This window comes from Telmatherina bonti (genome assembly GCF_933228915.1).
Source record: "Telmatherina bonti genome assembly, chromosome: 3".
NCBI classification, from domain to species: Eukaryota; Metazoa; Chordata; class Actinopteri; order Atheriniformes; family Telmatherinidae; genus Telmatherina; species Telmatherina bonti.
Window position 1 is genome coordinate 28,773,144 of NC_136621.1, and position 72,089 is coordinate 28,845,232.

General features: G+C 37.9%; 1 protein-coding gene across 5 annotated transcripts; it reads left to right on the plus strand.

Moving 5' to 3' along the window:
* Positions 1–2,399: 2,399 nt before the first annotated feature.
* Positions 2,400–56,614, plus strand: gab1 (GRB2-associated binding protein 1). 5 transcript variants are annotated; one of them, XM_079264869.1, is made up of 14 exons: positions 2,400–2,792; positions 2,930–3,069; positions 38,689–38,817; positions 39,580–39,745; positions 44,461–44,689; positions 44,873–44,959; positions 45,450–46,135; positions 46,960–47,054; positions 47,896–48,193; positions 50,665–50,757; positions 52,416–52,509; positions 53,086–53,209; positions 55,115–55,243; positions 55,332–56,614. In XM_079264869.1, exons 2-14 carry the CDS (start codon positions 2,998–3,000, stop codon positions 55,488–55,490), a joined length of 2,361 nt encoding a protein of 786 aa, XP_079120995.1. In that variant the 5' UTR covers positions 2,400–2,792; positions 2,930–2,997; the 3' UTR covers positions 55,491–56,614. The 5 variants fall into 5 exon arrangements, with proteins under 5 accessions (XP_079120995.1, XP_079120996.1, XP_079120997.1 ...); XM_079264870.1 differs by lacking the exon at positions 53,086–53,209 and adding an exon at positions 54,063–54,138; XM_079264871.1 differs by lacking the exon at positions 44,873–44,959.
* Positions 56,615–72,089: the final 15,475 nt, after the last annotated feature.

Here is a 72,089-nt window from a genome sequence, read left to right on the forward strand (position 1 = left end):
GGCTTTGCCATTGTCATTCATTCATTCATTATCCTAACCGCTTAGTCTGATGAAGGTTCACGGTGAAGCTGAGCTGGAGCCTATCCCAGCAGTCTTTGGGCAAAAGGCCGGGTACACCCTGGACAGCTCGCCAGTCCATCGCAGGGTGCTTTTCCATTGTAATGCCTGAAAAGTATTTGCAGACTGGCAAATAATTCCATCAATGTGATGATACGTTTGAAAAATTAGAAAATGAAGCTAAAATGGAAATTTGTTTATCAGCACTAAACATAATTTTTTCCCCCCAGTTTTCCTGTAAAAATCTTGTCTTGTATGTAAATTTCTGCTTTTCTTGAAATATAGGCAGATATTGTTATGGATTTTTAGCTTTCCAATTCAAATATAAGTGTGGAAAGATGGATTAAAAGAAGTTTTTTCTTTTATTCTTACTTTTCATCTAACCTTAAAAATATGTATTCAGCACGTTGCTGAGACAACAAACCTCAGTAAAATGTTTTAAAAGATTTGTATGTTTATTGTGCAAGTGGCTTTGTTGTATGTAAATGTAAGAAAAAAAAAATATAACTGTGTTTCACTTACAAAAAAAAAAAAACAACGAAACATTTTTCTTGCTATGATTGCAGAAAAAAATCTCCTAAATGGAAGTGAGTAATATACTGGTGACTGAAAAAAGGAACTTAAGACATCACATGCATCATTCCCAGAGGCCATGTGCAAATAAAGAGACAAGTAGAACAGAAAATGGTTTCACACTGAGAAAAAAAGTACATTTGTTTTTTTGGTCTGAAGTTCCTCCTTTTTGTGCTGTTTGTGTTTTCATTAGATATTCTACATGTTAAGTTTTGATCTTTTGTAAATTTTCTTTGTCTATTTCACTATGTGTTTCTTTTTGGCCTTGTTTGACAATGCAATTGTTTTAAGTCAAAAACGGCAGTTGTTTTGAGTATTTTAAATGATCTTCCCTTCTGAATAGTTTGAATCTATGTCTAATTGCCTCTCATCATTTTGTGCCAGTATATGTCTGCTTCTGTCCATATCTATCTATCTATCTATCTATCTATCTATCTATCTATCTATCTATCTATCATTCTTAAACAAAACTTCAAATCCATTTGATGTTCAAACATATTGACTCTGCAAATTTTGACACACCCAGAAGTTTGCAGAAACCATTTCACATTCCACCTGGACAACTGTACCACATGTGGTATATGGTACTGAAAGAATTCACTGAATGGAATTTGTGTTTTGTGTCTTCACCCATTAATTGCTCCCAGTTACATCATTCCTAACAATGTTGAAAGAGATAATATCTTCACAACGGCAAAGTCATCAATCATAGTATAACATAGAGCATCCATTGGGGGAGCATTTGCCATAACAATAGCATTCCAGTAACATTCCTCAAATAGCATTCTTGGTATATGGGAAACATGCCTTTGCAAGTGGATTGCACCAGATGAAGACGAGCTCAGGAAATAGATTAATTTTGGTGAACCAGATCAATATTGGGCTACAATTTCCAACCAGATGGGTGCTGCTGGCCAGTCCATGTAAATACTTCTTGTTAATGTTGACCTAGCAGCTTTTCAGGCAACTGTTTCATACAAACAAGATGGTATAAAAATATATCACGTGATTATTTTTTAAATTTCTGTTTTGAAATGCTTGGAATGGGGAAATGTATACGTGCAGTGACATCTTGTGTATACATGACACCAAAACATATGAACCCCTGTTTGCCTTTTGGTTTGCTCTGTGGAAAGTGTAGTGCAGACGTGCAAGAATTTATTGGGACCTTCGAGACACGCTGAGGTGGATCGTTTCTTTGTGTTTCTTCAGCTGTTTGAAGCCCCTGTTTGTATTCGCACAGAGACGCATAAACCTCCACCACTTCATGTCTAAACCATCAAATTACTCTATCCTCTATTGTTGTTTTTGAGGATACGAGACGGAATCAATCTTTGAACTACATGTCCCATGGTTGAAACCCTACGGTTTTCCCTGCACGCCGCCGCCTGTCCAGTTCGCCTGAAAACTATTCTCCGAGAGCTCGCAATAACAATAATACAATATCCGGAAAAAACTTTCAAAACAAATCTTAAATGTGAAATATCGCTTACAGTTGCAGTTAACTTACTAAAAAAATAGTAAACAAAGTGGTTATGTAAACTGAATAAACTACGTCAGAAGAATTTTAGCATTATTCTTGATTAGATTTACGAATTTTACCAGCTAATGTAATCCAGCAGCACGCTAGTGCTTTATTTTGATGGCACAACGGTCCAGCTTCCGGTATTTCTGCCGTTGTAACGTTTAGCTTAACGTAGCCATGATCCAGAGGAGGTTGAGTTTAGGGAAAGATATAACCACCCTGTCAATCACAATTAAGGAACCATGGGAGTAAACTGCTAGGGAAGCTCGGCGAAACCACTGTGTTTACGCTTAAGATTATTTTAATTTACTCACAGACGACCATTATGCACCGGTATACAGAGGGACATTTTGCAGCCGACCTCGCCAACTGGAAATCGCTTCACTTTGACGGGAATTAGCATGGGACGTTACATTTAACAACAACAACAACAAAAAAAAAAACTTAGCGACTTTCAGCTGCCTATTCTTAACCCCTTCTTCGCTTTAGTTTAAACCAGATACGTAAGTTACAGTGCACATTTAGAGAAAAGACGTTCAGCGGAGGCTTACACTCACTCCAAACGCGGGTTTTACTGCCTGATTGAGTACAACTAGTGGAAATCTGTTCTGCTCATTTCTCAGAGCTGGTTTTGTCGGTGAGTTTCGAAGGAGTGACTGTATGTTGCTCTAAAAAAAAACCACTGAAATACTAAATTTTAACTTCTCATATTTCAAACTGGCTTTCATAAACTCGTGTTGACTGGTATTATTATCATTATAATTAATATTTTAGGCACACCAAGACACTCCTAAACAGGCAAACGCCGCTTGGACTCCAGGGACAGCGAGCAAGGAGCAGAGATGAGTGGGGGAGAGGTGGTGTGCGCGGGGTGGCTGAGAAAGTCTCCTCCTGAAAAAAAGTTGAGACGTTACGTAAGTGCACTTTATGTCCTGTTTGTGACGTTGTGACAAATTAACCTGTTGGACCAAACGCACCAGCTTTATCCCGGAGACTCTGGGGAAAATGACAGACATATTTGTAGGCCCCATGTCGTAGGAATGTGAGCAGTTGACGAGTAGTTGTAAAAATACTTTTTCTTTTTTGTGAACCTGAAACTGCGACTTGTGTTCAGTTTGTCTTGTATAAGAGCAACTTGTGCTTTTGAGACAATGTAGGAGGATCTTGGTTGCTCAAGGACACGTAGGTGAGGCACATTGCTGCTGTTTTTATTGGCACACGGATGAAATTGCAGTATGTTTTTTTTTTTTTTTTAAATGTTTGATTCATTCTATATTTTTTAAGTACAAGAATTACAGGGATGAGAGTATTGACATGAGCATATGATAATAAACAATAGTGGACTTTTGTAAATTGTAGATCGATGATTTGGTTGTGGGAGTAGGCTGCACGGGGATGAAATATTAACCGTTTGCTCTGAAGTACATCGACTACAGTGACTGCAAACCATGTTTACAATCATTAAAATATGGCCAAAACACAAACAGCACCGTAAACGATAATCTGAAGTAAGTTTGGAGGTGGAAATGAAACAATAGTCACTTGTCAGCCAGGTTAGGCTGACTGAGGTATATTCCTTTTAATGTTTTTAAGATGAGCATTTCTACCAGGTATAGGTGATACCAACATTTTTTAACATCCATACAGTGTCACCAGTTTGTAGTACTTGTTATCGATACTGATGTATTTACCCCTTAAATGAGAATCATTCAGTTGTACAGTGTGCATGAAATACAAGTAAAACTCCTGAACATACAACACAAATGCCTGAAAGAAATGCTTATATCAATTGGTATATTAAATAGTAATGAAGTGACTATTTTTTAAAATGATTAAACTACAAGTCAATATAGAGCCAGAGTAGCTAACTCCGGTCCTTGAGCGCCACAGTCCTGCTGCAACACACCTGATTCAAATCAATGACTAATTAGCAGACTTGTGCAGAGTTTAATGTCAAGCTCTGCACAAGTCTGCTAGTTAGGTCTGATGTGTGCCAGGTGTGTTGCAGCAGAGAAACTCCTAACATTTGCACTGTGGCACTCGAGAAGCAGAGTTACCCACCACTGATATAGAGTGTGATCACCTGTTTGTGTGGGTGTGTGCGGGCACATGTGTATGTGTGAAATAAAAAAAAAACAAAAAACCTGAACTAAACATACACATGCCAGGTAAATGATTCTGGTTGACCAAAAAAGTGATTCAGTCTGAATAAATGAAGTCCGCACACCAAAAATGTTCCCAAATCATTTTGATAATGTGATATTTCAAGCACTAGCCCTTTTATAGACATGCAGAGCATGTAGCATTTTTTTTAATGTGCAAACTTCACTTTTTCATACTACATGTTTATGTTCACCGGGGTTAAACACACAGTTATGACACGCTGTAATGTAAGTGAGATAATTACTAGATTGTTGCTAGAATAAAAGCAAGTGTTATAACCTTCATTACAGCTCCAGAGTGCACCCAGTTAAACAATTATTTTACATCAGAATGTATTCATGTTGTACAAGCATAGCATGAATGGCTTCATAAGCCTGTTAACTCATTCTTACCAATGGCTTAATTTAAACCAGCCTTGTAAAGCATGAAGGCTTACAAGAAAACTCATTATTTCTCCACCTATAATGAAACAAGAAACATTCAATCAAAAACATTTGAGACTGACTTGGCCCTAATTTTAAATAATAGTGACAAAAAGTGACTCTTAAATGTTGAAGAAATGTGTGTGCCACCAAATGCACGAAAGGTTAAATTCTATACATGTCACTCAAGGTCATAACGGTTTAAAGTGACAGCATTCAGACTCTGGTCAGTTTTCTGTAAACTTCTTTAAACTTTAGTGAAGTGATGAAAAGAACCATGGTGTGTGTGTGTGTGTGTGTGTGTGTGTGTGTGTGTGTGTGTGTGTGTGTGTGTGTGTGTGTGTGTGTATACCAGGCGTGTGAGAGAAGACAGGAGATAAGTGTAAAAACAGTCTTTGTAGAGTCTCACTTTTATTCAGTGTATGAAAACAACAGATTGAATTAGCAAGAAAGATCAGTTATCTATCTGTTAAACATATTTGAACAGTCGCTGTTTTCCTTTTGAGGCTTTAATTGTGCTACAGTAACGGCATAGTAATTAACTGTTTAAAGACATGATGTTTACATCACTTTTGGACACTTTCTACATACAGTCGCCGCTGTTAGTCAGAAGAGAAGCTGCAGCATCACAAAAAATTCAAGTCCTTCTTGAGTTTTCTATTGTAGACTGTTGGTTTTTATATCTCAAAGATTAACAAACTATTTGCATGGTATAAAATAAAACAGTAGTTCGAGGTTATTTTATGTTCAGACCAAGATCATAACTTTCATCTAAGGTTCATATACTTGCATATATATTTTTTTACTCGTTTATTTGGCTCATGCAGAATGAAAAATCAGTCAGTGCTGCTGCTAATTGTCTCGATTTAAGCCAAAGCAGATTTGTGCATTGCCGTTATCTATTTATTTATTTGATAATTTGAGACCCGCCAGACAGCTAAGCTGCTCATCCTACATCAGATTAACCCACAGCTGCTGTACATCTTTTGGCTGTTAATGCAGCTGCAGCAGTTCTGATTTGTGCTGAAAGTGAGAGTACATGTTAGTGTTCGACCTGGTCAGGTTTCCTCACCACAGTGTTACAGAAAAATACTAGGAGATAATACACACATGACATTGACACGTTCATTTGCCACCTATTAGTGGCAAGCAGTACGTGTCTCAAAGGGGCTTTAGTACTGTTGTCATAACGTTGTTTTAGTTGGAAAAATATAAGACGCTTCCTATGCTTATTGCACAACATAAGGTATGGGGAGGTGTAAAACTTAAAACAGAAGTAAAACTCATGACATCATTGGGATGTGCTACGATGGATACAGAAATAATTTTTTTACTTTCAGAACTGGTTAAGAAATAGTCCACATTTCTTGGCTGTTAATGTGTCATACCAAGATGGGTTGAAGTTACGACAACTGCTTTTGTAAGACTTTTTTTCAGTCAGTTTGTCATAACTTTTGTATTGGGGCTTTCCATTAATTTTCCATCTGGTTTTCTTTTGCTTCTTTCTTTCTTCTTACCTTTCAATCTGTACATTTATGTTGAGGTCTACTGGGAACACCCTCTTCAGAAGAACAAGTTGAAGACTAGTGTCTTCAGGACACCTGGAGTGTATCATTGTAGGAACCTGAGGACATGCGGATATGGGCCTTGTAATGCTCTTTTCAGCATCGCTGTGTTAAGATACCATGCAGACTGTAAAATGCAGGTTGCTGAATTTGATAGAATATTTACCTTTTTGTTAGATCAGATAAAACTTACTCATGCTGTTCATGTTATAAATATATTTTCACAAATCACAGGTTTTAATTCTGTTACTAGAAGTAGTTGCTTTGAGATGTTTATCCACTTGTTATTGAATCATCTGCTTCTAGTTCATAACTTTTTTTTTTAAAAATCTTTTACATAAAAGTGGTCAGTATCCAAATGTAAGATTGTACTATTTGCCTGATAATGTAGTACTTCATTAATTTTCTCACACATTTCTTTCTATTACACATAACTACTTAGACCAGCGTAACCCCTGTTGTTCAATGGCATGTACCCACTGGAACAGATCAAAAAAATGTTGTACAGTTTGTCCAGCCCTTAAAAGGGCCTCAGTGCGAGAAAACACGGCAACAGGGTTGAGCGGATGAAGGAAAACATTGAACCCCAAAGGTCCTCTTCTGATGGCAGTAAAAGGGAGACTCCATTCTCCATGAGGCCTCTCTGCAGGGATAAAAATGCATTTACAGTGTCTTTCTGCCTCTGGCTGATTAAACAGTTGTCATTTACAGACAATTGAAGAGAAATCTGGGTGCAACAAATGTGACAGCGTGGTCAAACGAAAACAAAGGCATAGCTCTTCGATTAAGTAGAGGATTCATTAAATCTGCTTAGCAAGTGGAACAGAGAACAAACACTCACTTTCTGTAGCAACCCCTCACCCCCTCCCTATGTGCTTTAAGAAACAAACAAACAAGCAACCCAAATGGGTCATAACAGAGGGCTACTTATGCAGCATTAGCTTCTCAGGCTAACAAAGTAAAATTACTGAACTATGGCCTCACCATCTCAGCTACACCACACTGTTTGGAAAATACTGCTGTGATCTGCCACAGCTTGAAAATGGATTGCATATGCCATTAATTATTTAATGTCCATTACAAACAAATGACCATTAAATATTGATATCTGTACGACTAAAGTAGTCATCCTTACTAACCCAGTCCTGCTCCTGAAACAGACTACTGTCATTGTGTTATACACAGGTGTGTCATGTTCATTGTTGCCAACAGTGTTTCAAAAGTTAAACTTAAAGAAAACAGAATTAGTAAAATAAAAAAAGTTAGTTTTGTCCCTGATATTTACATCATACAAAGTGATAAGTTCTTATTGTTTTTATGAAATTTGACACTCCACCCCTTAAAAAACACAACATCTAAATGTGGTAAAGTGTTTCGGTTTTTGTAAAAACGCAGTAGACATAAACATGATTGTGGTTGTTTCCATTTTCGTCAGGACATTTATAGTGTTGTGAGTCTGAGATCATGTTTCTTCACAGAGAAAAACAAAACATTCACTTGGAGAACCCATGTGAGAAGTTGCAGTGTGAAGCATTTGCATGGCATCTTCTCAGGTTTTGGGTGCAATGTTGAAGTGAGTATAAAAATGTTGATTGAATATTAGGACCAGTTTTTTGCATAGTTTACGTGTCAAACATGGAGGAAGTTGTTTAGTCTAAATTCTTAGAGTTTGCAGAATGACCATTGCAATTTTAAGTCCCTACTGGTCGACCATATTCAACTTTTCATAAACTCAGAGCAGGACTTTTCAACTTGGCTGCATGAGCGATGCAGTCCTACAGGTTTTCACGGTCGCCCTGCTCCAACACACTTTACTGAAATTAATGAGTCATTGTCTGTTTGGTCAATTGGTGGCCCTCAAGGACTGACATTGGACACCCCTCTGTACAGATTTCTCTGTTACTAATGGTGTTGTTGCATAAAAGCAATACTTGGAAGCTGGTAGTATTTTCTGCTGTCTCAGCATTTCTCTTAGCTTTATTTCAGTTTGTCTTACAGTGCAGTCATGTTGTCATCTGCTACTTTTGCAAGCATGTTTATGCAGATCTTTAAGCAATGAAATGTTTGTTTATTATTATTCCTGATAAGCTAATATAACTGTTTACTAGGCTTGGATGATATTACAAAAATGTTTTTTTTGTGTAGATTTGATCTACTGTGATTAGTTTGCAATTCAATCTTTTAGATTTCAACTTCCATTTAATATTTATGGATAAATATAGCTGCGAGGGAACAATTAAAATGCTTAATTGCTATTAAACACAGAAAATAATGCAATTCTTTACAATTTAAAACATTATTTGCAGAATTCAATAATAAACTGAAAGGCACGGTTGCCTCTTAGAATTACAGTTATATGAAGAAAATTACAGTTACCTTTTGATTTACAAAAACTAAAATAAATGGGTTTTAACCTGTGGGTATCTCTTTACACCAGTAGCAGTTGAAATATTTCTGTCATAAACCTTTTTTTTTATATTAAAACAGTAAGATCAAACCTGTATGTGTACATATGTATATTATTGTTAACAAGAACCATGTTTTTGTTTAAAATTTGGTTTGCTTATAGAAGCATTTAAATGTTGAAGTTAAATTGTATTGTTTTTTAAATGTATTTTAGATAAAAGCTCATTCAAGATATAACGAAGAATAAAATAATTAAAAAAAAAATGGTTGCTGTGGGATAAATAACTAACAGTGGACAAATGGTTGCTGTGGGATAAATAACTAACAGTGGACATTGCTACAGGCAATAGATGCAACTTTAGTCGTATTAGTTATGCTTACTATTACACCAGCAATAAATATGTTTAGCACATATGTCATTACAACACAGGAAAATGAAATATAATCCTATTATTTCTGTCATTGTTATCAAATCTGTTAAATGATCATGTTGCAAATGTTGGCGCTCTGTGCAAAGAATACATAAATGCCATACTATTATGTGCTTCTTTACAGTCAGTTTGATACCTTCTTGGAGCACTAACATTGTTGATTTGACCCAGAAGGTCAAGGCTAACATGGAGCTTTTGTAAATAGATGACTCTCTTTTTTCCTGGTGCAGCTGTTTACTGTCCTGTGTTCCACGTCCACAAAAAAGTTCATGGAATCACTGTAAAGAAGTGCTTCTCATGCAGACTTGGTTTCCTGTTAATACTTGGAAGCTCATTGTAAGTTGTATTTCTGTTAAAGTATAATAGAGTTCAGATGTAAAACCATTATTTTGTGCCATTTGTCACCATGCCAAATAGTTCAAAGTGGGGCTATAACAAACAGCAGATGATATACAACTCAGAAGTGTACTGCAAAGCTTTGTTAGTTTAGTATTGGGGATCAGGACCAATCTCTCATACAATGTAACAGGCACTGATTTGTGTTTGTGTGTGTGTGTTATATATATATATATATATATATATATATATATATATATATATATATATATATATATATATATATATATATATATATGACACACACACACACATGTAATTTTCATATGTGGTTTTACATTATTTCGTATTTCAACTTGCTCACTAATGACACCAGGCAATAAAAATAGTGTGTGTCATAAGGTCATAAGACTGCCTTCTATTTCCAGAGTCTAGTTGTACTCTGGTGAGAACAGAGTTATTATGAAAACACACATGGGCAAAGATTTAACAGATGAAAAGGCTGTGAAGGGTTTGATTTGTATGTCATTTAAAGAAATGATTTTTTCTCCTTGTCCAGAATTTAAGCAAGCAGAATACGGGTCTGGATGCTGTGTTCTGCTGAGCAAATTTACTTTGCCAAGGGGAGCTTTATGGATATAATGATCCCCTTGATATTTTTTATTTTTGTTTTATTTTTCTATTTATTTTGGATAGTTTATATTAGAGTTTGTACTGCTGGACCACACCGGAGAAGATTGAAATAAAGATTTGTAGTAATGTGCATTCCATGAGTTTGTGCATTTCCACGTACTTCCTCTAGACTAGTCATTAGGAACTACAATAGGCACTACCGATGGGAATACACCGCTGTGCCAATCAATAATGTTATCATTGTAAAAGAGAGTGAAGAGAGAGTAATCATGACAAAAAATAACGATGAGTATATTTCAGTGCACCGTTAGGGAGCCTTTAGTGAGAGCAGCTCTGTCCTCTTTCTCCTTTTTGTTCCCAGTGCTTCTTGGCAGGTTTAGACAGCAGGAATGTGAGGCTTCTCTGTCCTCCCCTTCGCTGGGCTGCTGGGGTGTGAGTGCCTGGTCTCTGGCTGCTGCTGCCTATTTAGCTTAGGCTGGGATGGGCTGGACTTTGCTGCTCTGCACTACTCTGTAAATGCACTGGTGATTGTTGTTTCTCCAACACCGAGAGAGAAGAGGAGCCGCTCCCTGGTGCCCTAGTAAGGCATGGCCGCCCCTTCCTGTGTGAGCTGCTGATGGCTACCAGATGGCGGGTGAAGAGAGGAGGGGTCCTATAAGCTCTACTTTCACTTGCTTTATTCTTTTTGCTAGTAATGTCATTTAGCTTTTATGGTGCATTTATCTATTGCCAGAACAAAAAAAAAAAAAAAACAAAACCCTCCCCTCATCCTTTTCTTTTCTTTCAAAGAGGTTGTCAAATCTCTAAATAAACTATATTGTGGAAAGAAAGAAGGTAATGGTGGAATTGCTTTGGTCTGTATACCTTTACAGTGATAATTTCTTCTATTTGAAAGGCTTTTCTTCTTGCATACTTTCTTCAGATGTCCTTTGATAACGCCTTAAAATAAGTTTGACTGTTATTGTAGGTTTGTTTGTCACTGAGGTTGCTATGCAAGTAAGTAGGAGACGCATGTGTACATATGGTCGTCAGCGTTGTGCAGTAACACATTACTAGTTACTTTTGTCAGTAACTAATGCTATAATGCATTACACTTTAAACAAAGTAAATCTATAACAGTTACCATGAGGTGCTTTTGTCTGTTACTAGCAAAAATTGTAACCATCAGCTGTGTGCTTCTTATTATGCACCGCGGTGATGCCGCATGGCATGGACAATGTTGCAAAGTGCACCTGTTTATTTATTGCCAGTGACCGATTTCAGGGCTTGTTTTCTGAAGTGCAGTTGATTACTTATCCTTTGTCTGCTCCCTTTGTGAAGTAAACTAAACGTAACCACCTTTTTTTCCCTCCCTTTCTCCCAGGAACTAATGCCAGCTGCCCTATTTTCATGGTTATCACCGTCGCAAAAAACAGTGTTTCACCAGAATCTGTTAACACAAGGGGTGCTAGTGTACATTTCTCTGCATGTGAGTCTTAAAAGAAAACTGAAGTCCTAAACACATATATTCAAAATAAGAAGACAAGTTTTATTAGTTCCTGAGTGAGGGAATTTAAATTTAAAGTGATCAGAAAAGGTGATTTATATGATCCTGGTTATGGGAGGGTTAAATGTTGGTGACATTAGTCACCATTTCTGATAGCCATTAGAATGTCTGACTCTACTGTTCATTATGATGAACTCAGGTTTCAATTTCCCCACTGATCGACTAATAAATTTTTCTCTTCTTGATTCGAATACAAGTTTTCTAATACAATCATTCAGAGAAAAATACCCTAACGCCCCCTGTAGTCACAGATTATGGTGGGTCATAGATTTGCAAAACAAGCTTTTATCGTTTTGTCATGAAGTTAACTTTAAAATGTTAGACAAAAAAAATGTACCCATATTTTCTAACTAATAGAAAATGCAACCATACTCTCAAGTGGAGAGACTGAGTTTGTTGAATAAATTAATATTTATTATATAAATGATAACGATCTGCTATTTTGAAGTTAAAGCTTCCCAGACAAAAACAAAGGATCATCTTTAGTCTCTTGACTTACATTGTTCCATTTTGCAAGGATGTCTGCATGTGGACAATGAATTTCTGATGTTTAAACATCTGGTTATCACTCTATAGTAACATGACATGTGCATGTTGCTGACTTCCACACATAATTGTGTTGTCTGTGTGGATTTCCAAGGTCGTTTTGAAAATGCTTTTCCCAGGGAGCTTATGTTGTATGCCCACTTAACTTAAGCCTGTGGATGAGCTAAGTTACTGTAAAGGTTGGATGATTTAGGTGACAGACCCGAGGGTCGCTTCTGAAGGTAGAAATATATGTTCACATTTAACGGTTCACCTGTCATTTCCCACACACACACACACACACACACACACACACACCGTTGGCACTCTAGTTATGTGGTGCTGTGTGATCTGACCCTATCCACTCTGTCCATAGCCCCTTAATATAGCCCACTGCTGTCATGGTGCTTTTTGCCCCTCTTCACCTGCTCTCTGCTGGGAGTGCCAATTTGTGTGCATGTTTATTAGCTAAGGGGTTGTTGGGGTGTCAGCCTTACGACGAGATGCGAAATATTGTTACTGACCTGTGTAATTTCCCAATTTGCTGTGACTCAGACAGGCTCTCAATAAAAATGTTACTTATAGCCATTAATTTGCCTTTTCATTTGATTTTTGAACATACTAATTGATGTTTTTTAGTGGATTTAAAAGTTGGAATCTGACAAAAAAAGAGCTGTAGCCAACCATCTATATCAGTCACAGTTATTCACCATTAGTCCTGTTTTGGCCACTGTCCCTGATTGCATTAGAGCTACTATGGTTCTAGCTGATATCTTTGTCCTGGCCTTAAGCCAGAGGACATGTATACACACACACACGCACACACACACACAGAGACCACACCAGGCTCTGTTCACTGAGAGGATTCATTTTTAGACTGATTGAGAGCTGAGAGCCTGGAGGATCTACTCCTCTGGTTCACCTACTTTCTTGGCATTTTTTAAAAACTTTCTCTGGCACTCTGCTCATACTTGACTTATTTTGTTGGTGTGTCCTGTGGAATATCTTTTCCCCCCTTTTTGTCAAGACTGAACATATGGCACTCTGATAACCCCTTATGATTAGAAATCCCAGGTTGGTAAATTTTCTTTACTTGGCAATTAATAATTGGTGTTTTTTCTGGTTCAAGATACAGACAACTAATATGACTGGTAAATGTAAAAGATGAATGAGAGCAAGCAGCCTTGTTAAAATCTAACTTGTAAAATTAAAATGAAGTAGCAGAAAACCTGCACTTCTATTGTATCAATTTAAGATGTATTGACTTTCAGTACATGCCTTTTTTTCATCCGTTACAAATGGGAAATTACTACAACATTAATGTGAAACTTTAAGAAACAGTGTTGCTGTTTAATTCAAGCTTGAGCATTTGCATGTATATGATGACCCACATATTATCTTAGTCCTGAGCACCACTGAAACAAGAAAATCTTCTTCGAAGTAAATTGTTTAAGACACATTTTAAGTCTGAATGTCTTCCTTAGTGTATTTTCAAGGTCAAAATGACAAATAATTTTTAAAATGCATGATAATTAATTGAATTCAAATAGTTGGTCTCTAAAGGGAAATGATTGCAGTACAAAAAAATAAAATGTTCAGTGCCACAGTACATGTTGCACTGTAACTGTGTTTTCTCTCCTGTTATATGCACATTTGGTTTGAATGCACTTCTGGCATTCAGACTGGTGGAGACTGAAAGGAGAATTGTTTAAGCCCCACTTGTCAGCGGTCAAGGAACAGCGTGATTATGTGAACAAAGTCCGCTATGCCAAAGGAATGTGTTGAATTCTACGGATGCAGCTTTGACAAGTGCATGTGACTCGGCACAAGAGTTCAGATTGGCTGGGTTTGGAGAGGTGAAGGCAGATAGGGTGAAAATAGGAGCAGAGAGGTAATAACAAGAAGAAATGGAATGAGTAAAAGTGTCAAGGTTGTGGATTACTGAAGTAAAAATCATTTAAGCTGTTTTTTAGGATAAAAATTAGCATGGGAATGTGACAAACTTGTTTTGGGGATTTGCATATCCTGAAGTCAGATGAGCTTTTCTTTATCTCTGGAACAGCTTTGGCTCCCATGGTTGTCAGTAGGTTGCCATCTGCGTTTACAAACCATCCTCAGAGTATTCAGATTGAATAGAGCACTGTATGAAAAAGGGTAATTAAGAACATTCAGCCTGGGAATCATTTTCAGCACCAGTTCCCATTAGATATACAAAGAGCACATCATAATTGTGTTGCAGATGCATTTGAGATAGACTCTATCAAAAGTATTACTAAATCAGACCCTCATGGCCATCACCATTCAATGTCAGTTAAAGAAAAAGCAGTCATGTAAAATCAGAGCTATATAGTCTCTCACAAATTATTGTGTCACATAAAGGCTTAAACACCAAATTCCAACTTGAAGAATTAGCAGAGAAGAACTGCCTGCTTTTATAACCTCCATATTATAATTTCTTCAGCAATAAATGTTCCCCTTACAGTATGGCTAAGATGAGAGACAGTTATCGGCTAGGATGCACAGTAAGTGCCTGCACAACAGGACATACCTTTGCAATGCAGAAGAAAGCTGTAATGCATTCACTATGGTAAAAATGTACACCTGCAATTCAGTTTTTATGTAATTGTTGTAGTTTTAAATAAGACATCATTTCAATTGTCTAGACTCATGTACCACTCTTCTATTCAAGCCAACATTAATGAATTATTTCCCATACCTTGGCCTTGATTAAGTATGAAAGCCTAAATCAGAAAAAGAACATTGTCACATCAAATTACCTACATTAACTATGTTGAATAGCCACGTTGATTTCTCTCACTTAACGACCTAATGCTGATTCAACAACAAGAGAGATGTGCTGTCACTGACCTCCCTGACAGCTGATTGCTGGCTTGTTGTATAAGGGTTCAAATCCTTACTGTAGTCAAGGAAGGTGCCCTCTCTTAGTCTTTCTTAGGTTTACAAAACTAACAAAGACTTTACATGATGGCAAAACACATAATGGATGCGCAACCTCAATTTCTTAAAGTCCTATATTTAATATTTTCTACTCACTGGCATATAGGAAATTGGTATTATTGATTGGTGACCTGGATTTTACCCTTGCTACCACAAAGCCATTGTGCTTTTTTTTTTTTTTTTTTTTTAACAATGTAAAGGAGCAAATCTATGAAAGACAAGAAAGTGAGAATGATATTGAATAGTGCTTGCAGGCTTGATTTGTGCCTTGCTCTACATATAGATAGATAAATATTACATAATTTCCTTTATACTTTTGTTGGATTATGTGAGTTGACTGTTAGTCACAATTTTGCTTTTGTGTCTCCCAATGGGTCCTTCCTTTCCCTAATCTTCTCCACAGGTAGTTAAGACAATGTTTTGTTTAATAAAAGGGCATGTGTTCTTAGGTTATGGTCTAACAGGTCAGCTGTTGTCGCCTTTGATTGGGTCGGGGGTGGGGAAGCTGTTTGCTTAATCAGTGGATTGACCCAAGATGTGTAAAGCTTGTCAGAAAGATTTAACATAAATTTGATTTGATCCAACTCCTTGAGATTGTTTATCACCACGGCCTATAAAATAAGCATTTTTAACTCATTAAAAAGACCAGCTTAAATTGGCTCACCTCACCAATCTGTTGCTTTCTGAGTAAATTAATTTTTTTAATTTTTTTTTTTTTTTTTTTTTTTTTAGCAAAAAAAAAATTTTTTTTAACCAATTTAAAATATAATGGCAATACTTTTGGTTTTTAGTTTGAAACAATAATTTATTTAGCTGTTTAGAAAATCTTTATTATTGAAGATTGTGCATACTTTATTTGCTTTAATATAGCTTAATTTTTGCTGTGGTTTCAATACCTTTGCTTTACCAGTGAATAACTGTATACATTTTTTAACATAAGACTGTGGATATGTAGCTTATACCTGGGAGCACTAAAATGGACAAGGTTGTTGATATGAGTTGTGGTTTTTCTGTTGGCAACAGCAAATATATTGCATAAAGAAATTAAACATCCTTAATGAAAGCCGTTCTAATTAAGCAAATAAATGCCTATGTTCTTTGTAATTCCGAGACGAAGCAATTACAATACATCCACTAGCAGGCAAGTACACACCCACAGAAGTCAACCCACAGCTAATGAGATTATTTAGAGAAAAAAAAAATAGGCCGACGTTGTGACACTGTTTATGTACCAGTTTAGTTGGAAAAATTTCTGGCATTGTTATCCAAGGTATCATCTGAATGTGACAACAGTGAACAGAGGTGTGCACCAGTTTCAGGGGACTGGCTTAAAAAGGCGGTGTGCCTTTTAACAAAGCTGAGAAACAAGCCTAAACATGCCAGCAGTTCAGCTCTTACAAGGCATCAAACATGGAAAGTGCAAGCATTAAGTGTGAGCATGTTGCATTTCTAATGAAGGAAAGGAACCCTACTGAAGTATAATATAGAATATATGAATCTGTAACATGTTTCACTCCCTTTCTGTTATTTCACAATAACATTATATTGACAAGAAGTGGAAATGTGTTTGAGTTGTCATTAATCTTTTTTTTTTTTTTTTGCACTGCTAAGCAACGACAAGCCACTAGCCAAGCAGAAGTGTTATCTCAGTCCATTTCCTTATCGTATGTTGAACATCTCAAGCCATTTCCTTCTGCACAGACTCTTGCAAGAGAGCTGCTAATTAGATCATGTCTAAGGCAACCTCTCACTGGTAACTTAATGTGATTTACAATCATTTTCATTGGAGTGATTGGATTAGAATGCTGCTGCTCACTTCATGGATCAGGACGAGGTTAGAAGCACACTTAGTGAAGTAACAGAATTAACAAGGTACCTGTTTTCTGGCTTGTTTTTTTCTTTTTCTTTATTTAGTAGTGTTAAATTGCATGGCATGGATGAATGGAAGAAAAAGCCCTTGTTTTATATTATAGCCAAACATAGTCACATTTATACACACACACACACACACACACACACACACACACACACACACACACACACACACACACACATTCACTGGAAGATGGATTGTAGGCCCGACTGTGGAGAAGTCCTCCATCTCACAATGCAACGTTTCCCTCCTGTAGAAAGCAGATCACCATTAGTCCACATCTCAACACACGAGTTGCTGTTTTCTTGCTGTGGATTTCATAACTTTTGAAATGCATATAAATGCCTAATATATCACTGAATGTCTGCACGACTAATCTGTTATCTTCTACAGAGATCACTTCATACTGACCTGCAGAAGCAAATAAAACCCAAGCTGGGAATTCAGAGTGGAATTATGCACTTTCTGGCTTGTGGGCACAGCTTGTTGAGCAGTGGCTGATATTTTTGGGACTACCCGCCTATCTTGAACCAGACTGTTGTAGGTGTTTTGTATTGTAGACACTGCATGCATGGGGGGTTGTGGGGGGCATTTGTTGCCAGGGGAGGTGATGTGTTATTTTCAGTCCATTGTGTCTACTTCCTGTGGGTCATGGGTTATTGGAGCTGGGTGTTGCAGACTTTACGGAGTGAGAGAAGGGGAGGGAAGTCAGCAGGGTAGGCAGGAAAGTGGTCAGACTAACTCAACAACACTGGCTGGTCAGCAGCTTGCTTACCTTGCTAATCTTGCTTCGTTTATCTAAGCTAAGCTTGGACTCATCACAACCAGGTAAACAGACATAAATCACAATTTCTTTGCCTGTAAAATTACTATTCAGTATGTTGAATTGTTATAATTCTGTTTTTAATATAATTTGATAGTTATTCTATGCTTGAAACTCTTAGAAGTCCAAAAAGCTGGAGAGTGCTCGCATATATCAGGGAAATGAACCTCGTGACTGTAACGCTCATGTTAGATTTGACTCTGACTTTTCAATAAACAGCATTTTAGTACCTAATTTTAAGGTCACAACAAACAGATTTTACTGTAATTTTTGATTTGTTCCTCAATAATTTATATGCCTTATTTTTTTATGATTAATAAAACCTTTTTAAAAAAAAAACAAAAAAAAAACAAGAAAACAAAACGTTTTAAAAGTGGGATAAAGGCTGCAGAAAAGAGAGTGTGAGGAAAAGAGTAAAGTTTTCACATGTATTGTAAATGTGTTGGCACTCAATGCATGCTGTAGTTTGCATTGTGTTATTTCTGACTGAATTTAATATAACTGAAGGAACCGTTGTTTCTTTCCCAAACAGGAAAATTATTTCCAATCGAATAAAGAAAAGCCCTTTGCATTATCTATAGTGAGAGAAGAGCAATCCCTTGGCCACAAAGCATTAACAATTCAAGGACTATGATAGGTAAAACTTGCACAAAAAAACAAAAGTTGTCCATCACTGGCAAATCATTTAAGTTTCTCATGGTTCAGCATTGATGTCCAATTCATTCTCCACCTTCCACATAACATGCTCTTTGCTGTTGCAGCGTAAGATAAATGTTAATATAACCGAGGTTCTAAAGTTAGCACCCGACAAACTCCCCAAAACACAACCACAGTGACACAAGGAGGCAAAACAGGAAACCTTTTTGCTCAGAATGTGTGTTGGGAACAGATGACCAGGAAGATAAAAAGCGCTAACAAAGTGGAAACTTCCACTTAGGGATGTTATTTTGCTTTGTGTGTGTTTTTCTGTCCTCTGTTTCATAAAGCCCCAAGTTTCCTGAAAAACTTGGTTTAAGGTAGCTGGTTTGCTTACGATCACTAAGCTAATGGTGCAAGTTTCCTATGTTATAAGTAACTACCGTTGCTTCTGTGCTCCCTCAGACATACATGATGTGATGCTGTGTTAATGTTTAAACCTACTCCACTGGAGTTAATGCTTTACCCTGTGAGTACGGTTTAGGTCTGCACCTATCCAAAAGCTTTGTTTTGAGGCTAGCTTGACCTACTATGCTTAATTTTGATGTAGATGTTATAAGTTTTTTTTTTGTTTGCCTTGAATGCACTGCCTTGAATGCACTCTTCTGTCACATCTTCCCGTGTCTTGTTTCTCCTTTTGTCTGTCCTTCAGTCTGCCTTTGCTGGCTGTTAAATATATGAAATTATGACTTGACAAGGGTGCCTGTTCTCAGTCTGCAAGAAAGGGTTAGTGCATCAACCACAGCAATAAACCGTAACTTTTCAAAGCCAGTGGAGTGGTGACAACACTGTAGTTATTGACCAAACTAATACCGCCACATAACTTGCAAAAAAAGTAAAATATAAACTTTGGTATTGATGTTTGATAAGTATCAGAGTTGTGACAATTGATATTTTGGGGCAAATTTGTGGAATGGTATGTGGATAACAGTTGTAGTTTTATCTTGTTAGTTGTATTAGTAGGTGGCTCTCTGTATTAGAGGAAATACCCCAAATACCCTGCAAGTAGATCTTAGACAGAAGGCTTAGTTTTTGACGTAAAATGGTTCATAGAATCCCAACAGTATCTTGTTATTAGGTCACTCATGAAAGTCCAAAAAATTAAGAACACCTGTTTTTCCTTCAGGCAGCCTTTCATGAGAATGTTGTTTCTTTTTTGTGTGCAGTTTGCAAAGATAGCAGTATGACTCCCAGGGTCTGTGTTCTTTGGACAGTTATACTGTAGATTTTTCAGGCTGAGGTCAGATGGCGCCCGGCTGGGTGAGAATATTACAGCTGCACATGAAAGCAGAAGAACTGTGGGATGGTAGACTGAGGGAGGGAATGACAGAAAAGAACACAAATGGCCTTGTTTTGATATCTTAGGTGCATTTTATGGATAAATATGACAGATGATCATGCATATTAGCTTGCAGTCTGTGCTGTGAATATGACACACTCAGCAGAACGAGCTTTGTAACTAAATGCAGGTGCTGGTTCTTGGAGTGAAGAAACCCCACCGCTGTATTTAGTAACTTCTGCTAAGAGAAGTGGGCACACACTTGTCTGCTTTCTACATTGCATAACAGATGTCTGTTATCTGTTTTATTTTTGGCAAAGGAGGAGTGCACAAATGTTACCTTTGTAGTACATGCCCAGCTGCATAAAATCCCTCTTTTTTTTTTTTTTGTTAAAGTAGGGCAACTTGTTTGGACTTGTAGCTTGTGCTGGCTTGCAGCACAAACCAACATGACACTGTTGACAACATTCACCCAACATTCAACCATCCATGATTCATCAGGTTATCATGACTAGAGAACACTAAGAATAGACTGTATAAACTCCTCAGTTTTTTTATGTGAAACTACATATATATCAGCTCTGCTGAATCATGTATTTGTGATTTCTGTAGATGTTACAGGTAACCTACTAGTTTCACTGTGACTGACACATCTAAAAATGACTGAATACTTTTATCATCTGACAGCTTCACACAACTGAAGTCAACATGCATTTCCAAACTTCAATGCAAATCAGTTGTCCATAAATGAGTTAAATGCTGCGATTTAAATTAAAAAAAAAAAAACAATACAAAAGAAAGGGGGGAAAAAAAGACTAAACAGGAAAAGACAAAAAAAAACTCTTAAAACATTTTTGTTCCGATAAGAACTATTTCAGCCACTCTAAATATTCTTTAAGTTCAGGGCTTTCATTTATAAAAGTGAGTAGCAAAGATCACTACAGATATGTAGGGGAAACGTAATGCTGTTTACAGAAAACTCCAGATATATAGAAGTGTGTGTATTCTTGTTTCAGGTTAATTTCATAACTAACTCTAAATTTGGTGCAGTTGAGGAAGCATAATGTCCTGCCCATATCATGGTCATTAAAGGTCAGCAGAACACCCTTGATTGATAATTAGCTTTATCACCTCTATTATAGCTCAGAAGGGGAAAAGAATGAAAAAACTGAATTTTTCCGAATGTGAAATTGAGATCCCGATGGACAATGTTAAAGCATAAAAGGTTGTATTTGGTGTGCACGGCATGGGCATCAATAGGCGGATAGGCAGATGCTGTCAACGCTATCTCACTGGAGGACCGGGCGGTTCTAGAAATTAACAAGAAGTTGTCGGATATTAAAGCAGAAGAACAAAAGCACATAACCATCCGCAAGAGGCATGTGTGCCACAGGTGGAGGAAGCTGAATACTGCAGCTCACTCCACTGATGAGAAACTGGTGGGGACAGTTGACAAGTCCATGCTGAGTGGAGTTGTAAAAGGCAGAGGGGACAGACATGCTGGAACCAAATGTGCCAGAGGCACGACATGATGCGCATCATTAAATTCTCTCTTTCAAATTGTAAAATAAGCCACAAGTGCAACATTATTTTTTAAATCAATTTATGTAGTGTTAAATATATATTTTTAGTTCCTGGGTGTTTCACCTGGGTTGTCGGGGATCCAGCTGTGGTAAGAGTAGGTGAGGCCATTGATTTCACAGCATCTCGTGTGCCCCTGTAGCTGCCGTGTCCTTGCAGTGGGACACAATAATTTCGCATCAACTAGGTGTCCAAGAAGTTGTAGGAAATAAAAGTGGCCTTGACAAAAATTGGCACAAAACTTAAAAATAAATAAATAAACCTTGTAAATAAAAAAAATTTCTACTTTTGTGTATCATAAGTGTTGCTTCTTTAGCACCATATTATGTAGCACAGCACATGGCCTCACTATCTTTTACACCTTTGCAGGTGTGTAACATAGGCTTACTTCTGTGACATCGAGACACAGCTACCTTCCTTTTGGCAGCTTGATGACCTCCACCATGATGCATCTCGCTGTGGCACAGATTATAGTTCCATTCCTCTTCGTTCTGCAGGTTGGGAAAAGAAAGATACAGTAACTGTGCACTGTTGCCTGCAAGGTTAGCGAACGGGCTGGGTACTGCAATAGGGTAGAATGATAGATTTTATCAATAATCCTTAGAACTTAGCTATCCTTGGTAGCTCCAGCCACAAGTCTGCAGCCTACACTGCTGGTCATGGGTGATTCCAGGCCAACAAGCCACTGCATTGGTGAGCAAAATATTTGCATGACATATAATTTAGATGTTTTAAAGAGTGAAAATAATTTTGGTTAATGAAAACAAATTCCGTTTTACTTAACGCCCTTATTGCAACATGACTACAGTCAATCTCTGATTACTTTGCCAAGTAAACTTTATTTTTAAAGTGCTTTTAAAAACAGTAAGTGGTGAAGAATAAGAATAATTTAGTTAACTAATAAGGGTGGGAAAATCCAATCGAAAAATCAAAAATTGTGATATTTTGCTTCACAATTTCAAAAGCCATTTTTTTCTTAAATCAATTTTTCTATAAATAAATAAAAGAATCTATGATAAAAAATTTTTTGTCATTTTTATTGTTTTTATTGATCTTTTTACTTGTCTTCAAGGGCATTATATCAGCAGAATGACTATCTGGCTGCTGTGTTGTTCTTTCCTAATTGAAATCAAGAAAAATGACAGGCAAAAAAAATGTGAATAATGTTTTATTTCTTTTAATCTACAAAAATCAGCAACATCGAAGAATTGTGAGAATCATAATTTAAATTGAATGGGCATCCAAAAAAATGGGAATCGAATCAAATCGGGACAAAAGCATATTGTCACAGCCCTATTCACTAACGTTGCTGCAAATGGCCTTTTTTTTCCTGTTCACCTTCTTTGTAAAGAGTTAATTTTGTGATTAAAAACCATTGAAACTTTCCAGCCTGTCTGGTGTACAATCACTGAAGGTTGGCTGCAATATCCCTGACCTTTCAGGAAGTTCCTTTTGGAAGGTGCTGGTCATAATCATTATTCACTTATAAATTAATTTTGATTTTAATGAAAGCATACTGTACAGCTTATTGCTGAACTGTGTGAATATGATTTTATAACATGTAGGTCTACTTTGTTTCACAGTAAAAAAAAAACAAAAAAAAAACAAAAAACATTTTACTGGTAGAGGTTCTTATTAGTAACATACATCTATTCTTTTTAAATCCATATTTTTATTTATTTGATCAAAATATCATTTTAATGGATAACATTTAATGTGAAAATTAATAGTTGATATTGCACAAATGTCTTACATTTTACATGATTTCTTTGGTTTAATTCTTCGGCTGTTAGTGTCACAGTTTCCTGTGTCTCCAGATTTCGTGCGCACAGCAGATTCAGGGTTGCTGTGACGAGAGTGATATTCTCCCACCAAGTTTTGGTTTTATAAATCACAAAAATTCACTGATTGGTGTGCGTGTGGTATCGGGGAGGAACTCAAAGTGACACACAGAGCAGCTATGACATGCTGTCTCATAAATCAGATTACATCAGACTGTTTAGCCTGAAACTACTTTTACTGTGACTTTGCGCTTTATATAAAAAAACAAAATAAACTGTGACCTTTGAGTGTTTGTACAATATAAGGCTGTAACATTGTATACTAAAAGTAAGGCACAACTGAAAATAACAACTTTGGTGACAGTAGTTGCAGTAAAACAGCTATTTTTTCTATTGCATTTGGGTACACAACTGTGTGTAATCTCACCTCACCTCATCTCAACTCACCCCACTCCTGTCACCCCCAGTTACAGGAGTGGAGCAGGAGCATAAATTCTGAACATTATAAAAAACTTAACCTCTATTGGATTATGGAATAGCAAAGCCTAAAGATAAAAAGCACTGCCAACCGTAGGTACGCTGTCCTTTAGCCATTTATTCTCCATCCTTTCTGAAATTCTGTGCAAGAAGATAGGACTGTTGGAGTTTCTCCTCACCTCACCATCAAACCATTGTCTAAAGCTGGGGTGGTAATGTTGGGGAACTAGTAAGATCTGAAAGTAGCACCCTGTCTTGGCTCCTCCTCCTTTGGTTTTGCTCCTTGCGTGATCAAAGGCTTTTTTCTTACCTCCGCCAAGGAGGTTATGTTTTTACCAGCGTTTATCTGTTTGTGCTCAAGACAACTCAAAAAGTTATGGACGGATTTCAATAAAATTTTCGTCAGTTGTTGGAAATGTGAAAAGAAAGATCAGGTTTAATTTTGGTGGCAATCCAGATCACCATTTGGATCCAGGAATTTTTTAAATGCCGTGGCAGTGTTTTTCTAGTTTGCAGCTTTTTCACCAACGATTTTCTCTTTCTCAGTTGTTTAACGGGAGGAGGCAAATAAACCGAGCCGTGTTGGTAAATCCTTCCTCGATTTTCTCAGGCGTGAAAAAGCTTACAAAATATGAGAAATGAATAACTTCAATTTGGCTCGAACGTTTTGATTGGTCAGTTTTTTGGTTTTTTTTTTTACAGATTTACAGTAAACTGAGGAGTCTAACTGTATTATTGTTCATGATTTATAAAGGTACAGACTACTATCAGGATGAGGAACCACTTTACCTAGAGTAAAAACAAACAAACAAAAAAAAAAGTCTCAGCAAGATTTTCTACCCCAGCTTTTAAGTTTGAATAGTCCAATAGGCCTCTTACTCTGACTCCCTTGTGCTTCAGTAATTGGGGGAAGGTGAGTTTAGTTGCTGGATGAATGCAAGCAGCAGTGTAGGGAAACCACTCCAACATGCTGAGGTATAGGGACTGGGACAAGAAACTATGGGAATGGACTCAGCCTTACATGCACACCCTGATAAGTTTGTTTCGCATTCCAAGTACACTGGGATGAGTGTTGTCCTGTGGATAGTGAGGGTGATATAATCTCTATAAACTCTACTTACAATAATAGCCATCGTCTCAGCCTGTTAGCCAGCAAAGGTCTGCTGGGGCATATTGGGCATAGTGACAGTGGACCCTTGGACATGACAACTTCAGGGTCCCTCAGTAAACTTTGTCTGATGCGACATCTAAGGTATGTCATATTTGAGTATTTCTCTAACATTCAGGGTTCACATTGATTCACGGGGGATAAAAAGTAAAGTTGGTATTTTATATGAATATCAGTATTACAATTTTCTTATTATTGCAACATCCCTAAAGGTGACTACTGCTGATATGTGCATGATATGTGCGTGATATGATCTAGACACAGACTGAAGTTAGTACACTCTTGTACTTCTTTAGATACAGCTTAGTTTTTATTCCGAAAGCCAGGATTTCTTCTAGTATTGAAGCTTGAGTTTTGGTTGCTTTAAATAAAGTAAATGAATCTAAATTATCATAGAAGATCATACAAAGAATATGAAACTACGGCGTTATTCTCTTTCCAGTGCATAAACGGTTGATGTCTTTTTGGTGAGATATTCTACAGTATGTCTTTAGTTTTGGTTCCCCAAGAAGAACTGAGTCTTGAAACATTTATTGTTCTGTCTTTGACCTGAGTGGGAAGATTGGGTACTTGCATACAAAGGAACAATGTGATGTTTCAGTTTAACAAGATTTTTTTCTTGTTTTTCCTTGGAAAGAGGAGAAATGAAGAGGTTGCTGAGATAGGAGCCAAGCTCTGCTGCGAACCAATTGAAAATGGACAAGTTAAGAACCAATTGGGAGTTCCAGTTTTGGCTGTGGGTTTTTCTCAGGGTTTAGTAGGACACACAGACACACATAAGCTAGTGTTATTGACTGTTTCATTGTGCTTGCCTGGGTGGTCCTATCTTTAGCTCCGCTCTTACTCTTGTCTTTTTTTCCCCTTTATTTCCTCTGCTGTTTTTAGCCTGAGTGGTATCACTGATATTTAGATACAAATTTATCTTTGTTTCTTATTGAAATATTTGAATTGTTTTTGCATTTATTTTTCTTAAATACTGAATGATTATTTGAGAAAGTATACTTGTTGTCAAAAGCAAAATTGATGATTTAATTGTGATTTTTACTGCAATTGTATTGCAAGTTATTTATCTGATGTTTTATTTTCAAACCAGATTGCTAAACCCTCTGCGTTCCCAGTTGTGGTGTTTCATTACTAGTCTTTCTTTGCTGAAAATGATCGGCCTGATAGTTGTTGTGCACCTCTGTTTGCAGTTTACAATTGCACACACAAACGCGATGTGTGACATCATACGAAATGACACCACTAGTTCTTCACATAGCTGATTATTTTTTAACATACCTTAAATCCAACAATGATCAGTTTCTGCTTATTGCCCCTTTTAGGACGTTGAACGCACACCACTTGATTGAGCACTTGCAGGCAGCTAAAGGGTTCACTGTTTAATACCTTTAATCAATACTATTGGACTGCTGCCCTCGGTGGCCAATGTCCTGCAGGGTTTGGATGCTTCCTACTCGATTCCAGCTTGCAGTGTCCAGTTTTCAGGTTAAATTGTTCAACTAAGAAGGAAAAAGAAAATAATGCAGCAGATAATTTCTGAATCATTTCAGCAGAACAGTAAAGGTCCATCAGAATACATAAAAAGTTGAAGGGATTAGCCTACATAAAAGTACTTATTCTGGCCAACTGGCCTCTATCGATCAAATATAATTCTGGAAACCATGTACTATCTAAAAATCTGAAATGTTACATGACAATTTGACTCACATGAAGAGGGCGAAGGGGGATATGGTGATCTTCATGTTTGGTTTGTTTTGCTCATAGCAATTTTGTAATGTTTAGACAATCAATTTTGAAATAAAGTTGATCATGATGGGGATGATTATTATTATAAAACATTTTTCAATTTTTTTGTATCTTTTATTCGAGCCAGCCATCTCCACAGTAAAAGCACTGTTATAGGTTACCATCTAAAATTGTTGTTAAAAGCTGAGTTCAATAAAATAATTACCCAGAATTGTAACAGAAGTAGTTTCTGTTGTTAAAATGTGTTTGAGTTTGAATTTTGCAGAGCTTGAATCAATCTCTTGACTTTTGTATACCTCCCTAACAGTCTTATCATATTTCTAAATTTTGTTATTGAAGCAATACACAATGACAACGCAAGCCATCAACTTAAACATAAAAAAAAAGGCTGAACTCATCACATGAAACTTTTTACTAAATGAGTACAACTTGAATTACTTTGTGATTCATGGTTACAATGCAAGGTGCAGATGAAGCAAAGGCGAAGCAAAGGAAGGTGTTCATGTTGTGGGCCTTCTTTTATTGACAGTGCAGATGGGAAACTGAATCATAATGTCTTTACATAAAGCATAAAATCTCAGATCAAGGGAAGAAGACAAAGTATTCAGATTCTACTCCACAAAGAAAAATACCAAGGATGTGATTTGCTCATAATTATGAGGCAGCCCAGGTTTTCTATAAAAGCAATAAAGATGGATATTTTACTGCTGAAACCTGGGGGTAAAGCTATATTTTAGAATTTATTCCATTAGGAAAAGCAAGATGAGTGGTAAGATGAGGCATTTTTAAAGCCCCCATAAAATGCTTCCTTCGTTATTGTGATAGATATCCCCATCAGACAGGATGTTGGTTGGATGTAACACACTGAGAGATGCTTTTAGATCAATTGTGTCTGTAGAAAAAGAAATGCTGATGAACAACATGGTCAAACCTTTGAGACTTGTGTGAGAAAGCTGTATCAGGCTGTGTTCATAATCTTTGAGTTGAAAGTGAAAATGCAAAATAAAATGGAACTGATTAAATATTAGTAATATTGGCCAAAATTAAAGTAATAAAACTCAGATTGTAGGAAAAATGGAATACATGTTCCTGTTCAATGGGAGACGGCTCTTGTTGGTGCAGTAAAAGGAGGTAATAAGTTTCTTAACCTCATTAGTTATTAGTGTCAGTTTTTGGTGGGCATGGGACAACCTGATTACATTCAAGAGGAAGTCAGAAGAGGGAGAGGCCACATACAGCAGACCCTACAACACATTGCAGCAACTGATAAAGGTGAAGAAGCACAAACGACAAAAACACTGTTTTTGTCTGCTTACTGTCAATAACAAACACTACAGGATACAATATGGCTGCAGCTATGGATATGCAGCTTGCATGGTAAGACAATAATTATTCAGGTGTGCTCTGACAATTTTTTTCATAAATATTGAGATTTATAGGAGCCTTGAATGTTAAGGTTTATCATACATTTGCAGTCTTGATGAAGGATATTAGTCTAGGACTCAAAGATTTACCAAGCCAAGGGATATAAAAATCTTTGAAGAACCAGTAAGTCATATGCCTGTTTTTCTTTCAAGCAATTCTTCAGAAAAGTTTGTCATTCATTTATTATACCTTTAATTTGTATAGCGTAACATCAAATTATAATGTAGTATGGTTTGAATTTTAAAATTGATTCAAAGTAGGATGAGCTTCATAATTTTTTTTTTTTAATGTTTGCTGCAAAATTATAGCCATTTTAATATTTAGTTCTGTGCAAAGTTATTTTAACATATTTAACACAGAAAACATGTTTAAACATTAGAAATTAATTTCTTTAGTCCAACTAAAACATTACTTTAAAGCTCATAAATACATTAGCCAGACAAAAACTGAATGAAAGTGAAGCTTTCAAAGTAAGATTACTACACCCAGATAATGAAGTTGCATTTGACCCTAACTAAACTTAAAGGGGTCCTTCGCACATCCTAAAAATTGGTATCCTTTTATATCTTTTTTTTGTCAAAGCTGTTAAGTTTAACTTCGAATTTATACGGTCAAAAAATTGGAAACCTGGTCAAACTTACAATAGGCCTGTTACGGTAACAAATTTTACTATGCGTTTAATTGTCTCAGAAATTATTGCAATAGCTGATAATATGGGTAAAGCAATTATTTTGAGACCATTTTCAACTAAAATAACAATAATGCCATAAAAAGGAGTAATAATTTTTTCTAACTCCTCCATTTAGAAGTAATTTTATATCTAAATTCGGCATATTTAGGGGTGTGTCCCTATGATTGACAGGCCCCTGATCTCCCACTTTGAGAGATAAATTCAGAACAGCCGCAGTATTTTGGCCAGTTAACATTGTGATTTAGCTTTAGCCCGCTTACCTCTGTTAGCTGGTTAGCTCCTGTTAGTTCTGGGTTTACTTGGTTAGCTCTTAGCTACAGGCAGGTCAGAGATCACTAGATGTCAATCATCTATGACATGCTCAAAGCCCCCGTCTCAGATCTACTTCTGTGCCCATTTTTGTTCTTTCTGGGAGAGACTACATTTGTGGCACTACCAAGATGGCTATGGTAGGAACAGCCCAAAAAGCTTCAATTCAGCTCCTCACAGAGGCTCCATCCTTCTTTTATATACAGTCATTGCCATAAACTCAATGGTGTTCCCTTATGTTAGTTGTCTAGGTCAAGGATGCCCAGTTCCAGTCCTCAAGGGCTGCTGGCTGCAGGCTTTAGATGTTAGATGTGAATTGGGTCAGTCAGTGTCCTTGTATGGCTGACCTGATGTAGATAAACTCTGTAAAATCTCATTTAGTTTGTGCATGGAGCATATTGGTGAAGGTGGTAAAGTCAAGCAGCTTTTTAATCATTATGAGTAGAATAGTGTACTTTCGATCTTCAGTGACTTCGGGTGTATCTAAGAGTTGTCCATCGTGCAAACCTGTGATCTCAACAGAACAATGGAGAATTTACTTCAAGGTCAGAGGCTTCTTGTTGCATCTACTGACTTTTAACCACTTTCCACAGATTGTGGATTCATGCGTGCACATGCGTCATGAAAGTCCCCTCTCCTTCCAGCAGGCGGAGGACTGATGATTTTGGTGGAACGGCCCCAACTAACAGAAAGACCGCTCACTCTTGTACGTTAACTGCCCTCACTAGTGCTCAAGGATGTAAAAATAGCTGTTTAGCAAGAATCCCAGTCATGTCTTGCTAACAAAGACTGATTTATACATGTTGCAGCACTAAGCATAGAGGAGCTTTTGTTCCTCCCCTCCTTCTCCCTCTGCAGACCTCGTCACCAAGGCCATGAGTGCTAAAATCTCTGACGCTCTTGACACTCCTCTTAGAACAGCCTTTGTTCAGGAGTTTTGCAGACCTCATATTCAGGCAAAGGGACACAAAATAAGCTTTAAAAAAAAGCATATTTATTCACCTTGTTTTAGTCAAATCACAGTGCGTCAGAATATTTAGGAGTTTTTTGTTGTTTTTTAACCTCTGCTTCAGCAAATTGAACAATTGGACATTTGGGGCTTCACCCCCAACCACCCTTAACCCCCATTTGTAAAAGACATGACTCATGACTTGAATCTACATTTCCAGCATTGATGATGCTGAGGAAGAAGAGTACTGTTTTGGGGTTGCTGTAGTTTCCGTTAAGATATTAATGCAATGCAGAATGAGATTTATTAAGGGGAAATTTTCATGTGCACGACACTTAGTTGTCCACACTTAGTGGACTGTAGATATTAAAGCAAATTAAATATGAGTCAAATGTCACCTGTCATTGCATTAAATAATGCATTGCTTGCCATTTTTCTACATGGACACTGCAAGATTACAAGGTTATCTATTTATATTGTACATTTTTCTCTTCTGTGCCTATGAATCCTTGTAATGAGCTCTTGAGAGTGCAGAGATTAATACTTACACCCTGCTTACTGCAGCATTTTTTCATTTCCTGTTGGGGAGATGTGTACTGTGTCAGTGTAAAACTAAACAAGAAAGGTGTTTTGTTTTTTTTTCTTTCTTTTATTATTGCCATCTTTTTTTTATTGACTGATCACAAAAGATTGACATTATTTGTCACCATAAAATAATCTTGTGCTGATTTCTGATAGATAAAGCAGAAGCATATATTATTTTTGTTATCACTAAAATCTTGACCTTCTCGACTTTGACTCCAGCCAATGCACACTATGCCCTGTCTCCTCACGGCTCTATCCATCACAGTGTGTTTTTCAGAGGAACAAACAGAGAAGCTGTCCTAGTCAGGATGAGTCAGTGCAGCTGGGGTGCAGGTCATTTACCCACAGCCCACTCAGATGGGACAGATGGCTCAGCCAGTCGCATACTGATACATGTAAACCATGCCTCCATATTTAAGCTAACACTAAGACTTAGTTTTTGAACAGGAGACACATCACGTTGCCACAGCAAGGATCACTAATGCCCAAAAGGTTATAATTTTTAACCAGTCGAATCTGTGAGAATTTCATCCGTAAAGGTATTTAAATATTTTTCCTTTGTCCTTTTGTGAATGATGTACACGAGATTAATAGCAGAATGGTCCATGCAGAAGATCTTAAAAGGTCCTTGCTGTTTACTGATATTGTATGACTGGTAAGGCAGACTTTTGTAAATGGATAATATTTTACTCTTACTTGTTCTTTGCCTTGATAGTAATCAAGTCAAATGTTGCAATAAATATCAAAAAGAAATGTCCCAACACCAAAGCCCCTTTCGTTTTGGTTTTGTATATATGGGAGAGCGCCTTTAGAATTTAGAAACCAAATGAGAATGGTTGATACTGGGAAATAGACTTATATAAGCAAATAAGAAATTGACTCTTTCAATCCATCCTGGTTCACTTTCTACTGTTGCCGTCTCACAGTGCTTGTCCAGTGTCATTATTAAGAAGGAGCAGATAATGTAACAGCAGCTCAAAGCCTTTAGCAAATGATAAGCATCGGTTTTATTGTTCAGTTGGCTAAGGTGATCTAATTGCTTCACTTTGTTGTTGAGAAAACCTATTGTGCAACAAAACTTGAATCTCCTAATACTCATTTAATTACAAGATTACCCTGACCCCTGTGATGTGGGTCATTGGACAAATTATGAGCCGCCTCCACTGTAACTTTTAACTCCTAAAATAAGGATAATGGTAAAGACTTGTCCTGTGTTGAAAGTGTTATGTAACCATTACTATTTTAGACTTAGTAAGATTGCTGTTGTGATTGGTTATGTAAAAGCACCAAAATACTTAATTAAACATAATGGTGACCTGATATGTTGTACTTTTATGGAAAAGCTCTTAAAACTGTTTAGCAAGCCTTTGTTTGGTTTGTCTCTCTTAATTTGATAGTCTTTTCTGTTATTAAATTTAAAAAAAAAAATCAATTGCCAATAAAGACATACAAGTTCTCCTCCTAGACTTATTCAAGAGCTTTATGTTGTAACATATTTATCATACACTTTAGTTGTGTTTATCTGGGTCTAAACATTCATGGGAAAATGATGTAGTTTGTTTGCTTACTATAATATTGGTAAATAATTTATCCCATTGTAAACTTCTTTTCTTTCCTAACACAAAATTAAAGAGTGTACCACCAAGTTTTTTTTGCTCATGTTTTGTGTTCATAGCCAGCATAAACCCCAGAATCCCTGCGACCCTGAATTGGATTAAGCGGTTTAGAAAATGAATGAATGAAACCCCAGAATTGATCAAAGTCTTTTAAATCATGTTACTATATGCATATCATTATTTACAGTGAATTTGTAGCATCAAACCTTTTCTGCTTTATAATAAAAGGGATCTGACCACATAGTGCAATATTGTGACTGTACTAAGGCTGACTGAAACACATGGAGCTTCTGAAATGGAAATGATTTAATGTTATAAGTGTAAGAGAAAGTACACCTATTTATGTCCTGACAAGATTATTATATCTAATCCTAGAAATTCTCCAGAAACAAAAGCCAGGTTACCATCTTTTAGCACTGAGATGTTGAAGATCAGTTGAAGTGTGTAGCTTAACTGCCAATGATTACTATATTGGCATGAATGCACTTATAATGCCTTTTATGATGCATTAAGGCATCTAAATCATTAAATACAATTAGCCTTTTAGAGCAGTTAAAGTGGGAATGGTGAAGCTTGAGTGGAGTTGGATGTTTTACTAGTTTTCAAATTTAACTTTTCACATCATATTAACTAGCAATGCTTCAGTCCTTTTGGTTTGTTTTATGTTCTTTTGCTAGAAAGGACACATCATTACACAAGCAAGGCTAAGAAGCTGCAGTAGGAAATTTTGGTATCTATTTATTCTGAGTAAGTTGGCATTCACAATTGACATTATGTTTTTTTTGGCTTAGAATTGCAAGGGAAGAATGATCCCACAATAACAAATACTATTTACTGAGGTTGTTTTTAAGCTTTTTTCTTGAATGCTTGCTGTCCCATAACTTTTTTTTTAGAGCTTATGTGCTGTGATGACATTTTTTTTTTTTTTTTTTTTAAATGACAAGCAGCAGGATGACCATTTTGCTACTTAGATGAATTACAGTTTGACTGGACATATGTAGGCTTGTCACTTTGATAGTGAGAGGAGCGATTAGCTAACTGAGTCACTACAACATGTTGATTCCTCTCTTACTCATCTCTCATGATCAGTTTCTCTTGCAGTTAACATTTTCCAGACAGTCCTGACAAGCTCATCAGATGTGGAATCGATCGTTTTGGGCTATTTTAACAAACTCTCCTTTGCTTTATCACTGTAGAAAGGACATAGGACGTAAGAGATAGTTGAGCCAAGAATTAATTTTCATATCTTAAAAAAAAAAAATTAAGTTAGGTGCAAACTAAACAACTATAGGTGCAGTTAAATAACACATAATGACCTGAATACTTGACAGTTTCACTATACTCACGTAATTTAAGTTCTGAGCAGTTGTCTTTCCTTCTGATGTTTGTAATAGAAAATCTGTGCTGACTGGAGGGTGGCAACAATGCTCAATGTCAGAATCATAACTAATAAAACATCTAAACTTTTTACTTTCTTCATTTCCCAATTTCATGAGTAAAAGATGCACAGTCCCAATTTTTTTTACTTCTGATACAGTTATCTGTGATTTATAACTGGCCGATACCGATCCCATACCAAGACAGAAAACAGCACTGACTTACCTAACAAACTGTTTCATTGTGTTAAAGAGACATGGATTATTCTTGTGCAAAGCAACATTAGACTTGATTTAAGAATTTTGTTGCTGATTTTTAAAAACAAAAGATATAAATATGCTAAACTACCTTTTTAACAGCTTTCACAATCTTAAATAAGCTCATCGTTTCAGTATTTTTTATGCTCTCTAATATGTGTTTGTAGTTCAGGTAGAGTCATCTCAGGCAAATGTTTACAGCTAACCATATCATACCATGGCTTCAGCTGGAATCCTTGTCCACCCAACTACCAAGAGGCTGACCACCCATAACAATAAAGCGTCGTATCATCTGTGATTTTTGTTGGTAGCACACTATGGGTGTGTTATCTTAGGTACTTAGTGATTTGATTGGATTACAATTAAGGGTGCATTGATTATTTATTTGATTATTTTCAATGTGTCTATTTTCCCTATTCAGTACTTAATACTTAAAAAATTGTAGCTGTGTTCCTGTCCATTAATTATGAAAAAAATATATTTTTAAAACATTTACAAACCAATACTGAATTGACACGTGCCGTATCACGATCAATTGATTAAATAGATAATTGGCCCATCCATATTGTACACTATTAGTTAGAAACACTTTAAACTGCAGAAAGGAAAGCGATAAAGTTAGCTTCTTCATACTGCCTCCTTTTTGTTTATTTCTTTCAACAAACTGTGTACCACTTAGAGATAACTCTCTAGAGATGCTTGATTGGAACATTCACTGCATAGGTACTGCGTGTAGCCATCAGATGTGTTGGCTGCGAAAAAGTTACAGATGACTGATCCTTTCACTTGCGTTGTTGGCACATTCCCTCAAAGTGCACAGCATAGAATTACACTGAATAGATCTCTTCCTATAGATTGGGCCAGATGTAAACAATACCTAATGTAGAGTTTTTTTCAGTATAGGTACCAATGCCAGTATCGAATTCATAATTCGTTTTTCACCTAATTGAAATGTTATGCAGCCAAATACATCCTCACTTGCCATGCTGTTTAAATCTTCATGAAACATATTCAACAGCACACAGAAGTTCCAATATCTTTTCACACATCTTTTGAAGGAAATTGCTTTATTACTAGTGTGTCACATCTGCGTGTGATATCGTACTTAGCATTGTAGAATGCCCTTTATCTTTTTCTTTTTTCTTTTTGGAGTTACACTGCATTGTTCTTGCATCTCTGCTCCACCTTTGACTTTGTCATGCTCCAGTGATCTGGGGTCAGGAGGCCTCTGACAACAGCATGACTCCACTCAGTTGGCATCTTCTCTCTAGGCTCCCACCTCCCCCTCCTCTGTCATCATCTTAGTGAGCCCCCTCAATGCCCCCTCTGTCTGCCCCTTTTAGGCTGTAGGACCTGGGTGGGCAAATAAGAGTTTGTCTTCCTGTGTCTCATCCTATCAGAAGACACAGTTACAGAAAAGAAGGGTGGAGGATAAAAAAAAAAGGGGGGTTGGCAAGCACAACTGCTTTGCCAGGGGTGCCCTCCCCATCTTAGTCCAGTGTCGTCCCATGCTGTCCCATTCCCAGTCCTGGGGTGGATAACACCGGACTCCCACAAGCTGAAATGGCCTCTGTGAGTTGAATAGTTCAGAATTTAATGACTTTTGAAGGAAGACTGGAATAGACACGTGTGCTGCTGTTTTTAAACACTTCTGTCTGGTTGAGATCAACCTTGGTTTGACAGCTGATTCAGCTCTACACTAGCTATGGAATATGCAAAACAAAAAGCAGGACTAGAGACTTCACCATAACCTGCATGAGCAATGACTGGAGGTATGTAACTGTGAAACTGCTCAGCGTTTGTGTGTCTGTGTTATTCTGTCACTCCAGACTACTGAGCCATCCTGGCACAGTCATGTTCCTATTCAGTATTTTTCTTTTGGTAGGACTTTTGTGTAATTTTCTTTAAATGTAATGTTTTCCCAAAGTTGATTAGCAAGTCAGTCATCCTCAGTAGTTTTGGGTCATGTTTGGCCATGTTCACTTGTTTCATTGAATCATAGTAGAGAGATTTATTTTTTCCTCCTAGCAGTAATGCATAGCAGATGTCCTCCAATAAAAATACTCTCTTGTTAGTTAAATTTTAAATTGATTCAAGTCCACCACGAGTAAATTAGAAGTTCAGCCTGAATGGAAATGAATTTAAGTGAATGGGTCCATATGACTTAGTTTTATCAGCCGAGAGTCAGAGATGTTTTATATGCAGACCCTTTTACAGTGTGAAAAAGCTGTCTGGTGCCTGTTCTCCCACTTGGAGAGTCCAAATGCACTTATAATTGTGTTGTTTGTATTTCCAGTGCAGCTTTGTTGGACGTAGGGGAGAAATCTGATTACTGGCTGGTACTAGAGTTTAAATCTATTGGAGTCCATGCAAGTATGTTCTTGTGCCATTTGACTTAATGCAAGTTCTGTTTCTTTTCCTGATGACTTGTGTATTTAATCATGGTTCATGCATCCATATTAGTGACACACATCCTCCATCACGTGGAAGTAATTGTACTTTCATCTACCTTGGTTTACTGCTTTTATTTCTGTCATTACTGAAACAGATATTTGACCATTCCAAATGTTGAATGGATGGGCTGCATAAGTTGTAAAAACAGCAGAAGTGTATGTAATTGTGCATTCAAAAATTTGTGTGAATTTTCACAGATGGAGGAGAAAGGGTTTAGCTACCACACAGCTTGTCATCCTAGAACCATGACAGCATGTAACCATGCTAATATGGCAGTGAGCAGTGGGTGCAGATTTTCTTCAGGTTGGTTCTTGAAATGTAAATTTACTTTTTGTGATAGATCCCCAGCAATAATATATGATATATGATATGATATATGGAACAAAGTAACCACAAATAATTTTTTGTGGTGAAGTAGATTTTGCTTATATCCATTCGTTAATTTATTTTAATTCCTTTTTTATCAAGTGACTTAAAATTACTTTATGAGATCTTTGTGTTATTTTGTTATAGTTGATATATTTTCATTAATCGTAAAGAAATTGCAGATCAGGAATATTTGTACAATTTGTTTTCGATTGAGTAGTCCTATATAAAAAACATTTCACATTATTTTTTAAAGAACAAAGCATAACAATCTCACATTGTTTCAAAATACTTTTGATTTAATGATTAACACACTCTTCTCTTTGGGGTTTTAATTGATTGACTTTTCCTGAATTTCTAAAGGATCTAAATTTCTAATCTATGGCTGCACAGCAGTTTTATAGAGCAGGTCTTACTCACGTTCATCATGAGCATTAAAAAACTTTTGCAGTTGTCAACACGCTCACCCTGGGCGGGCCTGGCCTCACTGTAACCCAAGCTTTTGGTCCTTCTGTTCCCCACAGGGTAACATGACCCAAGATTGCTTTGTCATATGTAGGAGAGAGGGGTTCCCTCTCCACACCCACAGCTTTTGTCGAACCAACACAACTCTGACCACCAGTGTTGTTTTTGCACATCACTTTAGCTTTTACAGTTAGATTTGATATTGAAGTGGACCTGCCTCAAAGGATATAGCTGTAATAAGTTTAACCCTCATTTGAAGTATGTGGGTGTGTTTGTGATTACACAATACAGGCCTGTTATGCTAGAATGTGAAACGTTCTGCATTTCAGTATGCGATTGGAAATCTTATGTTTGTGTGTTCAAACTTGTAAATTCAAGAGCTTTGTAACTCTCTTGGTGTCTTCATCCTGTTTGTGAAGCGGAAAGGTTGAACGCTCTTCGCAGTCTCTCTGTGTTGGGCTTGGCCCGTTAACAAAGGACACCCTGTGGAAGGAAAAGCAGCCGAAACATGACTATAACAATCCCACAGCATTGTTGATACAGTCAAAATCTAACACTCAGATAACAAAGCTTTTGGTTACATTCCTCACACTCTTTTGGTATGTTTCTTCATCAGTCTGATTCCAGTGTGTTGGGGTTCTGTTTAATAAGTCCCCCCTATGATTACTCCAACGTTTCTGGCATTCACTTCAGCTTTTTATTTTTAGTGCCTTTGTGTCACAATTCAGGGTGTGAATCCTGCATAGAGTTTCTAGAAATACTTGCACATTCTTACTATAAAGTGGTAGAAGGAAGGGTAAAATGCAGATAAATCCCATATCTTATAACAGACTTTTCTCTTCCTTCTCAAACAAGTCTTGCAAGTATTTTCTGGCATGTTTATTTTGAACCATGAGCCAAAACTTTCAGCCCAAGCACATTGAGGTTGGGCATGGTAGCAATATTCTTGATGTTTTTTGAGTCTGCATTCAAGATTATTCCTACTAAACACTGTTTCTGTATAAAACAGCAAACAGGAATCTGTTTATTGCCAAAATGAGACTGTATTTTAAAGACTTGACATAGTGTGAATAACCTTATTGTCTTTAAAACAATAACTCATAACAATAACTGCTCATTGTCTGTCATTATCTAGAAATAAGGTTGTTGTGTAAATGCTGACTAAATACTTTGTATAGAGCAGGTTAAGCTGAAGATTTATTCTGCTTATACCTATTTCTTTTGCCTACTGATGTCTGAATATTAACTTTTAGGAGGCGTTGAATGCATTTTTTTTTTACACACAGCAAATTGCATTTGAAAGAGAAGACCTAATTGCCTGTTTCTCTTTATAGGTTTGGTTATTCACTTCAGTCCGGGTGCTAGACCAAACTATGTGGCTTTTGTTCTGGATATCCCAGACACATATTTCTGGTTGCGGGCCTCTTCCCTCTGGCTCTCAGTATTCTTTAGTCAGGGCAGTGCAGCTGGTGGAAGAGAGAGACAGAGAGAGACGAGCTATGCTAGGACACATTGGCTAAACAGACAAAAATACAGCGTTGGTCAAGCTGTGGTAAGCTTGGAATGGAGCTGTCATTGTGACAACATACACATAACTTTTGGCCTAATTTCTGTGCTCACCTTGCAGGCATGGAAGAAGCGGTGGTTTGTTCTTCGCAGTGGCCGTCTGACAGGTGACCCAGACGTGTTGGAGTACTACAAGAATGACCATACCAAGAAGCCCATTCGTGTGATTGACCTCAACTTGTGTGAGCAGGTATGGTTAGCCACCCTGCAAACAGAAGAACCCAAGGTCTAAGTTTCTGAATAAATAAATTAGATGTACACTAAAAGTTTGTGTGAACAGCAATAGATTTAGGATGTTTTCCAATGACCAAAAGTGATTTAAACAACAGATAGAAACTGGTACTTACCGGCCACTGGGAAGCCTAAATGGTTGAGACTAGTCCTGGCCTGGGACCTGGCCTGTGGCGCTTTGCTGCCTGTTGCTCTCCACACTCCTCCAACCTCCTCTTTCCTGTTGAACAACTTTTAGATATGAACCACTTGTGCCCAAAAATTCCTTTTTAGACAGTAAGTCATACCATTTTGAAGATCCAGTGAGACTGAATATTCAAGTTTGAGTATATTCATAAAGTAGACAAACACTTCTGTAAAGTCATCCATGTTGGGTGAACTTTGACTTCTGTAGTTTAAAAACATGTTAGGGGAAAAAGCAAGAACATTTCATGACCTACAAGCAAGCAGTTTGCAGGCATGAATGCAAAATGATAAAATCTTCAGTTTAGCGTCACTCAACATTTTCCATAAACTGTAGTTAAGAGGCTGTTGCTCTGTCAGGTTGGGGACCTTACTTGACATCTCTGTAATGGCAATCAAGAATTACAAAATAGTTATTTTAAAAACAATTTCCACTGTTAATACTTTTACTGACTAAAAGATATTTAGTCCTCTTTTTTTTTTTTTTTTTTCCTTGGCTGATGCCATATTCATGTAGCTGAATGGTTTGTCATCCTAGGTGGACGCTGGGCTGACATTCAACAAGAAAGACTTGGAGCACAGCTTCATATTCGACATCAAGACGATCGATCGCGTCTTCTACCTGGTGGCTGACACTGAAGACGAGATGAATAAGTGGGTTCGCCACATCTGTGACATCTGTGGTTTTAACCCCACTGATGATGGTAATTATTATATATTTGGTAACACATCAGTATTTTAGTGGTGATATTAACATACACAGCTTTTATTAGCTGTTAGCTGATGTCATGTTAACTAAAAAATATATTATAACATCAGAGTTTCTGATAGATTAAGTCATTAATTTGTGCATATTCTCACCCTCATCCTTTAAGTGTGGCCCATTCTGTAAATATTTTCCATGACATTTGTCCACAGCTCATTAATAAGTTTACCTATTTAACATTTAGGGTGAAAAAAAGTGAAATGAACTGTGTTGGTGTCGTGGTTAGCACCAGAATGGTGACCCGTCAGAGACGTAACCTGCTTCTCGTATACTAATGGCTCCAATAGACTCCACCTTCTCTGCAAATAAGCAGCAGAGAACATTATTTCATGAATATCTAGTTTATATAAACAAACGTAACACTTGCAAACCAGCAATGAATTTCCAGTTTTCAGCTTTCAGGGTGTTTTTCATTACCATCCAGTCATCATCCATACAGACATACTGTATTGTAATAACACAACACTGGAAACTTAGCAATTTTAACTGATGTCTTTGCATTTGTTTGATGTCTTATGTTGCTGTGGTGCTTTTTTGAATGTCTGCATTGCTGCTTCTGCAGTAGTTTAAAAAAAATCAGCTGAATGTGCCAGAAGGCCTCTCTTCAGCATAGTTCCCAGCCATGGTCTAATGATCCATGTGTTGATCCATGTGTTGCATTGAGGCTCATGTTACCACTGCTCCCAGTGCTGGATAATCAAAGCATTGTGTGTCTGTAGGTCTCACTGTCCTTCTATTGCTCTTAGTCTCTTATCTGGTTTTCATATGCTCTTGTTTGTATTCTCTTGTTTCTCATTCTTGCTCTTGGAGTTTTTAAGCCTAATCACAGCATATATTTGAGCTCAGTTCTCAGTCTTCTTTAGTTCCTTCTCTTTGTCAAGGTTGAGATCTTTCACTTGTTCACTGTTTTACAAAGCAAACCACTAAGATACCTTTTGGAAGAAGGTCATTTTCATACTTGGCAAGCGAGTCACTTATTGTGCTGTTGCAAGGTTATTCTCCAAACTCTGCCTCCACATTTCTTTATACATAGCTAGTGTTATAGGGCAACCCTTATATCAGCAATTATGGCTTCTCTTAAACAGAGTTACGGGAACTGTATTTTAAAACCTTGCAAGCAAGCAGCAAGACTTCTCAAGGATAAACTGGGTATAAAGACATATTCTAGTAGAGAGGCCTTCTGAGCTTTTCCTATAAAGAATGTCCTTGGCTCTCTTTCTGTTTGCACCTCTCTGCATGCAAGACCCAACTCCCCCTCATCTGTTGTGTGTGGCCACACTACATGTAGAGTGCTTCATAGCCGAGCAGATATTGGAGGAAATAACATTAAGAGTGCTGGAATAATGGAGGCTCTCAAAAATGGTGTAGGAGGTATAGATTAATACACACAGTGGGGATTTTCCCTTTTCTTCTATAAATCACTAAAGCTTCAACAAGAAAATGGCAAAAAAAAAAACCAACGTTAATGCCATGACAGAAACGAGGGCTCCTGTGTAAGAAAGATTTCTTTTTCTGGAAGAAATCTGAGTAAAATATTAGCAAGAAAGTTTCAGTTTTTTCTTTATATTAAGCAGCAAATATGAACAAAAGGGGTTTGCAGTCTTTATAACAGCAACTAAAAAGATACGAAAAAGAGATAGCAAAGCCATTGAGCATGTTGATGGAACCAAACAGACTTATAGCTTTAAACAAATCTATAGATTTGTCTGATTTTTCAGCTGCTTGATGTGTTTGCTGACACTCTTGTTGAGTTTAGTCACCTGTGTGGGTATGCACACGTGCGTCTGTGTATGGCATCAGAATGAAACTCCACTGTTGACACAGAGCAGCTATGACATGTTGATGTCATAGCTGCTCACAGCTATGTCTTTTTTTGAATTCAGATAAATAACATCAGACCAAAATGACGTTAGCGGAAACCCTGTGGTACTTAAAATGATCGTAATTAAAATAATTACGTTCTTATGAGCAACAGATATCTAAATGATGCTAATGCTTTTAGTTTTATTCCACTGTAGTCCACTATAACGTATGTCATAACTCATTGTAAAATTCTCAGCTTCATCAAGTGATAGTTTATATACTGAGAGCAAGACTCAATTAAAAGTAACAAAGTGACAAGATGGCTGTGCTTTTGGAACAATAGTTGCAACAGAACTGCTATTTTCTGTTTTGCATCGGGCTACATTACTGTGTGTAATCTAGTACTTGAAAGTACATAAAAAATGCCAGTGGAAGTTCTGTGGTTTTTGTACCAAGACAAAACTGAAAGCAAAAAATTGACATAACTTGACCTTTGAGATAGTAGTTGCGATAATACTTCTAATTTTCTGTTGCATTTGCGTACGTAACAGTGTGTAATCTTGTACACAGTAGAAGTTTTGCACAGTTTTTGTCAGAGGATTGTCTTTTGCATCGGAGTTGTCATGTTCATGGAGGTATTTGCTAAAGTGTAAGCCTTAGTGTTTAGTGGAGTATTTACACTATTACTCCAGTAGTTTTACTTGTGATTTAACAGAGCAAACCCTCTGATGGGATGGTCTGTCCATGTCCCCTTAGTTACTCTCCTCGTCCTTTTTTTTAAAATTTTTTTTATAGCTACTTGTATTTGTCCCACTCCTGTCAGCTGTTAGATGTAAAATCACACCAGTTTTAGAATATAAAGATGTAGATAAAAATCATTGTCATAGCTCTCAGTCTAGTGGAACAGTTTGCGTAAGCAGAGGATTAAATAAATTAAAAAAAAAAGGCTTTTCAAATGTTCTAACTCACCTTGTGATAAAGCAGAGACCTTGATGAAATTATGTCTGAGAAGAAATGTGGGAAGTTTAAAAAAAAGAGAGAAAAAAAGGATGAAGAAAAAGCATTCAGACTCAAAATGTATGAATAAAACTTTTAGTTGGGTCTTGTGTTAATGCTGGGGATAAACGGCCTGGTAAGAATACTGGGTGATGGTGCTTTTGTGAATGCCTCTGTGTGCTTCGATTAGAAGCCAACTGTTTGCACCACTGCTCCCCACCTCATGAGCCATATTTGAAAATAATTTATTTCCATTTGGGGTTTCTATCCCAGAGAGAATATGTTCCTTTTTGTCTTGTTAGATTAGTTGAGGAGGTGTTTGTCACTGACTTGCAGGTTTAATTTCAATGTACATAGCATAGAGATAGAAATGTGACACTTGTCCTTGTCCTGCTTTTTTTATGACAACAAACCAACATACAGTCCATTAGCTTCTCAAGTTCATACATTAATAAAAGATTAATCTATTGCTGCTCAAAATGTTGTTAAAGACTGAGCTGCTGCATTGAAAATTGGGTTGCTAGGTAACAGTTTGAGTCTTGAGTTTGCTCTGCCAGAGTTGGCGTTTGTAAGACAACTTAATGTTTAGGTTTTTTTGCCTGATATCATACATCAGCTAAATAACCTATCCAGTCTCCACACAACAGCAGTTGGTCCCGGGGTCGTCTTGATTGTCTTCTGGGTTCATTTTGAACCGAGAGTTTAAATCAGTCGGGCAGATTTTCATGGCAGGTGGCCTTGCAGATATTAGAAATAGCAAGCCTTATTTCCTTACTCATAGATGCTGAAAACGTGTTAACCTATGTGGGTGGTTGTGGTACTGTTGTCTGTGCCGGGATGTGCATTACATGAACTGTCACATGGCTTGTGTGTACGTTTTTACTGTTATTGTCCCAAACTATATTAATGGTAGTCCACATAAAAAAAGTAGCAATGTAGAATATTCAAAAGATCTTGGGGCAAGTGAGTTGATTCAAAACATCCACCTTAGATGGATAAATTAATAAAATGTTTTCCTCACATTCTATATAGGTGCAACTAATGTATCCTAATTACAAAAAATGTTTTGCATGAGTAAAGTGAATTTTTTAAAATCTGATGTACTCTTTTCTTTCCCTTGAAGCCCGTGGTACGATTTGTTGTCTGCTTATCCAAATCTGACTAATCTTTTTTTTTTTTTTTTTTTTTTTTTAATTTAATATCAGTTTAGCCTTTCTTGTCACAAAACGTATTAATTCTGTTATTGCTCTTGAAAGAATAGTCTATTTTTAATTGTGAAGGTTGAAGAGTTTGCTTCTGTTTTTGACAGAGACTGTTAACCCTCTGATGCATGAATTGTTTTAATACGACACATTTTTTCACATTCAATAATTGAATTCTGCGAAATGAACAGAAACGCTTCTCTTTAAAATTGTTTGACTTTGTTTATTTTATGCATTTATTCTATAAAAGCATTAATAAAATAATGTCATATTTATATGATAGAAATATTGCAATAAAATGGACTAGTAGCATTTTCTTGCCCTGTTTACCACTGAACTAAACTTTGCATTCATGTGTATGTATGATATTTATACTATTTTTGTTTGTTTTTTAGTGAGTGGCAGTGTATTAGTGAATTGGGTGACTTAAATGTCCATTTAAGTATCCACCCTCACCCATGAATATGCTTGAAAACAGCTTTTAAATGGTTGTCCACTGCAGTGGACACGATGCATTAAAGGGTTCATACTGCGGCTAAAAAAGTCTTTGATTATGGTTTACCTCTTGAAATGGTGAACACGCTTCTGTCACACACACATACTAAACAAAGTGACATTGATAGGTGATAACTCAACCTCTCTCCCTTTCCAGATGCTGCAAAAGCTGCTCATCAGTCAGCCATCGGGCGTCTTGTGGTTGACACGCCCCCACACCCAGCTCTGGGCAATATTGTTGGTCCAGCAGCATCAGCGTTGTCTGGTGTGCCACCTCCATACCAGCCAGTTAGTGTGCGACACCTGGACTCTCAGTCCAGCTCAGAGGAGCCCCAGGATTACCTGTGGCTTGCCAACTGTGAGAGCAAAAAGCCTGAACCCAACAGGTGAGATTAATTGTATTCATTTGCTTCATTTGCAGTGTTGTGGTGTTGATGGTCATATTAGTGTTTGCACTGCTTCCAGACCATTTCTTTTATTTTTTTTTTCCTTTTTTTAAAATTTATTTTATATTTCAACTTTACTGTTACTCTCACCCTGTCCTTGTCTTTACTGTATGGTGTATGTAGCTTGGGGAAGTGTCAGTCTCCACTGGAGGGTGACCAGGAGTATTTACTCCTGGAGGAGTGTGAGAGCAAGACTCCAGAGAGTAGTTTGTGAGTGGCCAGCCTTTTAGTTGGAGCTGCCTGCTGGTGTGGTGTGCTAGACTAATGGCAAGAGTTAGAAGGAAGTCCAGCAGGGAAACACTCTACTTCATATTGATATGACTAAAAATCAATTGATCAATTGATGATTATGATTATTACCGTATGGGAAGAATTATAATTTTCAAATAATTCTGTATATTGAAAAAAAAACTGGTTTTCCCAGCATCATACTAAACTGATATTGTTTTTGCTGGCATGTTTTGAAGTTACCCAGTGGCTTCTTAGAATTTTGGTTTTTCACTTATCTCATAAAGTAATTTTAATTGTGATTATTATTATTTTTTTTTTTTTTACAAAGATTACTAATTGTATTAATAAGTGTAGCTTGTTAACAGAATTGTGAAGGCATGCTTTTTTTGTGACTTTGTGGATTTCTCAGCATCAATGAATGAACATGCTTTACTCTGGGTATTTAATCTTTGGTGCGTTATGTTCTCAGAGCCCATGCCGAATGCTCCAAGTCCACCTCGTCAGAGGCAGACCTGAACGACAACCTCCCGCCTCACCGCACGCCTACACCTTCCGCTTCCTCAACAAAACACACCTTGCACAATGGCTTCTTCGCACAGCATCCAACGCCAGCTTCCGCTCCTTCTTTTTACGACTCCCCTCCTTCACGTGGTGCCTTACTTTCAAATGACGGTAGCCTATATCAACTCCCTCGCAGCTACTCCCAGGACACTGTGCTGCTCCCTAAGTCAGCTTCCTCCCCCCCGGCTCATCTAGACAGCGGAGATGCCTCTGACCTTTATGTCTTCAATACGCCTTCAAGGAAGCACTCAATGGAGACACAGATGCGCAATCTTTCCATCAGTTATGACATCCCACCCACACCAGGTGCAAACTGTACTTACCAGGTGCCTCGCACATTGTCATCATCAACAGGGGTTGGAGGCTCAGAGGGTGGGGGAGATGTTGTGCCTCCTCCAAGGCCGCCCAAACCCTCACTGGGATCCACTTCAGGGCTCCCACCACCCCCTGCTGAGCGTTCACCTACAGACACCTATTGTGTGCCTCGCTCAGCCTCAGAGACAGATGGAAATTACTGTGTACCAACTAGTGCTGGAAGTAAAGCTTTACGCAGCAACACTATCGGTACTATTGACTGTTCCCGGCTTCGCAAAGGTTTGTGTTACTTTTTTTTTCTTTGGTGCCCTTTACATTTTATGGATATTTCTTCTTGATTGCTTAAACTTTGTGTTCACTTGTACACATTCGCCTGCATTTCAACTCACTTGTCAAATCATGTTTTGCTGTGCCCTTACAGTGGTATCATCTGAGTAAAACCAACAAAAGAAAACTGAATGTGTTTAAACATGCAATCCAACATGAGCTGATATCAAACTAAAATTTAACAAGATTTATAGCAAGTTAATCTGCTTTAACAACCGCTGATGCTTATTTTACAAAGGTTAAAAATGGACACTGAAGGCAAGAATAGCAAAATTGCCAAGAGAATAAGGTCAGGTTATTTTTCTCCTTCCCTCTTGTGGTGAAAAATGTAATTGCAGACACCATAGTGTAAATGTCATATTAGGTGCATTTGCATCAGTCCCATCTTCTTTGCCAGACATAAAAAAAATGATTGAGTAAATTTTTTTTAACTGTAATCAAACAGCTGAGTGGGTCCATATACGGAGAGGAAAATGAATAGGAAAAATAAAATATTTGATTATTTTAACACATTTACAAAGTGACTTGTGTCTGCTAGCTTGGCTCAAAATGATTGCTGCACTTAGTGTTTTGCAGCAGGGACACTGACGTTTGTGTTACAGGTTTTTTCTCTATAGTTCTTGGGATTGTAAGTGACATGCATTATCAGCTACTGCAATACTTACAACACAAGAATGGAAGAAGGGGCTACAGCTATGTGTAAAACAGACCATTCACCTATACTGTAATAAAATCACATTACAGTCTTTTTTTGTTGTTCTTGTTTGTTTTTGTAGATTTTGGATCCCAGGACTGCTATGACATTCCCAGATCATTCCCTTCAGACAAAAGCTGCTCATTTGATTTTAATGAAAGCTTCAACAGCTACTTGGTAAGTGTTGTTTCAAGAGTCACTAGTGGACTGTGGAGCACTTCAGTGCACTGTACAGAACTTTAATCATGGTTTTTTTTTTGTTTGTTTTTTTTTTTACAGCAAAATCAAAACTATAATTGTGATGTTTTGACACTTTGGAATGATATTTTTATCATTGTAAAGTTGGGACATTGTTGAATTTGAAAACCTAAATCAAACTACTACCATTCAAAATCTTCTTTTAGCTTTTCAATAAATGGTTAATGGGATAAATAATTAAATTCAAATTAATTTATTTCAATTCTATTCTGGTGTCAAAGTCTTAACTTTGTGGTGGTCATTTCATGGAAGTTGTATCTCATGCTTCCTGAACCACTTTTTAACTTTTTAAACCCAATAAATCCTGACCTTTTCCCCCAGAATAGGCCATGCTATTAGGGACGAAGGGAACCTGATGATGGTTCATTCAATATATTGAGGCAGTTAACTGATCTAATTTTTCTGATTGTATACCAGATCAAATAAGAGCACACCAAATGAAAACGCTGCTTCTACAAGCTCATACAGCAGTCACGAGGAAGGATGATTGTAGTGTTTGTTCTGCTTTTTTCATCCACTTAGGAGTTCATCGCTCTCTATCTGTGAAACTATTATGTTTGTGATGGCAGTAGTGTGTTCGAATTCCTGGCAGCATTTAGTTTTTGTCATAATTCTTTCTCAAACAAAGCCTTTGAAATTTGAAACCAGAATCTGTGAACAAAATCTTTGACATTCATTTTGTTCATCAATCGAGAAATACTTTTGCGTCATTTGAACGTTTTTGATTAAATGGCTCCATCGCTTGTCTTTTGACCTCCAGAAAAACAAAGGAATGATGCCAGTGGGTCATTCTGCCGAGGAGGTCAACCAGAACTATGTCCCTATGAGTGTCAACTCCCCATCGCACCATCACTCAGGCAGTTTGCAAGAACCAGTGCATGAGACTAACTATGTGCCCATGACCCCAAGCAATTTGGAGTTCTCCTCCCTGGGAAAACAGGTTCCCCCACCCGCCCACATGGGATTCCGTTCAAGTCCAAAAACCCCCCCTCGCAGGCCAGTGTTGAGTGATTGCCAGCCACCACCTGTGGACCGAAATCTCAAGCCTGATCGCAAAGGTGAGAGAAAATTAAATGTGCATGCATGCATGGTTGTGACTTGTTTAATACATATTCAGTAGTCTTGGTTTGATTTGTACTGGACTTTGTTGCTCCTCTTAACTTTCTTCAGCAAGCCAAGTTTTAACTAATGCTACATTTCATGCTTTGTCTCTCACCACTGGTTTTAAAACCAATAATACATCATTTCACTGTCAGTGTGGTCATCTTATACTTTACTAATGTGGGAAATGCATCACTTTGTTTGTCTGGTGTCACCCCTGTCTCTGCCTGTTTGAGGAGTGTGTATATGTATTGTTTGTGTGTGTGTGTGTGTATATATATATATATATATATATATATATATATATATATATATATATATATATATATATATATATATATTTTAAAAAAAAATACGCACACACTGCTCAAACAGTTTATATTCTCCTACATCTCACAAAGTTAACTGTCTAAAGCACATTTGGCTTTTGCTGTGAGGCACTGTTGGTCTTTTTGGAGGGGGCCGGTCCCTGTGCCATGGCGTGACTGCAGCTTGGAGTGGTTACCTCCATCCCCATTGTTCCCATCATTTGAATGGAGCCTTTTCATTAAAGACCTGATGGCAAAAGGATTTTAGAATGTGGACAGTGTGAGCACTGAGCACTGGACAAAAACTATGACAGAAAATGTCTTATAAATTATAGAAAATAGGGTGATTTGATGTTTTATATTTCCTAATTGGAAAATGTACCATTTGGTTTGACTTTACAGCCAGTTGGATCCCCTTTTAGCATTATTCATTGAACAAACTGTCTTAACAAAAGTGTTTTAGCAAAAGAAATGTGCTTCTAATCATCAGATGGTTGTAGTAAATGTATTTAGTAAAAGATTAAAATAACTTTTAATCACAGATTCCAAGACACTTGGAGTTCCTGATGGCTTCTTGATGATATCATTTACATTAAATATAAGCAAAAGCATCTCAAATTTATATAGTCAAAGTACAGCTGCTTTATCTGACAACAGATCAGATAAAGTTCACAGCAACTCATGGAAAAATTGACAGAAGCACCAGTCTTGGAGAATGCTTTCTAAGTTGTTTTAATTTTTCGGATCACAGACATGCTACAAAACAAAATTACTTTAAAGTGACAGCTTTATGGCTTTTAGAAACATGAAAAAGATCAAGAAAAAAAGTTGTGGTAGTCAATAAAAAATGGCTTTTTCAGATCAAGCAGAGAAAAAAAAAGATAGAATCACACAATTCTGAGATTAAAAGGATGAAATCTTGCAAAACAAAACACGACAACACACCACTAGTTTTTTTTAAACATATATTTATCGTTAAATTTTCATTATTACAGAAAACAAATGGAACACAAAACAAGACACATGTAAAAAAGCAAAATACATTGTACCAAAAACTTAAATTCAAGATTAATAGTAAACAACAAAAACATCCTACCGCAGTCAAGAAAGCACAATCCCACCTTTATCAATACAACAGATTGTATATTAATGAAAACGAGACAAAAAAAATCTGGTCAAATTTCTCACTCAACCCTCTACTTCTAAATCTGGCTTTTATACCAGCTTGCAGTCTTTGAGATTTATTCTTCATAAATCTGGAGTATTTGGAGCTACCTTGGAGCTACCTGGGCATGTACACAGCTGTGCTTTGTATTGAGAAAAGTGCATAGGCCAGTTTCAGGCATAGCTAAACCCAGACAGAAATCTTCAAGGCTGATGTCTTTTAACATTTAAAGTAAGACATTCAAATAAAAACTGAAGACAAGTTAATGTCAGATGTCTATTCTCTAATCTTTACATGTTGAAGTGGAATCTATGGATAATTAAAGTAATATAAGTCCCTTTACTGTTCCCAGCACACGATTAATTTCTTTACTATTATTCAAACAAATTCTCTGAGCGATTTTCATCGTTTTTCTCTGCTTTGACTGTTCCAGCTTTAGTTTCAGTAAGCATTTGACTTGCGTTCAAGGCCAGCACCATTTTCATGTGATTCCTTTTAATTAAAGTGATTGTTTGAAAGTATGGCACAGTTTAGGGTTTTGCTCTCGACAGCAGTGCCAATTAATATTGTGCTCAGTTTAAATGCAGGATTGTGTCTTATTGACAAGTAACTGTTCTGCTGTAGATTGATATGTGCTTTTCTCAACATGACCGGATTTCTCGGCGTACTCTCAGTGCTTATACACAGCTAATCGTGCATGCACAGCTGTGATGTCAGTCTTTGTGTGGGAAGCCGTGGTGCATGGAGTGAGGTGCATGTTGGGCAGTGTGGGTCTGCTGTTGTCATGACAATCATCCTCTCAAAGTGTGCTGCTCAAAAAAAGGTGATTGAGTGTACGTGAGGGTGCAGTTTACTTGTCTCTTGCTTTGCATGGCATAGCAATTCTTACTGTAGGGCTGAACTGTTGTGATCACCAAAAATTTTGTAATAAGCCAAGTCTTCTTTCACCAATCAGGTCAGAGTCCTAAAATAATAAGAGCAAAAGGTGTCTGTTTAGAGAGAACGGACTCTCAAACCGTAGGTGAATTCCCAAGGGGACGACGCAAGGGTAGGTACACCACACTGAACTATGTTGTGTATCTGCCTACTTTCCATTCTTTGACTCTCCACACCCTACTCCATCTGGATTCTTTGCATGTTGTAAGTACTGTATCGTGTAATCTCTCTTTTTGAAGACTCTTTGGTTCTGAAAACATGAAATGTGTGAATTAATTCAGTGTTATAAATTCAAGCAAATGATGTGTGAGTGTGCTTGATTGTCATTTTAAGGTTGCAAATAAAAAAATAAAAAAAAAAATAAAAAAAAAAGCATACCATGACACTAATTATTTCTTAAATGCTGTCAAGTTACATACTAACATTTCTCCTCCTGAATGTGTAATTTTGTTTGTTTGTTTGCAGTATAACACATTGTGCTACCATAAAACACATTAAGATGTCACATTATTATCACCAAAACACATGACGATTTGGGTTGTTTAGGTTGGATCTCCTGGAAGCCATTCAACACCAATATCATCTAATGATTATATCCAACAACCAAATCTGCTTGCTTGTTTTTGTTTAGCCTACTTGCAGTATAGTTCGGTAACCTCCTGATTAAAGTATGAACCGTTTCTTAGCAGAGGCTGCGGATAATCCTTTATTTATATTAAACGATAATAATGGGTTTCAATATTAGGTTGATATAAATCACTATATTCTAATTTCTCTCTGGGATAACTAGAATATTTTTCTCTCATTTCAGATAGACCTCTAAACCCTCCACAGTTTTGTATTGTGTCCTGGGTTCATCCTTAACAGGTTTTATAGGTTTTAACAGAAAAGTTATACTTGTATGCAAAAAAAAAAAAAACAAAAAAAAAAAACAGTCATATTATTTTGTTTCTTTCTATCATTTCGTACTCCATCAGAGAATGTCACGTTGATACCGCTCTGTGCCATGTTAAGACAAAGTATTGTAAGGAGCCCTGAATGAGAGCTCAACAGTTGAAGGTTTAAAAGTGAACACAAAGTTTAAGCAATCAAGCTGAATAGTCTTGATTTCAGTGGAGGAAGAGAGGCTCACTTTTTTTGTTAGACGTTGTCTTTTTTTCGTCTGTATAATAACCTTGAGGATTATGTTTTAAATGCACAAACAGGACTCTAAAATCATATCTCAGCTGATATGTACTAAAAATGCAGATTTACATCAACTTGGCATGTGTCAACCTTTGGCTGCTCAGTTTAATTTCTGAATAATGTCCTGTCTACATCGCTCCCTTTCTTTACCAGAGATTGGCTATTTGATAAACATTTCAGGCAAATTACACAACTGCTAACAGACAATGAGAGGGCTTGTGTTACAAGATTGTTTTCCTGTCCCAAAATGCAACACAGTGTGACATAAATTTACCATCTAAGTCTGGTTTAAACAAAACCTGGCTGATATAAAGAAGATCTTAGAAAAAAAATCTGCCAGCAGACTTTCAGCAAAAGCTGGAGCGAAGCATAAATGAGCAACTGTTATTAATTTATTGATCTATGATTTAATTGTCCATAAATAAACAAGGATACAACAGTGTTTTACTTACGTTTTTACAAAATATAAAAAACACATGCACAAAAACAAAACAAAACAAAAAAAGCTTCCAACAATCAATATAGTTACGATTTTATTCCTTGTAGTGAATTAAGTGATTAACTGCTATGTGCTCCCTGTTTTAGGAAAACCTGCTCCACTGGAGATCAAACCACTACACGAATGGGAGGAGTCCTGCACACCTGTCCGCTCGCCTGTCACACGGTCCTTTGCCCGAGAGTAAGTATCTAAAATGCTCTGCAGCATTTTCGTAGTAACACATTGAGCAAACAGCTAAGGACATGTTCTCACAGCTCTGCTGTTCTCAGGGTCTTAGTTTTAGTTTAAAGTGGAGTTGCTGCCACGCAGAGTGGTGTGTTCCTGCAAGTTTAGAAGAATTTTACTTCTGTAAGAAACATTATTTTGGTAAAATGAAATGATGCGCATAGTCTTGCCTGTGCTTCGTATCACTGACACAGAAGGCAGTTGGATGATCTTTTGCGGGTTAAAGGGTCTCCAGTGAGAACATGGCCTTTTGTAGCAGATACAATTAGGTAGACACTAACACTTCATGCATTACTGTAGTCACTGTGTGTCACTGCTCATGCAAACAGGTCTGGGATCTCCCTCCGAGCTACATTACACTGAAGCCAGTTTGTCAGCTTATCTGAGACGAGGCCTATTTTTCTGCTGAATACTGCAGGGACTATCTGGGCTGCAGTGGTTTATAGCTGTTATGTCTGTATTGTGTTTTATGCTCAGCAGAGATTATATTTGCTTGGACGTCGGTGTGTAAACATTTTGAATGCTGCTCAGTTTTTCTAGGTTTCCAATGCCAACGAGACCCCCGTCAGTGCATAGCACGGCCTCCAGCTCTGACTCCGAGGAGTATGATGAGAATTATGTAGCCATGGACTCTAATAAATCCACAGATGAACCAGTATGTAACACACAACTGTCCTATTCTTAAAAAAGAAGTCATGATTTATTCACTTCTCAAGTTTCACATATTAAAAACCAGAAATAAAATCAAGTAAATCATTGAAGAAAATGTATTTATTTACTGTCCTTTGTGCTATTTCTGGTTTCCTTAATCTGGTTTTGACTTTTAAATAAAACCCCCTTATACTTTTCACATGGATACAAAAGTAGGGAAAAGTAGGGTGAGGCAGACATAGTTTGAAGAAGTGATCATCATGCTGTGATTATAAATAAATCACAGTTTTAGTTCTTTCTTCACCAACTTGGTCATCTATAGGTGTGGGCAAAATGCTGGTGGCTGCAGATGGACTCCTCCCCACTGAAACGCCTTTCATTGCAGTTTCCTTTTGTTCTGCTGTCCTGCTTTCTTTACCCTCTTTCTTTTTCTGTCAGATCTTTTCACAGGTTGTTTTATTTTTTCATATGATTTTATCGGTAGGTAAAATTACATCAAATTAACACATATTTCAGCCATTCAGAGGTGACTAATAAGATGGACACAATGTGTAAATACAACTTTGTACTTCCAAAAAAACCCCAAAACACTGGTGTGTTACGGTTTATTTGATTTACTGTTTTCTGATTTTTCTTGCTTTTAACTGCTTGTTTACTTATTCACTTCTTTGATACAAAATGTCAACTTCCTGCTCTTTCATCACTCATGTTCATTTCTTTTCCCCTAGTCTCCTCATGCCCCCCTGGCTTCTGCAGGTTCTGGCTCCATCTGATTTATTTTTCTTGCATTTTGGTCTTAACCACCTACTCTTCTTTTTTTTCCTCCTTTGCAACTGCTTCGCTCTTATTCTGTGTAGAGAGGAGTCCTTCTACTGCACAGTCCCCATCACCCCTGTAAAGAGGGAGGTGGAGGAACTTGACACCATAGAGGAGGTGAGCAGGGTTGCCAGTATAGAAATGCACGGCCTTCCCTGTCAAAGATTGCAGTGTAGCTGTCGTCGTTACTAGATAAGATAAATGGCACAGACTCCCAACACCACCTACAGGATGTGGCTTGGATACAAGGGTTGCAGTAATTTTATTTTTCACTTTTTCATTAGATGTTGTTTATACTCACTTTCCTTATAACTGTATTATAGTTTTCACATAGCCTAGTTCTATTAACTCCACCTTCCTCCTAGATCAACTTAACACTAATTGTTAGTGCAGCATGTAAGAGTTGTCACAATACCAAAATGTGTTTTATTAATGTAAATCTTATTGTTTTAATAGGATGTGGTATTCAAAGAAAATGGTAAAAAGGGGAAATTGCTCCCTAATAACAGTATGTTATAAATGTACATAAATGGGAGCTCTTACCTTGGTTAGGGTTAGAAAATGTGCAGTCAGGAGGATTTTCAGCAAACTGTGTTTAAATAATGAATTGTTCCCATCTTTATTAAGCATCCATACAAAGTATTTCAGAATTTTATTTACTGTAAAATTATCTGAACCACTACCTTATTTCATATAAATGCCCTTAAAGCTATGTAAATGCAAAAACAGCATGAATAATATTAAGATGCGTGGTCTGAACAGATGCATCAAGAATATAGATTTTGCTTCTGTAGTGTCTCCACCCTTGAGCATACCTTGTTAGCCTGCTGACTGTGCATAATAGCGGTAGCTGGATAAAAACAAGTTTAAGCTATCAGTATAAAAGTAGACTAATGTAAACATCTGAGAATTATTTCTGTCTGTATAAAAACACATTAATGACAGTGTTAAGTGCTGTCATACAATTCGTTAATGCTACTAGTTTTAAATATCAATGAATTTTGGTTATTGTGACAACTAATTTGTATGTATTTAGGTATGAGCATCATTTTACTGTGACAATCAGTGAACAAATCTTTTTCTACTCTATCAGATCATGAAACTTGCTGCGCCTGTGCCTGTGGATGGTGGGAGTAGCCCTCTGGTGAAACCAAAGGGAGACAAGCAGGTGGAGTACTTGGATTTGGATCTTGAGTCTGGCACATCTACCCCACCTAGGAAGGTATGTTCATCAGCATCAACATATTAATCATTTTTACATAATTAATGGAGGTTAAGTGGTTTCTGAGAACAGCTTTGCCTTTTCTCAGATGAAAAACAATGGCACTGGCATTACATCATCAGATGAGAGGGTGGACTATGTGGTCGTGGACCAGCAACGCACACAGGCCCTAAAGAACACCAGAGAAGCATGGAGCGAAGATCGTAATTGCACAGAGGCTGATACCCCCTCCAAAGTACCCAAATAAACATGTTGCCTGTTTACTATCAACCCACCTTCCAAACCTGCAAACTGCTGGGCCTCTGATACAAGTGTAGACTCTGGCTTATACTTTAGTCCTGATCCACCATAGTGGCTTCCTGAGTGTTTGAGAGCCAGTGGATCATCATAGCCACTTAAGAGGGTTTAGTTTGCACTGTCAGGCCTCAGAGAGCACTATGTGCATCTGCAGAAAGTTCATGCAGGCCAAGAATAAGCTTTGTGTAATATGAAACAGGTGGAGTGACTGGACTTTAATTTGGGAGGTTTGACTTGAGCTGACCCATGAACTTTGAACTTTCACTGCCTCCTAAATGAATAAGAGGTCCTATTTGTTTTTTTTTTTCTTCCATCTTTTCCATTGCCAGTGGGCTCATCCAGAGTTAACATTTCCTTAAATTGTTATGCTGTTTGGTATTTTTTTTGGAGTGTGAATGAAATCACTTGATGATAATTACAATGTCAATGCAACACTATTGGATAGCACAGAAGGTTAAAAATGTAGATTTTTTTTAGTTTGCTGTTAAATCTGGGTAAAGTTTCAATGAATGTTCACAAGTTAGTTTTGCGATTTCTTTTTTTTTAACTCGCAGCTGGCGGCGCAAGCTTACTCTGATTTGTGTCCTACACAAGTCTACAAATCCCGAGCTTAGTCTGACCGATTTTTCACATATGCATTCATTATTTTCTTTTAAAGCTAAAGCAGTTAGACTTGTTAATTTTAAACATTAACAAGTGCTAAAATGAAGCTTTCAGTTTCACTCAAGGTTTAATCCACTCAATATGTGATTTCCATGTGTTTGGAAGTGGAAATGCTTCAATCTGTAATTGTGGAAGTGCAAAGACTGTACAAAAGTGTTATGTATATAAACAGGAGAAGTGTCCTTTTATTTGTATTAAATATCCACCATGTTTGACTTTAAAGGTATAGAGGTTCTGCAGGGTAGAATTCTGTACCTGTCTTAGATGGTTTCAGGACTTGTGATTAATGAATGAATTACTGTGAGTTTTTAAGAGCGTGACAGGTTTTCTGTAAGTTATGCAAAGTTATCAAACTTAGGTTATAGTGAGAGAAAATCAGGTACTCTTTTTTTTTTTTTTTTTTTTTTTTTTAAATGCATACTAATAAAAGTTTCCATTTTTTATTTATTTTCTCAAGCAATTTCATCAGGCCAATGTCATTATCAGTTTTAGCTCAATTGTCTTGATTTCAGTGGAGGAAGATTTGCCGGAGCCTGTTGAAATGCTTTGCATGACATGCCGGTAAATTAGCTTCATAAGTTAATTTTTCCGTTCTTTCTCTTTTCTCCCTCCTTTTAGGTTTAATTTATTTTAAACGGAACTGGCATACAATTTGGGAAAAATTGTCTCATGTAGACATTGTTTGAGGACAAATTTAGTCTGTCTCCAAAGATCTTCTTCACTAACCCATCATCTCTTCCACAGAATTCCCAGGCATGTGCTACAAGAAAAATCATTGCTGTACATATTTTGCTAGAAAATGTATTAACAAATATCTTTTAAAAGATGTGCCTACTAAGTCATCTTCATTTGACTTCACTTTTTCCTTATTGCAGTTTAGTGATACAGACTGCACAGCTGATTATGCTTTATCTTTTTTAACGAATCTAAACAAAAATGTCAATTTGAAAAGTGGACTAAATAAACCCATCTCTTATGCAAGGTTTTGTCTTTTTCAGTTACGTTCTTCTAATTGGAAAATGAGGAAATATGAGATTGTAGTGAATTAAGTAAATGCCATTTACATGTTATATATACCAGGTAAGTTAGCTTAGTCTACACTTTTGTCTGTTTTTGCCCGATTGGAAAATTGATGAAGCCACTCTTACAATAGGGCTCAAGCACATGGTTAAATATTTGATTTCTGTCAGAATGAATAGTAGCCATTTTCTTTTATAAATGTTATATATTGACCCCGTGGATTTCATCATGTCCCCTGCAATGAAACCCTTTTCATGCAGCATGGTAAAAGTTCAAGCCCTTTGTCTAATTACATCAACCAAGAAACCCTTTTAAGGAAAGAGAATTTAAAAATTCATATATATTGATGGATAACTTCTATCATTGGGAACCATTCCAGCAAGTCTCTTCATAAACCATTAGATTATTGCAGCTTGTGTTACAACAATTATTCTTTCAGGATTTACCAAATTAAATCTGCTTTGTCTGTTTTTCTGAGAAAATAAATTTACAAAATCAAGTACTCATGAACAGATGAAAGAATGGTGTGGCGTTTGGGCTTGTTATGAATATAGTTAACTTACATAATGAATTCAAGCTAACAAAATAATAGCAACATTGATGGTGGCGGCCATCTTTAAACTAACAGTTAAGCGCTTCTCGCAAGCGGTTTAGAAATCCAGTGACTGGTATTTAATCATACTTTAACTGAAAGGGTGAGCAACTCCAATCCTCACGGGCCAGTGCTAGCAAGGCCGGATTATCCAATGGGCACAAAATGTATATAAAAGCCAGATAGTTACTTCACAGTAGTGTATTGCTATTGGAGAGATGTTAGAAATGTCGTTTCACAGTGTACCATTCACAATTTTCACAATGTTGTGGTGGAGAATGGGGGCCCCTAGAACACTCTGGGCCCAGGGGCCTGCGTACTTTTAATCTGGCCTTGAGTGTTAGGACATTCCAGCAGCAACACATCTGACACACATCAGACTTAATTAGCAAAGTTATGCAGAGTTTGACATAAAACTCGACACAAGTCTGGTTAGCCTCGATATGCGTCAGGTGTGTTGCAGCAGGGAAACACTTGCAGGACCGCAGCCTTGGAGGACCGGAGTTGCCCACTCCTGTTCTAACTTAATGGAAAAGTCTGAGAATGCCTAAAGGAGTAGTAAGTATTGGAGAAAACATTTTGGCGTGTATAATGTTAAAGAAAAATATAATAATTTGCACGACCAAATAACGTGCTGCTTTTTGCTAGCTAGCCGTATTCCAACCAGACTGTTCAGACTGTCTAATGGTTGTTTTAATCTTGAAATATTTCAATTTTGTTTAATTTCACTTTAAGTAAAGGCAAACAAACAAAAACAACATCCCAAATATTTACTGTACATGAAAGAAACGTGTCTCCCGCGTTTAAAAAACATTATCCACCCCCCCACCCCACCCAAGCTGTAAATTACGTTTACAGGTTTGGAAATAAGATTTTTAGAAGTTAGTCCCGTTATTAGTTACTCTATGAAGGGAGGCATGCACATAATGAGAATTGGTTTTAAGCAGTTAGATGATGAAAAGTAAGTACATTTTATTTATATAGTACTTTTAATGAACAAATGTCACAAAGTCCTTACCAACCATGTATTGTACAATGGAGAAAGTAATATTAAGAAAACAAAGTGAACCAAAAAAAAACAAAACAAAAAAACAACAACACACAAATAAAAGTTAAATTAAAAAAGTATTATAAATTAGCCTGTTTAATTTAGTTTTTTTTTCCCCTCCCCAGCATAAGTATTTGAACACTGTACTATATAAGCGTTTCCAGGCAAAACAATCTATTTTATTTAACGTTAATAATTTAGTTCATTTGATGTTAATGCACCTCAGAGAGAAATGTTTTGATCTCTGATTCATTTAATTTGTCTGTCAGCTTTGGCCAGTGTCAAAACGAAGGTTTGGGTGTTCCTCTACCCTGGTCCTCAGGGACTTCTGCCTGAATGTTTCAGCTGTCACCAAGTCCAGCACACCTGATGCAGATTAGGTGACATGCTCATCAGGTTCTATACAAGCCTGCTAATCTAAACATCTAAAACATGCAGGCCGGTTTTTTCCCTTGAGAAACACTGGTTTAAGATGATTGAGAACGTAATGAACTTCATAGGCTTGTTAAGATATTGATAGTGTCAAATGTGTTAATGCAGCGATACATTAAAAACCTGCAGGGCTGTAACCCTCTGGGACCACGTTGAATACCCATCATGCAATGTATGGATGGGGTCACGTTGTGTTTTTAGCAGCTTCACCAGAATTTTTTTTTTTTAAAATATCTGTTTCGATGTATAATTTATGATACCAGTTTAGTAAATGTTCACATGAGGTATCATCTCAAAACAAAATATGAAGATTATGAGAGACAAACAAAAAGATAAGTTTTTCCTTTACTCTTGCATGAATCGTCTGACACTGTTATACTGCTGTCATTGCTTCCATATCATTATTTGTATTTTTTCCAAATATATCAAAGGACCAAACTCAGAAATTAGTTTAATACTAACTATGTTTAAGTGAGATTTTTATAAATTAGCTTTTTAAAATATTTAATGTCACACTGAGACATTCAGATTTGATGGATGTAGAACTGAATACCTTTGTATTTTTCTTTCCATTTTAATTACTTTCAGTTAATTTTCACAGATTTTCATCTGACAGATCTTAACTTTTGTCACAGCGCTTTTTACTAGGCTTGTGGCTTTACGTAACTGTAGATTCAAAGGGTGTCTAAAGAAAAATTTCACATCAGGTTTTTTTTTAAATTGGAAAATTACACTTTAAAGAGGACAGCCAAACAAAACTTTCTCCCTCGCTCCTGCTTTAAAGTTATACTTAAACTGGCCACAGGATGGAGCTGTTGTATGTGGGACTTAATCAGTCATCTGTACTAAAATCCTTGTTTTAACAGGCAACATCACTTCTCTTCTCCTCATGCTTTGCAGTGCTGTGGCAGCCTAAATTTAACCAATAAGATGTGTTGTTGCTCTGAAATGCAAAAGTTCATTTAATTTGTCTGTCATTCTGCTGATTTTAGTGGCTTTTGGTGACAAATTTAGGCCCATTAAGGACAGTCTTGAAATTCTCCAGTATTTTCTAAACCTAAGTAACCTAAAGCAGGGATCCCCAATTCAGGTCCTCAAAGACCAGTGTCCTGCAGTCAGTGTCCCTTGGACTGCAAGAAACTTAATTCAAATCAATGTGTTTTTAGCAGATGTATGCAGAGCTTGTCTGGCTCTGAGTCAGGTGTGTTCCAGCAGGGACACTAGGGAAAACTGCAGGACATCTTGAGGACCAAGATTGAGGATCCTTGACCTAAAGCATTGGTCCACCCTTAAAAGAACTGTTTATAGCTTTTTATATAGGGAGCAATTATAGGTGATCAGCAGAGACGATCACCTATAATTGGTTTGTTTAATCAACACTATGTTTAAAAAAAAAAAAAAAAAAAAGAACTGCTTGTAGTGTCATCTTTGCAATGACAGTCCTATTTTAACTTTGATTTGTGTCTTGATAAGATGTGTAACAGCACTTGCACAAAGCTCATACTGCTGGCTAATTATCATGGATTTATGGATCAGTACTGGCGTCCAGTTTATTGAAATCTAGCATATGGGCTCATTGGCTTCACAGTCACGTCTAATCTAATAAAACCGTATTACTAGGTATGGTGAGCTGTACTCCATTCTATAAAGATCTTTCTGTCATTGCAGTGATTTTGTGAACCTTTTTCATCATTCTGCGAATACCTTGATTAATGCATATAATATGGTAGTGTCACACTGCCTTTGAATCTAATTGTTTCTATGACATTCAGCATATGGTGAAGTATTCCTGTCAGGTTGCTTCATACTTTGCTAATTTTCTGGTCATGCTGTTACATGCAGCATATAACTTTTGAAAGGTTTTGGGTGATTTTCTTTTCTTGTTGAATTACAGCTTTTTGCGTATTGAGTGACTGGTTTGCATGCTTGATGTTTTTAAGAACTGGATTGCTGATTATGTCATCATCTAAGTTCATGTATGATATTCCTGACCACAGGGTGGATACACCACATTTCCCATTAACATTTTATTAAGACTGCTACAGGCATAGAGTATGTCACTACATGAAATAAAATGAATCTTTTTATTTTTTTCTCCCAAAAAGCAACCATTTCAACAGCACTCTAAAAGATGACAATGGATTGTGTTTCAGATATGCCAGCACATATTAAGGATGCTCTCTTCGTATGTCGTCATAGCATAGTATTTGCATACGTTAAGCTAATGTACATGCCAATCATCTATGAATGTGTCAAGAATTTTAACCTTTATTCACTACTTCATTATTGTTTTAGTTTAACCCCGTTTTGTACCATTAAGTATTAATATGCAGTTTAAGCCTGCCTGTTTATCTGCATGTAGGCATCGACCTGCGCTGTCCGTTATGTGATTGAGCAGCCATGCAATATCTGTGGTGCTGTGTGAGTAATGGGGCAGGGACACAGTCTCTGGCTTCTTAACTGGGCCAACAGAATAATTATGAGGTGAGCTTCCTGGGCAGCAGGGAGCCTGTAAGCTTTATTGGGTAGAGCAAGACCATCCTCTTGGAACTCTGCCTATAGTGATTTGAGCAGTTGCTGAAGTGGCTCAAGATATTGCCTTATGGGGCTAGTAACTGTCTTACACATGTTTAGAGACAGTGGCAGCATGCTTGTGTGTAAATGTGGATGTTAGCGATGAAAGAATAAATTCTTTTTGGCCAAACTCAGTAATTGTAAAGTAAATTTTAGAAAATGATTTTAAGTTTTTTTTTTTTTTTTTTTTTTTTAAAAAAGAGAATCTGTGGTTCTAACAAACCTGACATGACTGCTTAATTAACATGATTAGTATGAGTGATAAGTCAGCATTATAGACTTCAGTAAATTATGCAGATGCATGTCATGTTAATGGGGACGACACTACAAGTGGTGAAAATGAGCATTTGTCAGGAGATGTGTCAGCTACTATTATTGGTCTGGTAGTGCAAATAATTCATAAGGTATCGGCATTTATATCACAGGGAGCTTGTAACATGGATTTTTGTAAATGCATAAAACTTGTAAGCTTCAGGTTATGTAGATCGCAATGCAGGTGGTCCTGTATCTGGCACTTATGTTACAGCATTAGCAGGGTTGTGCTCTTGCTCAAGTTGTTGTGCACACAGATTTGGACTGGAAGTTCCTATGTGATCCATCAGTTTTTCTATATATGCTATAAATTTTTATTAAACTTTTTTTTTTCTCTTCCCAGACTCTCATACCCAGATGCTGTGGAAATTGAATATCTCCCTCATGTATACATTTAATAGCACTCAAACTGATATAAGCCTGTTGAATACTCCAGAGTTCTCATTGTGATCTTTTATCTGAAAGTACCAGAGGAAAATGGTAACAAATGACAATAACAACACAGAATAGTGTGTATGTTATTGTGCTTCCCTCAAGTTAACAGCTCTGAGGGGACAGTTGGAGGTTGGGATGTTGATATCAACACACTTAAAGGACTGCAATGGAGATACTTGTGCAGAAATACACAGTAAAATTGTTTCCTATATATCAGTTTCTGTTTTGACTTTTCAGTGTTGGTTTCATGTGTGTAATTTACATTTAGGCTTAATTAACAGGATGTAAATTTCTGCAATCTTAAAATCATTCAGCTGAATTATGTATTCACACAGAACTCTATAATTTTAACAGGTACCCTGCCTGTAAAAGCATTTCAGTGGGAATATGTTGTGATTTTTAAAAACAAACAAAAAAAAGGCGTCATCTGACAGCTACATTCAGCTGTAAAATCCTGTTGTATTTTCAAAGGATTTTCAAAGGATCCTGAGGCGTTCCCAGGCCAGCTGAGAGATATAATCCCTCCAGCGTGTCCTGGGTCTTCCCCTGGGTCTCCTCCCAGAGGGACGTGCCTGGAACACCTCACCAGGGAGGCGTCCAGGAGGCGTCCTGACCAGATGCCACCTCAGAAGCCACCTCAACTGGTTCCTCTCGAATGCGGAGCAGCAGCTCTACTCCAAGCCCTTCCCAGATCACCAAGCTCCTCACCCTATCTCTAAGGGAGAGCCCGCCCACCCTGTGGAGGAAAATCATTTCAGCCACCTGTATACGAGATCTCATTCTGTCGGTCACGACCCACAGCTCATGACCATAGGTGAGGGTAGGAACGTAGATTGACTGGTAAATTGAGAGCTTTGCCTTCTGGCTCAACTCCTTCACCACGACAGACCGGCGCAGAGTCCACATTACTGCAGACGCTGCACCGATACCTCTGTCGATCCCTCACTCGTGAACAAGACCCCGAGATATTTCAGCTCCTCCACTTGAGGCAGGACCTGACTCCCGACCCGGAGAGGGCGATCCACCCTATTCCGGCTGAGGATCATGGTCTCAGATTTGGAGGTGCTACAGACAGGAAAAAAACAACATAATGAAAACCAATTCATAATAATCTATATAAGGCAACCCAACAGGTTGAGTTGGAGCTTCCAACTCAATCTCCCATCCTGAGCAAGCACATTAGCGACAGTGGGAAGGAAAAAAAAAAAAAAAAACAAGAGGAGGAGGAGGAGGCTCAGTGTATCAGGAAATGTCCTTCACCTGTCCAAACCTAAAGCAGCATAACTAAGGGATGCTAACGATCACTGCCTATAGGACTTATCAAAAAGATCTTCAAGTCTTCAGCCTAGTCTCACAGGTGGGGAGGGTGTCTGCTTCCCTAACACGAACTTGGAGCTTATTCCATAAGAGAGGGGCCTGATAGGAACTATGAGGTCTTTGATATATAATGGTGCCTGGTTGTGGAGAGCTTTATACGTGAGGAGAAGGATTTTAAATTCTATTTTAGATTCAACAGGCAGCTAATGAAGAGAGGCTAAAACTAGAGAAATATGATCTCTCCTGCTGGTTCTGGTCAGGACTCTGGCTGCAGAATTCTGGATCAGCTGAAGGGTTTTCAGGGCATATTTAGGACAGCCCAGTAATAGAGAGTTACAGTAATCTAGTCTTGAAGTAACAAAAGCATGAACCAGTTTTTCTGCATCACTCTGAGACAGAATGTCCCTAAGTTTGGCTATATTATGTAAATGAAAGAAGGCTGTTTTTGTAACCTGCTTAATGAGGGCCAAAGGACAGGTCCGAGTCAAATATAACTCCAAGGTTTCTCATTGTAGCACTGGAAGCTAAAGTAATGCCATCCAGGTTCATTACAAAACTGGAAAATTTAGCTCTGAGTTTTTCAGATCCAACGAGAATTACTTCAGTCTTATCTGAGTTTAAGAGGAGAAAATTTCTAGACATCCAAGTCTTTATGTCAATGAGACAATTTTGTAGCCTATCGGGCTGATTTGTTTCATCTGATTTAAAGGATAAGTATAGCTGAGTATCATCTGCATAACAATGAAAGTTTATTCCATGTTGTCTAATAATTTTGCCTAAAGGGAGCATATATAGTGTGAAGAGTATTGGTCAAAGTACAGAACCTTGAGGAACTCCATGACTTACTGTAATTTGTGAGGAAGACCTGTCATTTACATGAACAAACTGAAGTCTATCAGATAAATATGATTTAAACCAGCTTAGTGCTGTACCTGTAATTCCAACCACCTGTTCTAGTCTCTGTAAAAGAATGCTATGATCGACTGTATCAAGTGCAGCGCTAAGATCAAGTAAGATAAGCACGGACAGAGGTCCCTTGTCTGAGGCCATAAGGTGGTCATTAGTAACTTTCACCAATGCTGTCTCAGTGCTAAGATGAGCTCTAAATCCTGACTGAAACTCTTCAAATAAATTATTTCTGCACAGGTGGGCATGTAGCTGAGCTGAAACTATTTTGTCCAGAATTTTGGACATAAATGGGAGATTAGATATAAGTCTATCACCTCTGGATCCAGAGATTGCTTTTTAAGTAAAGGCTTGATTACAGCAGTTTTAAGTGATTATGGTACATCTCTTGTCACTAAAGACACATTGATAAGATTTAATAGTGATGTATCAATTAAAGAGAGTTGGACAGGACAGAAACTATTTAGACACAAGTCAGATCCTGGTTCTAAGGATGCTTCGGAGACCACAACAGGCTCAACATTATAAGTAGAAGGAAGAATATTGTGGATTTGATCTCTAATAGAATCAATTTTATTCCTGGAAAAAAAATACATGAATTCATCACAGCTAAGTGAGAAAGGAATACATGGCTCAACAGCTCCTAGTAAGCCTGGCTACAGTGCTGAAAAGAAACCGAGGGTCGTTTTTGTTTTCCTCTATCAATGATGAATAATAAGCTGTTCTTGCCACATGTAAGGCTTTTTTGTATACAATTTAACTTTCTTTCCAGGTTAAGCAAGACTCCTCCAATCCTGATGAACGCCATTTGTTTTCCCAACGCCTTGATGCCTGTTTTAGAGCTAAATCAAGATGGTGATTACCTATCAAGTCATTGACTAATAAAGACTTATTTGAGAGGGACCTAACATTCAGTAGGCCACACTTTATTGTCTTTTCAGATTTTATTAGATCCATTGTTTTTATGAGGTTTTCACGATGAACCCCAAAAGTGTTTTTGTGTTTAATTCTTACTGCTGGGGAGTTGTATAAGGTCGGAATGGGGTTTTAGGTAGACGGCAGGTGGGAAGCTGCAGAAAAGTGTGTCGGACTACAATTCCGCCTCCCCCGTCAGCTAAATTGACATCTGAGTCAATTTAGCTGACTAATAGTCCATATTGCAAGATAAAAGAGCGGCTCCATCCAACGTGTGATCGATGCCATCTCTCCTAATAAGACCAGGCTTTCCCTAAAAAGCGCTCTAATTATCTATAAAACCCATGTTGTTATCGGGACACCACCTAGACAACCAGCAGTTGAAAGATGACATGCGGCTAAACGTCATCGCTGATTAAATTTGGCAAGACATCAGAGAAAACTACGGAGTCTGACATGCTCTTGGCAAAGTTACACACCGAAGCAACATAATTTTAGTGACCTCCGATTGGCGTAACCGGGTGTCGTTACCGCCAACGTGAATTACAATCTTACAGTATTTACGTTTAGCCTTAGTCAGCAGTTTCAGGGAAAAGAGCTAGCAGCGATGCTCAAACCGAGTGCTTGAGGTGTTTAACTCAAGTAAACAATCCTGAGGCCACCAAGCCGGATCCCCTAAACACCTAGGCTGCCTAGAAATTCTGTCCATATAAGTTGTGAACAGAATCGGCGATAAAGGACAGCCTTGGTGGAGTCCAACTCTCACCAGAAACAAATCCGGGTTACTACTGGCAATGTGGACCAAGCTCGGACAGCTCGTACAAGAGGGGTCTGGCACCCCATACTCCCCACCACCCCACAGGAGCCCCGGTGGGGACACGGTCGAATGCCTTCTCCAGGTCCACAAAGTACATGTAGTATGGTTGGGCAAACTCCCATGCCCCCTCCAGGACACCCAAAGAGGGTATAGAGCTGGTCCACTGTTCCGCGACCAGGACAAAAACCACACTGCTCCTCCGCAATCCGAGATCCAGCGGACCCTCCTTTCCTGGACCCCTGAATAGACCTTACCAGGGAGGCTGAGGAGTGATTCCCCTGTAATTGGAACACACCCTCCGATCCCCCTTCTTAAAAAGAGGGACCACCACCCCAGTCTGCCAGTCCAGCGATGTCCACGCAATGTTGCAGAGGTGTGTCAGCCAGGACAGCCCCACAGCATCCAGAGCCTTAAGGAACTCCGGGCGGATCTCATCCACCCCTGGGGCCTTGCCACCAATGAGCTTTTTAACCACCTCAGAAATAGGAGAGTCCAATCCTGAGTCCCCAAGCTCTGCTTCCTTATCCGAAGACATGTTGGTAGGATTCAGGAGGTCTTCAAAGTATTCCCTCCACCAACCCACAACGTCCCGAGTTGAGGTCAGCAGCTCCTAGAGCTGGGCGATTAATTGGATTTTAATCTCAATTACAATCTGGGTTGTCAACGATCACAAAAATAAAAGAGTGAGATTATTTTTCTCTTTGCATTTTCCTCTCCTGCTGTCTTCAGTTGCTTATCGAGCGTCTCTGGCATTGTAGCGCTGTGCTGTAAACTCCTCCCACAGCTGCTTTGGTTTCATTCAGGCACTGTTCTCACTAATGACTAGCGACTAGCGACAAATCTAGCAACCTTTACTGGAGTTATTAGAGACTTTTATGGTGTTTTGGTGACTGACTTAAAGGCACATATTGTTCTGCAGCTACTGTAAGGAACGAGCAGCAGGAGTCTCTCCCCGTCCTAAAGCACTCCCAGGCTGCCAGTCTCAGTCGGCTCCGGCTGCAGGTCAATGTAGAATGTAGAAACTGCAGTAGGTTGTGGAAGTTCACAACAACATAGTTTATACCATTGTCAGTGAAAACTGGCTGCATTATTTTTGTCTAAACACACACGTAGTTCGGCTAGTTAAACACTTTAATATCCGTCCATTACGGGGACGTTAATCAGCTGGTTCACATCAGCTGTCTTTTAACAGGTGAATGAGAGAAACTCGCTGTAGCCTGACAGCGAACATGAAATAGTTCCTATACTTCAGCAAATGTTGTAGAAAAGAAATACAAATTGTTATAAAATATTTACTGTGTGGGACCATGGTATAAGCGGATTAAACAACTCGTAACTGTGTGTTAGACAGTTATAATGCCCAACACGGAGTCGACATCAAGACGCACAGCATTGTTTAAGCCTTACTTATATTTATCTATATAGCTTACGTCAGTATTTGCACTTTGTCAAGACAAAGTTTCATGTTAATTGTTTATCTAAAATATGTGGAATCCTAAAGACATTTTTTTAAAAGTCACAGTTTTATGTTAAAAAAAAAAATCATGTTGTTAAAGAAAAAAGGATAATCGTGTAAAATAATCGAGATCTCAGTTTCAGTTAAAATAATCGTGGTTATAATTTTTGCCATAATCGAGCAGCCCAAGCAGCTGGAAGTTGCCGGATGGTGAACCAGAATCGCCTCGAAGCTGTCCAGAAGTCTTCCTCCATGGCCTCGCTGAACTCCTCCCATGCCCGAGTTTTTGCCTTGGTGACAGCTGAAGCCACATGGCACTTAGCCTGTCAGTACCCATCAGCTGCCTCCAGAGTCCCAGAGGCCAAGAAGGCCAATAGGACTCCTTCTTCGGGTGGTGGATGAAAGGGTATTTTCCCTCCACCTTCGGGTGGGGGACGGTTTCTGACTGTTGTCTGTGCAGTTCAGAGTACCCACCCTTTCTGGAGTCCCTGGAGGGAGTGCTCAAGGGTGCTCCTTCTGGGGACTCCCTTGTTCTGCTGGGGGACTTCAATGCTTACGTGGGCAATGACGGTGAGACCTGGATTGGGAGGCATGGTCCCCTCCCTCTGAACCCAAATGGTGTTTTGTTGTTGGATTTCTGTGCTCATCATGGATTGTCCATAACGAACACCATGTTCCAACATAAGAGTGTCCATATGTACACCTGGCGTAAGGACTCCCAGGGCCGCATATCGATTGTGTTGTTTGTTTGTTTTTTTTCTTTTTGTAATCATATCACCGGACCTGCAGCCACATGCCTTGGACCCTCGGGTGAAGATGGGGGCGGAGCTGTCAACTTATCACCACCTGGTGGTGAGTTGGCTCAGGTGATCGGGGAGGAAGCCGGTTAGATCTGGCAGGCCCAAACATGCTGTGAGGGTTTGCAGGGAACCTCTGGCAGTCCCCCATCAGAGCGAGATTCAACTCCCACCTTCAGTAGAGCTTCAAACATGTCCCAAGTGAGGTGGGGGACATTGAGTCTGAGTGGGCTGTTCAGTGCCTCTATTGTTGAGGCAGCCAGCCGGAGCTGTGGTCATAAGGTCAGTGGTGCCTGTCATGACAGTAATCTCAGAACTCGTTGGTGGACACCAGCAGTGAGGGATGCCGTCAAGCTGAAGGAGTCCTATCGGGCCTTCTTGGCCACTGGGACTCTGGAGGCAACTGATAGGTACCTACAGGCTAAGCGGCATGCAGCTTTGGCTGTCGCCAAAACTCGGGCGTGGGATGAGTTTGGTGAGGCCATCGGGGAAGACTTCCGGACGCCTTTGAGGCGATTCTGGTCCACCGTCCGGCGACTAAGGAGGGGGAAGCAGTACTCCGTCAATACTGTGTACAGTGGAGATGGTGAGCTGCTGACTCAACTCGGGACGTTGTGGGCCGGTGGAAGGTATACTTCGAAGACCTCCTCAATCCTACCAACACATCATCTGGTGACTGTCATCCGGGAGGGGCTCAGAGTAGAGCCGCTGCTCCTCCGCATTGAGAGGAGCCAGTTGAGGTGGCTCGGGCATCTGGTCAGGTTGCCTTCCTTGTGAGGTGTTCTGGGCACGTCCCTCCAGGAGGAGACCCTGAGGAGGGACCAATGACATGCTGGAGGGATTATATCTCTCGGCTGGCCGGGGAACACCTCTGGACCCCCCCGCCTGTACTGTACTGGTTTTATGTCTTTTGGTTTTGGCTTTTTTTTCCATCACATTTTTGTTAAATATCGGTTTTATTTTGTCGTCATTTGTAATTGTGTTGGTTTAAAACCTCCCCCAATTACCTGTTTCTCAGACTTAGATTTTTTTACATGACTTCTTACAAAATTCATCTAATTTCAGTACTTCCTGGCAGACTTGTATTGAGCCAACTACAGCTTTGTTTACCACATCTGTCACACTTCCTCATCTTTCAGTCCTGGCAGCTGGTCAGCCGCTCATTCTCTTGACCCTCAACCCACCCAGTAAACCTTTTCTTCTCATCCCTATGTCATCTGTCTGTCTGCCTCCCTTTGCTGTCCAGCCTTTTCCCTTCCATTTATTTTTAAGATTCCCAATCACATTAGGAATGAGCGGATGCTGGAGTGAATCTAAAACCATGCTCAACATGCCATCAGTGTCCGGGAACACTTCTCTTCTTTTGTCATGTTCAGAAAAAATTAGTGTAATTTCCCTGTTCATGTCCCAACTCATCCAGCTAGTAAAGTCTTCTATCATTAAAACTGTAAAGCTGTCCAAGTCCTTATCTGTTAAACCACTGTATCCTTTAAAGTGTATTGTTCATTTGTGTATTTACTGTTGAATGCAAATGGTATGGGATGTCAAACAAGTTCACTTAATCTGGTTGAATCAGATATTTGGCCTGACCTCCTCATTTGTGTGTTTGAGGTTTTATTACACATGAAGCAGGATATCTAGTTATGGTCTCTGGATCAAAGTTACGCCTGTCCTCCTCCTGTTGAGTCCCTATCAGTCAGCAACAACTTGGCCTCACCCGCCTTCCTGTGCCCCGTCTTTGACATTATACTTCAAATCCTGCCTCCTGGCACCAGGCCAAAGCAGAAAAAAAAGTGAGTGGATTTTTTTTTTTCTTCAAAGCTTCTCTTTCTCCCTTTTTCAGTCTCACCAAAGCTTGTTCTAATCAGATTTAGTGAAGGCGCAAAGATTGAGTTTTTGTGTGTGGCTGCAGTGTCATCGGCAGGGATTTGGAGCATTAAAACCATTACGGTGTTGGAAAGAGATGCTAATTCTATTTAGAAAGCAGGATTGAACAAGGAGCCATAATTCAGTTTGTGATTTGCATCATTTTCCGCTTCAGTTTCATTGCATTTATTGCACATTGGCAGAGGTTCATTAACTTAGCTGATGATTATTATATTATCAAGGATGTAACTGCACTATTCTACTGCTACAGATACTAACTTTGCACTGCATAATGGGATACTATCAATTTTTAATAGCTTAAGGAGTTGGCCTGAATATGATACTAAATTTATCTCTTCTGATAATGCATTATTATGCTTAGGCTAACACTACTCTTCCATGCACCATTGCACTAAATGTTGCCCAAGAGTTCAGTAATTTATGAAAAGGATTTGATCGTCCCCCTACTCGGTGCACTCCTCCAGAGAAGAGAACCTCAGTTGTGCCTATTAAGATACAAATCTTTGATGTTCAGCATCCTTGTGGTTGCATGATGTTCTCTGCCTACAGAAAGCTAATAGTTTTTAAGTCCACTGACTCAAAAGATAGACTGGTTCCTTGAATCTTTACTTGGATGTATTCTGGATATGTTTCTGCTTTTGCCGTCACTTTTTGTTTTGTGGTGTGTCAGCTGTTCATCTGCAGAGCTGATTGTCTTACACAGCATCTTGGAGCTTGCCAGTCTGACAAAGTGTCAGAAGGGCTTGTGTCACATTATGGTCACGGAAAATCAAAGTCAGGAAATATATATTAAGTTGTTGCAAGCCTCATCTTAAAGTCATGGTGCCTACAGACACTGAAGAATCTGGATGAGGAAAAATATCCTGCACAAAAAAAAAAGTTAGAATTCTGTATGTGACATTTCATTACTCTGCACACAAGTTTGTCCGAACTGCTGGCGTGCCAAGTGGGTGTCTAAATACTGGCAACACAATAATGTGTTGTCTTGCATATGATATATTGATAATTGTTAAAACAAGTCTTGTAAGACAATTTTGGTGATAAGGTTTTTTTTTTATTTGTCTTGTTTGTTGCGTCGTCATACCACTTATTTTTCTGCATTATAGATAATCAGAGCCATGATTAAGTAAGAGCACTTTGTTACTTGACATTTCCTGTTGGAAAGCGGGCACCTCATTAGATCTGAGTCGCCTGGAGTGTTTTTAACGGGGTTTTGCTGGTAAGGGACACTTGACAGGAAACATGGCTCATTGCATCTGGCCTCAGTTTCCCCCATGAGAACAGCTATCCATCTGTGTAATAGGCCTTGTCAAAAGTTTACTGAGGAATCAGCAATTCACTTTGAGGGTAGGCTGCATTTGCAACCAAATGGGACTTG

What these genes read in the sequence shown, in the direction of transcription:
- gab1 (XM_079264869.1), top strand. Translation starts at nt 2,998, where the DNA reads ATGAGTGGGGGAGAGGTGGTGTGCGCGGGGTGGCTGAGAAAGTCTCCT. An exon ending in AAAGCTTCAACAGCTACTTG is followed by an intron (nt 47,055 to 47,895) that starts GTAAGTGTTGTT and finishes TTTGACCTCCAG; the next exon opens with AAAAACAAAGGAATGATGCC. An exon ending in CCCAAGGGGACGACGCAAGG is followed by an intron (nt 50,758 to 52,415) that starts GTAGGTACACCA and finishes TCCCTGTTTTAG; the next exon opens with GAAAACCTGCTCCACTGGAG.